General features: G+C 43.4%; 1 protein-coding gene and 1 long non-coding RNA gene across 6 annotated transcripts; both read left to right on the top strand.

Moving 5' to 3' along the window:
* Nucleotides 1-7867: 7867 nt before the first annotated feature.
* On the top strand, nucleotides 7868-18668 carry TLR4 (toll like receptor 4). Of its 5 annotated transcripts, none has more exons than XM_025278947.2 (3): nucleotides 7868-8224; nucleotides 14871-15088; nucleotides 15682-18668. In XM_025278947.2, exons 2-3 carry the CDS (start codon nucleotides 15075-15077, stop codon nucleotides 17945-17947), a joined length of 2280 nt encoding a protein of 759 aa, XP_025134732.2. In that variant the 5' UTR covers nucleotides 7868-8224; nucleotides 14871-15074; the 3' UTR covers nucleotides 17948-18668.
* Nucleotides 18669-23841: 5173 nt separating this feature from the next.
* On the top strand, nucleotides 23842-31643 carry LOC112583990. The gene is made up of 2 exons (XR_003108359.2): nucleotides 23842-25197; nucleotides 30711-31643. It is a non-coding gene; the product is annotated as an uncharacterized LOC112583990 (long non-coding RNA).
* The last annotated feature ends 40446 nt before the right edge of the window (nucleotides 31644-72089 follow it).

The following is a 72089-nucleotide window of genomic DNA, read 5'->3' on the forward strand; positions in this document are numbered from 1 at the left end:
TTTCCTTGATCATCTCCAGACTTCTGGATTCTTCTAGTGTGTGAAATAAGAGAAAAGAGAGCTACTTGTGGAATCAACCAGCTAGATGGCAAATGATATATATTTTACTCATGTCCTTACCCTTTTCCTTTCAAAGATATGTTCCCTGGGTTAAGCATGTGCTGTCTGCAATGACACATTATAATGTGACCTGCAAATATAGCACGATTGCATCAGCTTAGGGTCCCAGTAGCAGCTCTTACCTCTCCCAGGTTGTGACAGCCAAAAATGTCTTCAGACATTGCCAGGTGCCCCCACAGGCAAAATTGCCCCCAGCTGAGAATCACTATTTTTTTCTTTTTTTTTTTTTAGTGAGGTATAAGCGACATATAACATTATATCATTTTCAGGTATACAACATAATGATTCAATACTTGTATATATTGTGAAATTATCATCACAGTAAGTCTAGTTAACATTCATAACCATACATACTTACAATTTTTTTTCTTATGATGAGGACTTTTAAGACTGATTCTGTTAGCAACTCTCAAAAATGCAATATGGTATTTTTAACTGCAGTCATCATGCTGTACATCACATCCCTTATTCATTTTATAACTGGAAATTTGTACCTTTTTACCCGCTTCACGTCTTGCAATCATCAGTCTCTTGCTACGAACAATCTATTCTCTATATATCTACAAGCTTGTTTGAGAACCACTATTCTAACTGGAATGTTCTCCCAGATATCTGCATGGCTAGCAACTCCTTCAGGAATTGGCTCAGAATGTCACTTTCTCAGTGAGGGCCACACTGGCTGCTCTATTTGCAACTTCAGTGCCACTTGTAACTCTTCATTGAATTACACTGCTTACCCTTTTAATTTTCCACTCATGGGTCTTCCAACATACTATGTAACATTCTTATTTATCCTTGTTCTTGGCTCTCCCCTCATTAGAACATGAGCTCCATGCAGGGCTGTCTGTTTTGTTCACTGTACCTTTAGGGCCTACACCAGTGCCTGGCAGATGTTAAGCACATACTACGTATTTGGTAAATGACTGAGTGCTCAACATTTATGTAAAACTGTAATATTTATCAGTATATCCACATATATTATCTCATTTAACTCTCAAATAATGTTAATGGTTAGACCATAGTATTATTTATGTTACACAGTGTTATTTCTGTTACATAGTTAAGAAGATTCTGTGACATTAAAGGTAAGTCACATATTAAGAAATGATGATGCTAGAAGGTAACTAGAATAATTAAATATTTAAAAATATAGTCTCTTCTATATTACATATTACACCACACTTCTCCAGAATCTGAATGGACAAGCAGAAATTTGCTGAGTGATTTGGGCAAGTACAGAGACAGAACAAAGACGAAAGACTCTCTTGGCCATAGTCAACCAGCCTCTGCCTCAGGTTCATGACTAAAAGAGAAAAAGATTTTTTTACTCCACACAAAGCATGGTGTTTCGGGCAATGAGGACTTTTTCTCAATCCACTTGCCATGACTCTATTATTCTGTGTTGCTTGAGCTGGGGCACATGTACCCTCAGGGAATATCAGGAGGTAGGAAAGTATAACAATAATGAAGTATAAAGAAGAAGTATTTAAAGTATGAGAATAATAAGATAAAGCCCCAGAATAATCACTGAACATGTAAGAGAATCCCATTATTCAGTATGGAAAGATGACAAGTTCTCTAAAATGCCAGCTGCAAATTCAAAACAAATTCAAATACACTGTTCATTTAATTCATTTATTAACTGCTTATTGAGTATATACTCATGCACTGAATATATATGAACACTGGACAAAACCTCTACCTTCATGGAGCTTACAGACTACTGATAGAGGCAGACAATACAGAGACAGAAAATTCAGTGTAACTTTTAAAATAACATAGGAAATTCCATGGATATCTCAAGCTGAGGAGGAGAAGGGATTCTTTATGCTGTTTTCCTTGACAGCCCCCATGAGGCACACTCACTCACCCCTGATAGGAGGGGTATTGGGGAGGGAAATACTGGGAAGTACACTGCTCAGATGTACTTAATGTGACGATCCAGCACTAGAGACAGGATGTGGGTCGCTGGGTGCCAGGAGAGTCTGCTTCATGCTTCTGCTTAAGGTCAGCGTTTTCCATCCTACAGACCCCAGAAACATGCCTCCAGGGCGCACTAATTGGCACAGGACTGGTAATGGGTGTCCAAGGCTAAAAGGGAGTCACCATGGGGCAAAAAGAAGTGGGAGACACTGAGTGCTCTAGTTTTGCTCGAAGATGCAAAATGCCCATTAGTCTAGTACGTGCCCTAAGGAGCACTTAAGAAACAATCTCTGTAATCTCTGTCTAACCATTTGTTTTCTTTATTTACTAGAACAGAGCCTGTGTTTGTGTGTGTTGCTGTTTTTTCTTTTTTGTCTTCTTATTGAAAAACTGTTCCTTATTGAATATAAAGTATCACTGATTATTAGATGTACCATTACCTTATTTGCCACCAGGAAAGAAAAAAAAAGGTTCTGCCAATAATCATTGCAGTATATTGTGAATTGTGAGATATATTGTGATTAGAGGGGTGTTAACATGTGAAACCTAGACTTGTTGGGTGGAATCAAATTTGGAACTTAGACTTGCCAAACTACGAGGGGCTTTCTTCTCTGAGATGGGTTAAGTTGTAATTGTCTACTCTTGTTAGTTAGTTAGTTCAGTTGCTCAGTCATGTCTGACTCTTTGCGACCCCATGAACCGCAGCATGCCAGGCCTCCGTGTCCATCACCAACTTCCGGAGTCTACACAAACCCATGTCCATTGAGTCGGTATGCCATCCAACCATCTTATCCTCTGTCATCCCCTTCTCCTGCCCCCAATCCCTCCCAGCATTAGGGTCTTTTCAAATGAGTCAACTCTTCACATCAGGTGGCCAAAGTATTGGAGTTGCAGCTTCAACATCAGTCCTACCAACGAACACCCAGGACTGATCTCCTTTAGGATTGACTGGTCAGATCTCCTTGCAGTCCAAGGGACTCTCAAGAGTCTTCTCCAACACCACAGTTCAAAAGCATCAATTTTTCGGCACTCAGCTTTCTTTGTAGTCCAACTCTCACATCCATACATGACCACTGGAAAAACCGTAGCCTTGACTAGACGGACCTTTGATGACAAAGTAATGTCTACTGTTGTTACTTTGTTGTAATAAACATGAAATGGATTTTACAGGATACTAAAGTTGTGGCACAGATAACCCCCTGATCAACAGATTTGTGTTCCCTTTCCACAGCATAGAACATAATTGGTGCTGTGGAGCAGGACCACAGGTGACTGTGTGTGTGTGTGAGCGTGCGCATGCACATGTAGTTGGGGGTACACCAAAATGCTTGAGGTTGAGGCAATACACAACCTCAGAATATTACTGACATGGCATGAGATAGTTTTACTTTCATTTTCATTTACTTTCAATCATGTTTTGATTTGGGGATAAAGGATGGGTTGGAAAAGTTGAAACTTTGGAAGAAGTATATCTGGACTCTGGGAGACCCTTGAAGAGTGCATTGCAATACTCTAGGCCAAGAGATATGTTCACTGGCCATGTTAATAGAAATGAAGACTGCTGTTTTAGAATTATTTTACAGATAAATCCTCTAGGACTTGGTAGAACATTTTGTTTCAAATGTTACTTTGACTATTATGCAGGTGCTGTGAGACAGACAGATTAGGAGACAACTGCCATTGAAAAGATAGCTTGTTACTCACATTTTCCAAGAGGAGGGGGCAGGAGACACCCTGAAGAGCCACATGGGGAAGCACCAAGTCTATCAGGAGGCAGAAGGGGCGAGGGGAAGGCATGGGCAATGGCCTTAATTGTGGCTTCGGGGGGAGAGGTAAGAAAAGGCAGGGTAAGCAGGCTTAAGATTGGCTAGTTTGAGTAAGTTCAGCACACTCTTGTGTATCAGGGCTTTCTCTAGTTTTCTGGGTGTCTCTGGTACCTAGCCCTGTGACATTGCCTTCTAGAGTATAAAAGCCAGATAGAGGAAGAGTTTCAGAGTATGGGCTCTGGTTTGGTTAGTTTGCATATGAAAGTTATGCTCCACGGAAAATCATTTGGTATCTCTAAGAACTGACTAGATCAGTCTATACCCATCAGCAAGGTCCCCGATGCCAGAGCATCAAGAATTCAGAAAATACGAAAATATAATATAGTCAATATAGAGAAATGAGGGAGTCAAAAATAGTTTCATCTTGGATGACTATGGAATGAAAATGTTAACTTTTGAGGGAACTAAAATTTATTAAGCACATATTCTGTGCCCAGTACTGCTTTAAGATCATTGTGTGCGTGTGTGTGTGTGTGTGTGTGTGTGTCCGTGGTTAGTTGTGCCTGACTCTCTGCAATCCTTTGGACTGTAGCCCAATAGGCTCCTCTGTTCATGGGAATCTTTAGGCAAGAATACTGGAATGAGTTTCCATTTTCTACTTCAGGGGATCTTCCCAACTCAGTGACAGAACCCACGTCTCCTGCATCTCCTGCGTTGCAGGCAGATTCATTACTAGCTGAGCCATTAGAGAAGATTTATTAATCCATAAAGTGACATTCTGACAGGGGCACTATTTTTAGCTGAGTTTTACAGCAGCGATGTTGAAGAAGTCTGCGAGTTTGTTCTCTGTCCCTTATGACATGCTCCCTCACAGCTTGATTTTAGATGGATTTGAGGTGCTTTGGTGATATCTTGGGTAGAACTATTAATATGTAGGATACAATAATAGTAACTTGTTGTTGTTGTTTAATCTCTAAGTCATGTCTGACTCTTTGCAACCCCATGGACTGCAGCATACCAGGCTCCCCTGTCCTTCACTATCTCCTGGAGGTTGCCAAGATTCATGTCCACTGGGTCAGTGATGCTATCTAATTATCTCATCCTCTGCCTCCCCCTTCTCCTTTTGCCTTCAATCTTTCCCAGCATTAGGGACTTTTCCAATAAGTTAGTTCTGTGCATCAGGTGGCCAAAGTATTGGAGCTTCAGCTTCAGCATCAGTCCTTCCAGTGAATATTCAGGGTTGATTTCCTTTAAGATTGACTGGCTTGATCTCTTGGCTGTCCAAGGGACTCACAAGAGTCTTCTCCAGCACCGCAATTCAAAGCACCAACTTTCTGACACTCAGCCTTCTTTATGGTCCAACTCTCATATGCATACATGACTTCTGGAAAAACCATAGCTTTGATTATATGAACTTTTGTCACCAACATGATGTCTCTGCTTCTTAAAACACAGTCTAGGTCTGTCACAGCTTTCCTTCCAAGGAGCAAACATTTTTAAATTTCATGGCTGCAGTGATTTTGGAGCCCAAAAAAATAAAATCTGTCACTGCTTCCAATTTTTCCCCTTCTATTTGCCATAAAGAGATGGGACCAGATGCCATAATTTTAGTTTTTTAAATGTTGAGCTTCAAGCCAGCTTTTTCAACTCTCCTCTTTCACCCCCATCAAGAGGCTGTTTAGTTCCTCTTCACTTGCTGCCATTAGAGTGGTATCATATGCATATAAACTACGTTTTTGTTTAACAGAAACTTACACTGTACTTCCTATACTCTAGACACAGTCCTCAAAGCTTTACAAATTCTACTTTATTTAATCCCATAACAACACTTCAAGGTACATATTATTATCATTATTTTATTCATATTTTTAATCACCTTAATAATTATCAATTTATGGAATATCCTGATGAACCATGCACTAGACTAGGCATTTCCTGTAAACTAATTTAATTCCATCATATAAGACAAATGTGATTATTTCCAGTTTTTAAAAAATCTAATGCAGCTTCCATTTTTTGGACTATCACAAGGCCTTCCTTTTATGAATTTCATAAATGTGAGTTTCTGTTGTGATTAGAATTATTATCCCATTTTACAGACTGGAAATTGAGTCTCATTAGTTTAAGTGACTTGACCAATGATGTTACATGGCACAGATCACCCTAGTGTAGATTTGAATTTTGGTATATTTATTTGATTCTTCAACCCAACCTACCTTATTTAATCCTATAAGAATACTTTGAGGTACATATTATTATACTCACTTCATTCATATTTCTTGGGCTTCCCTTGTGGCTCAGCTGGTAAAGAATCCGCCTGCAAGGCGGGAGACCTGGCTTGATCCCTAGGTTGGGAAGATCCCCTGGAGGAGGGAAAGGCTACCCACGCCAGTATTCTGGCCTGCAGAATTCCATGGACTGTATAGTCGGGGTTGCAAAGAGTCGGACACAACAGAGTGACTTTCACTTCACTTATTCATATTTTTAATCACCTTAATACTTAATAATCACCTTAATACAGCTTTATTTTCAATGTTTCATAAATTTGGGTTTCTTCACAAGATTTCACAAAATTGGACAGTGCCTGGGCTGCATTTTATGCCCTGTCAAAATTCAAAGATTGGAACCTTGACCTCAGCACCTCAGAATTCTGAGGTTGGGGCTTTGTTTATGCATTTTCTTTCACTGCACTGGGTCTGGGCTGCACGAGTGGGATTTCTCTAGTTGTGGTGAGCCAGGGCTACTCTGTAGCCATGGTGGCTTCTCTTGCTGAGGAGCACAGGCTTCAGGGCATGTGGGGTGCAGCAGTTATAGCTTGCGGGCTCAGTTACCCCATGGCATGTGGAATCTTCCTGGAGCAGGGATTGAATCCATGTCCCCTGCTCTGTCAGGAAAATTCTTAACAACCGGACCACCAGGAAAGTCCAAATTTGCGTTTTTATTAAGGTAAAATGACGTCATGGTCTCATAACTTCATGGCAAATACATGGGGGAACAATGGAAATAGTGAGAGACTTTATTTTGGGGGTCTCAAAAATCACTGCAGATGGTGACTGCAGGCAAGAAATTAAAAGATGCTTGATCCTTGGAAGAAAAGCTATGACCAACCTAGACAGCATGTTAAAAAGCAGAGACGTTACTTTGCCAACAAAGGTCTGTCTTAGTCAAAGCTATGGTTTTTCCAGTAGTCATGTATGGATGTGAGAGTTGGACTATAAAGAAAGCTGAGCACTGAAGAATTGATGCTTTTGAACTGTGGTGTTGGAGAAGACTCTTGAGAGTCCCTTGGACTGCAAGGAGATCCAACCAGTCCATCCTAAAGGTAATCAGTCCTGAATATTCATTGGAAAGACTGATGCTGAAGCTGAAACTCTAAAACTTTGGCTACCTGATGTGAAGAACTGACTCACTGGAATAGACCCTGATGCTGGGAAAGATTGAAGGCGGGAGGAGAAGGGGACGACAGAGGATGAGATGGTTGGATGTCATCACCGACTCAATGGACATGAGTTTGGGTAGACTCTGGGAGTTGGTGATGGACAGGGAGGCCTGGGGTGCCACAGTCCACGGGGTCGCAAAGGGTCAGACACGATTAAGCAACTGAACTGAACTGAGATCATGAGGTTATAGATTAGGGTGGCTCTAACCCATTATGACTTGTGTGCTTATAAGAAAAGGAAATTAAGACCCAGCACATGCAGAAAGAAGATGACGTGAAGGCACAGGGAGAAGACAGCCAACTATAAGCCAAGGGGAGAGCCTGAAAAATCAAGCCTGCTGATCCCTTGAGCACAGACACCTAGCCTCCAGAACTTCGTGAGAAAATGAATGTCTGTTTAAGTCACCTAGTCCAGGGTATTTTGTTATGGCTGGAACATAGGAAATGAACATTTAACAGTAACTTTCCACTACAAAACGAAAGCAGAAAGCCACAGTTCCTAGGTAGTCACACAGGCTGTTTGACCAGTCTGATTGCTTTCCTAAATTCACTAACCCTGAGGTCAGATGACTTCCTGGGATAAAAGCCAGCTTCCTCTTGTTGTTACTTCACCCCTGGTCTGCAGACGTTTTCTTCTTCTTCTTCTAACTTCCCCTCCAGTGGCAGAGGAGATAAATATCAGAGAAACAAAAGTCCAGAAAGCTAAGGCTGCCACTCTCACTTCCTCTCCTCCGATAACCCAGCACTGCTTTGAATAGGGGCAGTGCCCTGGGGCACCAAGCAGGGGAGAGACGACACTACAGTGCCTCGGAGGCTGCCCTGGCCGGCACAGACAGAGGGTCATGCTTTCACAGAGCCACTTCTGGTCACAGAAAATGCCAGGATGATGGCGCGTGCCCGCCTGGCTGCGGCTCTGATCCCAGCCACGGCCATCCTCTCCTGCCTGAGAACCGAGAGCTGGGACCCTTGCGTACAGGTACGTGTCTTCCCTGAGCTTGGCCTTGCTTCTGAAAAACTGTTCTCTGCTCAGTTTCCCTGTGCTGGGCCCTAGTTAGGTTCATTTGCAAACAGACATCAAATTACTTTAAAGTAAGAAACCGCAGGAATCAAATGATTCATGGTTACAGGGCATTAACAGGCAGCCCGAGGCATGTGCCCCACTTAGGAATTACATGGGAACTTTAGGCCACCTGCTTAGAATCACTATTGTTCCACATCTGGGCTATGTGACTTTGAAGAAGTCATTAAACCTCTCTGAGACTAGTTTTTACATCAATAAAAGAACCATAGACTTTAATAGAAAGTTTTAAGAAGCCTGCTTCCTGTCATTCCTTTCCGCTGGGGGTTTGTACACTGTTTCTAGCTGTTGCTTTGCCCGTTTCAGTATCAGGAAGATTCGTTTGTTTGGTTTTTGTCTCTTACTAGAAAGAACTTTCTATGTAGATTTCGGATTTCTAAATCTAGTCTAGTTCTGTCCAAAAAATGAAAAGAAAAATAGTTGGCAAAGAAAAGGAGAGACAGAGAGATAAAGACAGAGACAGTAATAGAGAAGAACAGGAGACAGGGACAGATGCAAAATGTCAGCTAATGCAATGCTTTCTTTGTGAAACACCAGCCAGCTGGTTTGTAATCTCTTTCAGAAAGGGTCTCCTGTTTTTTCGTCCCTCATGGACTTGACTATCGCTGTGGAAACCCTCGGCAGCAGCAAACAGCACAGAAATGTCCTGGGGTTTAGGGTGTGGCAGAAACTCGAGAAAAGCACAGTCAGAGCCCGGACAGTGAGGACATGGGGGAATCGTGTACTTTAATGTGTAACAGGACAAACTTGTCATCTCAAGTCCCCTGTCCCCGCCACTCCTTGCCCACACCCGGCTCACTGTCCTCCTCTCTGTGTCTCTCCTGCTCTTCAATCAGTGCATATAGATCCTCCAATTATGGTCATCCCGGGATAAAATCACAGCTTCTCCTGCCTCCTCCCCTTTCCCATGCCCCAGATGCTCTCATTTTCCAAAACGTGTCCCCTCTGTCCATCACCTCCGCGCCACCCTAGGGCAGATCCCCAGTTCCCCTGGCCTTGATGCTTGGGCAGTGACCAGTCTCCTGACCCCACAGCCTGCTTCCTTTAATCTAATCTGCTCATATTCATCTGCTGTTTGTTTGTTGTTGTTTTTCAAGATTCAACTCTAAGATATTACTGTCCTTTAAAGCTTTTAATAATTCTCCATCACTGTCAGGGAACTTTTCCTACCATGGTGCCCTTTGCACTTGGGATTTCCTCTAGCTAGAATGAATGCCTTTCCCCCTAGATGAGTGCTGTTCAATGGGTCACATGAAGTTATTTAAATTTAAATAATACATTTAACTAAATTCAACTAAATTTTTATTTAACCACATTAACATAATTTTAACTAGCTAAATTTAAAATGATGTTTTAAACTATGTTCTAGTAGCCATATTAAATAAATTAAAAGTAGGTGAATTTAATTTTAGTAGTATTTTTATTTGACTTTGTTTATTAAAAATACTATTTCAAAATGTAATATATACTAGACAATTAACAAGATATTTTATGTTTTTTTTTTTTGGTACTAAGTCCTTGAGTTTTAGCACATATTATACCATTTCTTTTACATTTATTATATTAAACTATCCACATTTCTCATATTCAATAGCTGTGTGTGGCTTGTGGTTACCCAGTTGGACAATACAGCCCTAGATATGTTCATAGCTTAGTCCCTCACTTTATTCAAATTTCTGCTTAAATGTTACCTCCTCTGGGAAGGCTTGCTTGATTGCCTCATATAAAGCTCCTCACTCCCTGTATTTGCCTTTAATGTCCTATGCTACTTATTTTTATTCGTTTAAAAAATATTTATTTGTTTATTTGGCTGCACTGGGTCTTAGTTGTGGCATTCAGGATTTTTTTAGTTGTGGCTTGCAAACTCTTAATTGCAATACCGGGGATAGTTCTCTGACCAGGGGTTGAATCCAGGCCCCTTGCATTGGGAACACAAAGTCCAGTCACTGGACCCCCAGGGAAGTCCTGCTGCTTTACTTTTTTTTCATAGTACACCACTGTGTGTGTGTGTGTGTGTGTGTGCGCACTCAGTTGTGTCCAACTCTTTGCAACCCCATAAACTGCAGTCCACCTGTCTCTGTCTATGGGATTTTCCAGGCAAGGATATTGGAGGGACTTGCCATTTCCTTCTCCAACGGATCTCTCCCAGCCAGAGATCGAACCTGGATCTCATGCAGTGCAGGCGGTTTCTTTATGAAGTGAGCCACCAGGGAAGCCCATACATATGCATATATAAAATACATATAGTGTGTGAATACATATATTTATTGCTCATTATTTGTCTTTACGTTGAACTGGTATTTGTAAAAGGGCAAGATCATTGCTGTTTTACTTGTCACTGTGTCCCAGTGCCTAGCGCATGTGGTTGCTCAGTTTGTACATGTTAAACGACTCACAAGTATCACCGTAGGACAGAGTATAGGGCCCCCCGGACCTGGCTCTGGCTCCCCATCTGGTTAGGTTTCATACCCCTGCCACACTCCATCTAAGCGGAGCTAGTTTTCCACCTCTCTGTACTCACACTCTTCCCTCCTTCTTCCTCTTTCCACATATCCAAATCTCACTTATCCTTCCAGATTTGCCTTGAAATTTCCCCTTTCTTGGAAGCCTTCTATACAATCTATAGTCTCAGAATCCAGGATTGATATCTACCTTTTCTGAACCAAAGGGAACATTTTCCAAGCCTGGTTTAAGACCCTTTTCAGGAATGAGTTGTGCTCCTACCATAACCCTTACTCTAGATGGGGAGCTGATGGGAGTCTGGAGCCATATCACATTGCTCTTTGTGGTAACCACAGCACTTGATAGCAAATGCCTTCAGTTGGGATTTGAATAAACCTCCATGGAATCAGTTATCCATTCATTTGTTCAACAAATATTTATTGAGCATTAACCATTTTCTGGGCATCTTTCTGAGTGCTGGAGACATAACAGAGAGCTAGATTCTCACAGTTTACAATCTAGAGAGGGAAACAAACAGTATGTATGCGACAATCACACAGAAGGCATAGTGTTAGACAGTGATGTCTCCCGTGAAGGAGAATAAAAGGAGCTAAGGGATGACCCTGGCCCCACTCTCTATTAGACAGTATGGGTTGTGCAGATGCTCTGAGGAATAACATTTCAGGATCAAGCGAATAAAGTAAAGAGCTGCACTGTGGCCTGTGAGACTTTACACATATTACTTCATCTTGCTGAATTCTTATTCTTTAAAAGGTTTATTTGCAGATTAAATTCAAGTATGTAACATATAAGACCTAAGCCTCATACAATGGAGAATTAATAATAGCCAATAATAATACATGTTAACAATGTATTGATCATTTACACTGTAATAGGCTTTGAGATAATCTCTTTAAAAACCTTATCTCATTAATCCTTTTAACAGATTCTATGTGTTTTAAACTGAAAACCAAAATTAGCTGGCTTAAGCAGAGAATTTTGTTGAAGAATCAGAGAATAAGGAAACTAAATGGGAAGTTGGAGAACAAGGCTTACAAAGAATTTGGGAATATGTGATAGATATCAGCTTAGGAACCAAGGCAGTATCAAGTGTTAGGTTCCACCACCGGAGTCTGTACACGTCAAATATTTGTCCTCATTTCTACCTCATCTGCTCAAAGCTCAGTGATCCAAGTGAAAGTGAAATTTGTTCAGTTGTGTCCAACTCTGTGACCCAGAATTCTCCAGGCCAGAATACTGGAGTTGGTAGCCTTTCCCTTCTCTGGGGGATCTTCCCAATCCAGGGATCGAACCCAGGTTTCCTGCATTGCAGGCAGATTCTTTACCAGCTGAGCCACAAGAGAAGCCCAAGAATACTGAACTGGGTAGCCTATCCCTTCTCCAGCGGACCTTCCTGACCCAGGAATTGAACTGGGGTCTCCTGCATTGCAGGCTGATTGTTTACCAACTGAGCTATGAGTGATCCAAGGGAAAGAATAAAATTGGCAAAAATTGGGCTGTGACCAAGGAAGTGCTGAAGACTTGACTGGAAGTCTCTTTAAACTTGTATACAATGAGAGGTATATTTAGAAAAACAATAGCAACAACACAATGCCTTCCTGCAAATCACAGGGAAGAGCTAGGGTGATATCTAGGGCTTTTGGACTCTAGTGCTTCAGATCTTCACCACGAGACTCCGTTGCTTCTTGCTGAATGCTGCCATTGAGAGAGTAGAGGTTAAACATCAGGTAGGTGCTTTTCCCTTCCTAATCTAGAGTAAGACCTTTTATAAGAATGAAGTGAATGGATAAATGAAGGGATAAGTGGATGGATGAACAGATGATCAGGTGATTTATGATTGGATGGATGGATGTTTGAAAGAAGGTTGACTGGTCTCTTTGCTTGTCCCAGTAGCCTCCAAGGCTGTAGTCTAGGAGAGGAGAGCTGCTGGGAAGTCTGCTAAGGTGCATGCAGGAAGACACTGCATCTAATATCTAATCATTTCAGGTTGTTCCTAACATTAGTTACCAATGCATGGAGCTGAATCTCTACAAAATCCCTGACAACATCCCCATATCAACCAAGATGCTGGACCTGAGCTTTAACTACCTGAGACATTTAGGCAGCCATAACTTCTCCAGCTTCCCAGAACTGCAAGTGCTGGATTTATCCAGGTAATGCATGAGTTCTACCACTGTACAAGGAGGAATGTTCATGGTATTGCTATTTCATTCTCAAGTCAGAAAGCCTGATTCATGAGGTCTCCTTTTCATTCACTTAATTATTCACTCAACAGACATCTTACTTATTACATAACTTTGGGCAAGCTATCTCCCTTCTTCAGGTCTCAGCTTTTTTATTTGTGAAAGCAGTTGGATGAGACAGTTTCTAAGGAAAATTCTCTCTCTGATTTTCTCTTAAGTCAGGGGAGTAAACTGACTCCAATTCTTTCATCAGCAAATATTTATTGACTACTTGCTGCTATATGCTGTTCACTCTGCTAGGAAACAAGAATATGTTGTATATAATGCACAACCCTAGCTATTAAGGAGGGCATATCCACTTAAAAGAATTAATATGTTAAACCTGAGTACGGTGCTGGGCATATAGTAGGCATTCAATACATGTTACTTGATTCTGATTTTGGATTTTGAACCTGAGATAAAGATAATAATATATGAGTAGGTGACAAGTTATTTGAAAACTAGAGGCAATACATTGTGCTGTACAGAAAAGGGGACTTCTATGCAGAGAGCCACCAGACTTCCCTGATGGCTCAGTGGGCACAGAATCCACCTGCAATGCAGGAGACCTGGGTTCAATCCCTTGGTTGGGAATATTCCCTGTGGGGGGGCATGGCAACCCACTCCAATATTCTTGCCTGGAAAATCCCCATGGTCAGAGGAGCCTGGTGGGCCATAATCCATGGGGTTGCAAAGAGCTGGACACGACTGAGTGACTAACATACATATGCAGTGAGTAATTAAGACGGAGTTCTTGAATGGAGTCGGATTCAGATAATGTCTAGAGTATTGAAAGTGAGGTATAGGATTGGGAATTAGGAAGATACAAGAAAGAGAAAGATGCATGATCAAAGGAAAACATCTGCTGTAAGAATGAACAGTGACTAGTATTTTCTTTTCTGATACAACGAAGTGTATCATTCATTAGAACAGGTGAAATTATTATCATCATTTTGGGGAGAACTGAATCTTGTTCCTAAAATATTTACATCATTAGGGACCTTATTTAGAAAAGTAATGCATAATGGACTATAATCTCTATAAGAGTTTGTGAAAAGTGGAGAAACATATGTGACATTTTATTATAGAAACTCTTAATAAAGGATACGAGGATAGTAGATATTTCTGTAGAAGAGTGATCATCTGATGTTTTATACTCTAACTTGGATATTGATAGACTACAACAAAGGTAGGAACCAAGCATTTTGAAGGCAGTGACATGGAGCCCTATGGAAGTCAGAATACTTGAGCTGAGTCCTCCTCCAACATTTACTGCCATGTGGCTGGAGGCTTGTCTCTACATTTGAGCGGAGTCTCAGTTTCATATCTGTGAAACATAAATGATGAACCTCACACCACAGGGTTAACTGTGATACTGAGAGTAACATGTTATATATATTAAAAATCTTGCAAAGTAGACTTTATAAGTATAAAATACTATTATAGCATTCCATTAGTTTCTAAATTTCAGTTTTCTGAGTAAGAATTTTGTCAAGAACTGTACCAAATTGAGGTAGCCAGACCAATATTCTTAATTTTAAAGAAAAATGGTTTCTCATCAGCGTCCCTTAAAATTGATCTTCGACCCACAATGTTCCCAAGGAACTGCCCTCAGAAGCTTTAAATATGTTCCTAGAGAGAGGCTAGTTCCCTCTCCTGGTTAGTGGGAGGAGATGCTAGATTAAGATAAGGACAGATTATGGTGCAATAGATGCTCTGCCTTTTCACCTCACTTCACAGCGTCTTCAGGTACCATCAATAACTCTACTTATTTTCAATGGATGCTTTCGTGATAGACCAGCCAGCCTTTTGTCCCTATGGAAATCTACTGATACATTTTTTTTTTTTTCTTTTTGTAGATGAGCAAACAGAGGCTTGGAGAGTTTAAGTATATATTCACATGGCTTGTTGACAACAGGCCAGAGATTCATATCCACATCCTGCTTCCAAGTTGTATGTTCCCTTCATCTTCATCCTCTGCTTCTCTAAAGTGATGTTGTTGTTTGGTCACCAAGTCATGTGCAAGTTTTTATGACCCCTTGGACTGCCAGGCTCCTCCGTCCATGGGATTTTCCAGGCAAGAAAACTGGAGTGGTTTGGTATTTCCTTCTCCAGGGGCTCTTTCTGAACCAGGGATCAAACCCAGGTCTCCTGCATTGGCAGGCACATTCTTTCTCTGTGAGCCCCCTTATTATATGGGGAATTTTTCTTGAATAGTAAGGACATCTGTGACATTTAGGTATAATTTCTATATCTTTGAAATTGGTATTCAGCAGTCATTTATCATGCCTAGCAATGAACAACTATCTATCTCATCTTACCAGTTGGATATATAATCACAATTATGTGTTTCAGGAAATGGCTAACGTTGATCTGAGGTTCAGTCTTCAGGGGCCCCAATCATTCATCTTAACTGATTTTCCTCTGTTGGATGGACTGCCTCTGCTTAGCATGTGCCTCGTGTGATACAAAAGCTTGTCGTGGGCTAGTGTGACAGTACCAACCTGGCGGGACTGCTTTGTTTCATCTGCCTTGCTGGATATTTTTGCGTATTCACCATTATATAGCATTGTTATATCTGTGTGGAGACCTAGATGACTGGGTTGATATTTCATTTTGGTTTCCTATTCAGCAGAAATATTATATAATCTGTATCTCTTTTTCTTGTAGATGTGAAATTAAGATTATTGAAGACGACACATTTCAGGGCCTAAACCACCTCTCCACCTTGATACTGACGGGAAACCCTATCCAGAGTTTAGCCTGGGGCGCCTTTTCTGGGCTCTCAAGTTTACGGAAGCTGGTGGCCGTGGAGACAAACCTAGTATCTCTACACGACTTCCCCATTGGACATCTCAGAGCCTTGAAAGAGCTTAATGTGGCTCACAATTTTATCCATTCCTTCAAGTTACCTGAATATTTTTCTAACCTGCCCAACCTGGAGCACTTGGATCTTTCTAACAACAAAATCCAAAATATTTCTCGTAAGGATGTGAAAGTTCTACATCAAATGCCCCTACTCAACCTCTCTTTAGATTTGTCCTTGAACCCTTTAGGCTTTATTGAACCAGGTACCTTTAAAGAAATTAAGCTCAATGGATTGACTCTGCGAAGTAATTTTAACAGTTTACATGTCATGAAAACCTGTATTCAAGGTCTGGCTGGTTTAAAAATCAACCGGCTGGTTTTGGGAGAATTTAAAAATGAAAGGAAGTTGAAAATATTCGACAGATCTTTCCTGGAGGGACTGTGCAACCTGACCATTGAACAATTTCGGATAGCGTACTTGGACGAATTCTCAGGGGACGATACAGACTTATTTAATTGTTTGGCAAATGTTTCTGTGATTTCTCTGTTGAGTATATCTTTAGGAAGTCTACAAGCCCTTCTTAAAGATTTTAGATGGCAACACTTAGAAATTGTTAACTGTGACTTTGAAAAGTTTCCTGCATTGAAGCTCAGTTCTCTCAAAAAGTTTGTTTTCACAGACAACAAAGATATAAGCACTTTTACTGAGTTTCAGCTACCAAGCCTTCAGTATCTAGATCTCAAAAGAAATCACTTGAGTTTCAAGGGTTGCTGTTCTCACACTGATTTTGGGACAACCAACCTGAAACATTTAGATCTGAGCTTCAATGATGTCATTACCTTAGGTTCAAACTTCGTGGGCTTAGAGCAACTAGAACACCTAGATTTTCAGCATTCCACTCTGAAACAGATCAATGCTTTTTCAGCATTCCTATCACTCAGAAACCTCCGCTACCTTGATATTTCTTATACCAACATCCGGATTGTCTTCCATGGCATCTTTACTGGCTTAGTCAGTCTGCAAACCTTGAAAATGGCCGGCAACTCTTTTCAGAACAACTTGCTCCCTGACATCTTCACAGAGCTGACTAATTTAACCGTCTTGGACCTCTCTAAGTGTCAACTGGAACAGGTATCCCAGACAGCATTTCACTCCCTCTCTAGCCTTCAGGTGCTGAATATGAGTCACAACAAACTCTTGTCATTGGATACATTTCTTTATGAACCACTCCACTCGCTCCGGATCCTAGACTGCAGTTTCAACCGTATCATGGCCTCTAAGGAGCAAGAACTACAGAATTTGCCAAGGAACCTCACTTGGCTAAATCTTACTCAGAATGCATTTGCTTGTGTTTGTGAACATCAGAGTTTCCTGCAGTGGGTCAAGGACCAGAGGCAGCTCTTGGTGGGAGCTGAGCAAATGATGTGTGCAGAGCCTTTAGATATGAAGGACATGCCAGTGCTTAGTTTCAGGAATGCCACTTGTCAGATGAGCAAGATGATCATCAGTGTGTCAGTTGTCACTGTACTCCTGGTATCTGTGGTAGGAGTCCTAGTCTATAAGTTCTATTTCCACCTGATGCTTCTTGCTGGCTGCAAAAAGTATGGCAGGGGTGAGAGCACCTATGATGCCTTTGTAATCTACTCAAGCCAGGATGAAGACTGGGTGCGGAATGAACTGGTAAAGAACTTGGAGGAGGGCGTGCCCGCCTTTCAGCTCTGCCTCCACTACAGGGACTTTATTCCTGGGGTGGCCATCGCCGCCAATATCATCCAGGAGGGTTTCCACAAAAGCCGTAAGGTTATTGTCGTGGTGTCCCAGCACTTCATCCAGAGCCGATGGTGTATCTTCGAGTATGAGATTGCCCAGACCTGGCAGTTTCTGAGCAGCCGTGCTGGCATCATCTTCATCGTCCTGCAGAAGCTGGAGAAGTCTCTTCTGCGGCAGCAGGTGGAGCTCTATCGCCTTCTGAGCAGGAACACCTACCTGGAGTGGGAGGACAGTGTCCTGGGGCGGCATGTCTTCTGGAGAAGACTCAGAAAAGCCTTGCTGGCTGGTAAACCCACGAGTCCAGAAGGAACAGCAGATGCAGAAACCAACGCGCAAGAAGTGACAACCTCCACCTGAGGAGGAGAATCCCCTGATGTGCTCCTTGCCCAGCTGGATGCAGGGCGTGTTCAGTTAACAAGTAAATGCTGCCATGTACCAAGCATTGTGCTAAAGCCCGGTGATTCAGTGGTACGCGAGACCTATAGGACTGCCAGCCTCGTGGAGCTTACAGTATAGAGGGAATAAATACTGTGCTAAAATATAGAACTTCCCGGGGGATGTTTCAACCAACTCAGCTAAGGAGTCCAGGGCAGGGAAAGTCAACTAAACTCTTACCCCTTCAAACTGAATTAGAGCTAAGAGACTGGGCCTCTGTGAGAGTAAAAAAGGACAGACTTCTTCTCCTGAGTCCTTCGAGTAGAAACCGCCTCAGGTTATATGTTTTAGCCATGTTAAAACAAGGTGTTTTTGGTCATTTTGATTGATCTAGGTCTTGGCTCACTTTTCCTTTTCCTATTGGATATGGTTTAAATTCTACTTTCTGACCCAGAAGGCTCCTGATTCAGATTCCCCTCCACTTTATGTCAATTCACAAATGTGCTGGTTATCCCTTAGCATGTTCTATTTATTAACTATTAGGTCCTGATATATTTTTGTCTTTATAAATCCAGTTCTCATTTTCCACGTCTTCTCTATCAACCCATACCATAAATAAAACTGTTGGAGACATGCTGGACATATCCATATTTAACTACTATCTTTTGAAGAAATATGTAAAATACAGTCTATCATTTTGTCACTTGATGTCATTCTGAAGTTATTACCTAGTAAGTTATGACTGTCCTGAAGGTAGTATCAAAGTAATTTGGTTGCAAGTGGCACTTATTGTAATAGAGGGAAATAGGCCCAACTTCCTGGCCTCATAATGAGAAATTCAGGTTACAGGCAGGGTAAGAGGTAGGGTGACCTTTGGAGGTCAGTTTTTCTCAATGACCCCAGAAACATGTGGGCTGATAGAGCTGGGGTGACCACATAATGAGAATTGCAGCAAAATTTTTCTTGTGCAGCAAGTGAGTTTTATTTGATAGACGATTGAATTTTTCAAGGTGTTTTGAAACGGTTTGAGGTGGGCAGCCTGCCTTGTTCTTTCCTGTTGGGTGTCTCTCCATGACCACATTTAGGAAAAAGCTGATGTCATTTTTGAGAAAATAATGTCCCCGAGGTTACTGTGGGTCATGTTAAGGTGAATTCTTAGAAAAGCACACTCATCCAGCTTCGTCAGAATGGTGCAAAGAAAGGGCAAAGAGGACGTTTGGAAAATACAGTTATCAAAACTGAACTATATGGCCACATGAGGAATGTGTTTGTGACTGAGTGTTCCAGAGTGTATTTTGGTTGGAGCACAGTTGAAGTTGCTGAGCATGCCTGAGAGTGTGTATAGGTCTCATGTGCCAGTGAAAGTGGGCACATGTGTTTGACCACACGCCTCTACGTGTTCCTGTTCATGCTTGTGTGATCATCTCTGTGTGGAAGAAAGTGTGATTACATTGTAAGGGGAGTATGTGTACTGATGTAGATGTCTCAGCTGTTTGACTTAGGTCCTCACTCTGGTGTTGGCATGTGATTTCTTATATACAAATGTCTGTGTTAGATTCTCAGTATGCTTGAAGACATGGGTTTTTATGTGTGTCTAGGCTATATATAAGTGTGTATGTTCATATTTAAGTGTGCATTTTGTATCTGTGTGTTACTTCAAGCACATATATAACTCCAAGGAGGAAAATCAAAACCCAAGTGGAATATTTCACGCATACAAGTCTGTTACTGGCCTTATTCCTACCATTCCTCTCTCCCTACTTTGAATTGTGAAAACTTCAGGTGAAGTAGGCAAGAAAGGAAAGAAATGATATGACAGAAACATAAGGGAAAGAAAGAGGAAATTTAGGCTTAGGAGAGGTTCTTTGCAGCCATTTAAATTCTCTGGATTAAAGAGAGATGAAGGGTGGAATAAAAAGAAAAGAAAAATTAATACTAATGTCTCAAATTTGTATAACATTCTATATCTTAGAATACATTTACACAATTATAACCACATTTGAATTTCTTATGATGCAAGTGGGGTAGCAGATAAAGAAGTAGTTTCACCATTTTACTGGTGTAAAACCAGAAGTTCAAGGAAGTATATTTATTAGGCCACAGAGTAAAGTGGCAGGGCCTGAACTGGGCTTTCAGCCGACACTGGGCAGCTTACTTTCCACTGCTTCATGCTTTAAGCTCACAAAACAGGAAGTGAAACTCCTGAACTTCTCTTTGTGGTTGACAGTAGTCAAGGGTTTTTCACTGAAACCATGAATCATTAGGTAAATACATATGCATACATACATTATATATATATATTGAGTGATTTATTTATAATACCTTTCTTTCCATAAAGGGCATGAGGGAGATTAAAAAAAAAATACTATACGTGGACAAGTGTAGTTAGTTGGAACTAGAAAATCTTGATGAAGAACAGAAGAGGAAAAAAAAAAAGACACTTAGAGTAAGCTTTAGCATGGTGGTGTCCTGCCCTGACTCCAAAGAGACTGCCTCTGTTGTTTGGGATAGCATAGCTTTGGAGAAAGCCTAAACTCACAGTCCCCACTCACCTTCTGGACCTTAGATTTACTTCCCTGAGAGTCCAGTTAATGCAAATATAAAAAGAGGGTAGACTATTACTTTGCAAAGCTCTTATATTAAAAATAGTACTTGTTGAATACAAAGAGCACTTTCTAGGGGTGTACATCTCCAGGGGGCTTCCATGGTGGCTCAGTGGTAAAGAAACTGCCGACAATGTGGGAGACATGGGTTCAGTCCCTGGGTTGGGAAGATCCCCTGGAGAAGGGAATGGCAACCCACTCCAGTATTCTTGCCTGGAAAATCCCATGGACAGAGGAGCTTGTTGGTCTCCAGTCCATGGGGTCGCAAAAGAGTCAGGGATGACTTAGCAATCAAACAAGAGCAATCCTCTGGGACTCGATGAAGAGGCCACAGGGAGAAACACTGAGTGAGTGGTCTCCTCGGTTATACCATCTTACCAATTGGTGCTTTCCCATCCTGTGAGACCACAGGAGGACTGGAAGTGTAACTAGGCGGCTTTCCTCTGTCTCAGCCTCCACCCACAGGGCTCTCAGAACCCCTGCTTCCTTCTGGACTCTATACCCTCTCTAGACATCACCAGCAGGTTCTGGGGTGGTGGTGGTTGAGGGAAGTCTTCCAGGAACTCACAGGAACCCTTGCAAGAATGACTGGGATGAACAGCATATCTCTTGACCTTTTGCTTCCCTAGCCCTGAGCTCAATGGCAGTCACATAACAGACATACTACACCTTCTTACTTGAAGAACTGATGAATGAGCAAAGAATAATCTCTGCAGCAGATGATGGCCTCTGTTCTTCCCAGTCAAGGCTGCCAAATCCCAGAGCACAGTTCTCTGTTGCCCATGCAGTCTCTGGGGCTCCAGAATTCCACTCCCTACCCCGCACAGATGTTCTCAATCACTTCCTCCACTTGGCTCCTTAACTCCAAATATTCCAAAAGACTTCACAGAAGGGGAGTAGAGAACTTCTCTAATAATAATTATTCTTTGTGGTTATTTTTAAGCCCTATTCTGTTGTTTTATCTATGACATCAAATTTTGGGTCCCTACTATGTCTGTCCCTACCATGTCTATTAGATGGGCACTAATAATATCAGCATTGTTACCCATTAGGAGATGAAGGCTCTGTAACTAACTCAAGTCCCACAGGTAGAAAATGGCAGAGCTCGGATTTAAACACAACAGACCTCTCAGTCTATTCTTAGGACACCTCTGTGTTCAGGTGGGACCTTCCAGGAACCTGGTGGTGATTTCCGAAAAAGTAACAGAGTCCAGAAGGAGGCTTGGGTTCTGACAATCTCACGGATAGAGACCAAGTAAAAAAGAAACTCCCTGATTAGAATTAGCTCACTTGCGGTTCCACTGGTTGGTCAGGGCTCAACACCAGAATCCAGATATGATGGTTAAACTAAAGGGTGTGTGGTGGGCTGAAAAATGAGCTGTGCAAGAGACGTGAGACAGTGCTTGAAATCAACCACTTCCTTCAACCATGATAGACTAAGCCTTTCCCACTTCGGATATCTTTCCTGATGGAATGAATTCTTCTCCATGAGGCTCTCAGAACTTTAATGTATATAGGTCTTTTCAAATGGCCTTCCAGATAGGTACAACTGCTTCTGTATTTATAGCACTTCCCCACCAAGCTGTATTCAGAGAGCCTCTCTGCCACAAAATTTCGAATAAGGCTATTCCCTTCTGTTCCTTCATTAAATGGCAGGGATGTGTTACTGGAAATCAATGCAATAAGGAGATTGATCTGGTATAGTCTGAGTACATCAACTTTAGCAATACACGCTAACACAGGATTTCAGTTGGACTGTCAGGAGGAGGAGGAGCAACAAAGCATGCCCCTTGGACTAATTTTCCTAGCGGCACCATGAGTCTCACTTCTTTTAGGTTGTTTAATGAGAGGCGCAAATAACTGATAATTTGGGCTTAGAAATGTCAGCCTAGTAACTAGTATGTCAATAGTCTATTTTGCTAAATGAAGAATACAGATGCTATGAAAATCATGAGTGGCTAGAAAATTTGGCTTTCATTTTCTTCCAAGGGAATATTCTAGCCATTATTGCTAAATATGGGGTGGAGCAGGTTTAAAAAAAAATTGTTTGGGCTTGTTTATGTGGTTGCTAGTCTAACAGATGCATACAGACGGGTTTGAACCCTGGTCCTGCTGCACCTTTACGATATTATTTTGGATGAGTTTCTTAAACTCTCTAATTTCACTTTGTTTCCTTGAATAGGAAGGGTAAACCTCTCTGATACTCTGGCATGACTACAGAGATAAACTAGAGAGGGCAAGGGAGATGGGGCACAGCTCTAAATTTACCTGCTTGAAGGGGCTATCTTAAGAATGAGAAAGAGGACTTTCCTGGTGGTCCAGGTGTTAAGAATCCATCTGCTAATTCAGGGGACATGGGTTCGATCCCTGGTCTAGGAAGATTCCACATGCTGTGGGGCAACTCAGCCCGTGTGCCACAACTGCTGGGCCCAGAGGCCCCACAGCCACGAGCCACAACAAGAGAGCCGCCAGGATGAGAAGCCCGTGTGCCAGAACTACAGCGTAGCCCCCATTCACTGCCACAAGAGAGAGCCTGCAGGCAGCAACTTAGACCCGGCACCACCAAAAATAAATACATAAGCAAAATTTGTTTTTAAGTGATAAAGATTCCAAGCCTGGCCTGAAGCTGACTTAGAAACCTGGAACTTTCAAAGTGTCTAGGAGGCTCATACTCAGGGATTCGACCTTCAGGAAGGGAGAATGGAAAGAGATGGCAGGGTCCTCATTCTGAAAAACACACTGAATTATCAGATATCACTGCTAGGATTTAAAAAGAGGCAAAAGCCAGACCCTGTTCATCAGAACAGAATCCTGATTCCGTGGATGGTGAACTTCCTGGGGGAGTAGAAACCAAGATCTGGCCCGGGCTCGTCATTTACTTGTGTGATTCTGGGAAATTCATTCAAGTGTCTGAAAGCTCAGATTTCCATACATAAAATGCGGGTGACACTATCTTCTTGGCAGACTTTATTGGACTATTTAGTTCAGTTCAGTTGCTCAGTCATGTTTGACTCTTTGTGACCCCATGGACTGCAGCACGCCAGGCCTTCCTGTCCATCACCAACTCCCGGAGTTCACCAAAACCCATATCCATTGAGTTGGTGATGTCATCCAACCATCTCTTCCTCTGTCGTCCCCTTCTCCTCCTGCCCTCAATCTTTCCCAGCATCAGGGTCTTTTCAAATGAGTCAGCTCTTCGCATCAGGTGGCCAAAGTTTTGGAACTTTAGCTTCAACATCAGTCCTTCCAATGAACACTCAGGACTGATCTCCCTTAGGATGGACTGGTTGGATCTCTTTCCAGTCCAAGGGACTCTCAAGAATCTTCTCCAACACCACAGTTCAAAAGCTATTATGACAATGCTAATAAAAATAACAATAGTTACCTCCAACTGAGCAATTATTCTGTGCAAGGGCCTTTTAGATACTATCTCATTTACTTTGTCATATCAATTAATTAGAAAGACACTAATTATTTCCAGCTGATAGATGAGGAGACTGACACTTCATTCTGTAAAGTGCCCAAGGTCACTTGTTAATGAAGGGCAGTTCTGAGGTTAGGATCTAAGACTACTTCACTCCATCGCCAGTACTGTATTCAACACTGTCCTATGCAAAGTACACCCTCCTCCCACAAAAGTGCATAAAACCTCCTATGTCATCATCACAATTTTGATTAGTATTGACCAAAAAGGATTATTGCTATTGTCACTCATCCATGTTACTACTACAGCCATAGGACCCTGTCAAAAAGTAAATTAAAGACACACATGATGCCTCTTGGGCTACAGGATGCCTGGATGCTCAGAGCCTAAGGCCAACCGTGCTAGGACCACAGAGGGGAGAGAGGCTCTGCCCTCCTCTTTCAATAAAGCTATTGGACTAATTTTAAAAATAAAAAGGATACACATAATGACAGATTTTAAAAAAATGGACTAATCAGGTCCACCAGACCATGCCTTTCCTGTAAACAACCCATTTAGGTTGCTGTATCATTTTTCTAGTCAGTCTGACTTCCTGATGGAAATCACAGACCTGTGACTGAGCACAGAAGTTACGGGGAAATTCCAAAGCTAAAGGCCCTCCAGATGGCTGGAATAAGACCACATGCCCTGGGTTCCTTTATGGAACTCACGGAGGCTTTCAGCTCATAGTGAAGCATGTGGAATAAACAGCTGACCAAAAGGAACCAAATATTTATGTTGAGCATCATGTACTCATATCTGACTGCTTCCGCTACTCTGTGAGTTAGGTACAGTTTCCTCACTATGACTAAGAGGAAAGGTGTGCCTAGAGAGGATGAGTAACATGTCCAAGGTCACACAGCTTCTATGCATTAATCCCAATAATAACTAATATTTGGAAACTTAAACTTTTGGTATATTCCTGGGACTGTTCCAGTCTGTGTACTAATTCACTTAACTGTTAAAATTAAACGGGCAAGTCCTGATAGTTTTGCCATTTTTCAGAGGAAGAAACTGAGATCCAAAGTGAATCATCTAGTGGGAAGGAGGAAAATTAGGATGCGAATCCAAGTTGGCTTGATTCCCAGGGCCGCATTCTTTCAATCAAGTAACAGCTATTACACCAGGGGTATTCAGAGGGCTGATTGGAGAATAATTTAGACAAGGTCAGTACCTCCCATGCCATCTAAAAACTGTAAGTTTCTAAGGCAGTGCCAGCTACTCTCCTTGATTTCTACAGAAATAGATATGATACCCCCTGGTGGCAGTGCTAAGTGACAATTCTGAGTGTAAATGTGCTTTTGGCACAAATTGTCCTGTCCTAATAGTCTTGATTATAATTATAAAATAATGGGTTTCTGAAAGGCTGCAAGCAGTTCTGGGAATGGCAATAAGGGTTTAGAAACGACATGTTGTTTACGTGAGAAGTGTTTTGTTGAAAATTAAACCCATGTTTAGGAGAAAGGCTGGTGATGTGTGCTCTTAAGAAACTATCTTGCTATGTAATTAAATCAAAACCAGTCAGTTGCCAATTTGAGCTCTTGTCTCACACTAACAGCATCCCATCTCCCATGAGCCACGTTAAGACAGGACTGACCTGAAATAACCCAGCCTAGTTTTTATCCGCTCTTCCCTGGAACTCTGTGTCTCCATTGGGACTTCCCTGTAGATCAGGCAGTAAAGAATCTGCCTGCAGTGCAGGAGACCCGGGTTTGATCCCTGGGTCAGGAAGATCCCCTGGAGGAGGGCATGGCAACCCACTCCAGTATTCTTGCCTGGAGAATCCCATGGACAGAGGAGCCTGGCAGGTTACAGTCCATGGGGTCCCAAAGAGTCAGACATGACTGAGCGACTAAGGCAACTACCACTTCCCAGAGCCAGCTGGGGCCTACAGTCCCATGGCCCACCTTCTCTGTGGGACTTAGTCGCATCTTCTTCCCTAGACTCTTCCTTGGTATTCCCACTTCCTCAAAAAGGAATGAAATAAGAAACTTCCTATTTCCATATAATGCCTCTTAGGAGCCATTATATGGAAACAAGAAGTTTCCAATAAGGGAGGACTATATGAAAAAGTTTGAGAGACTCTGAACTTCTCTATAAAGTCCCTAGGCAAGCTTTATTTCTTAGATGAGTAACAGAAGTCTCTCTCCAAAGGTTAGACAAGCCTTGTCTGTTCCAAGATACTAAAGTTAGATTAAGCCGCTCAATCCACCGTGTCTTCCCGTGTCTCCAGGCTTCTCTCTTTCTCGTCTGTTCTCTCTTCTTCCAGCCTCTTCCCCTGCCCTTCACTTGCACTCAGTATGTTTTCACCAAGGACTCTGGGTAGCTTACAATTGAGACGCTTGCAACAGAACTATTAAAAATGCAAATATCAAGATGATAAAGCTTATTGACTCTGACTTTTAAAACAGTGCTTGGCTTAAGAATCACTTGAGGCCTTTAATTATATATTTCTAACTATTTTTCTAGCTTTGTGTATCATCCTTATTTTTTTTTTTCATCCTTATTGATGGAAATTCTGATTTAGTATCAGAGGTTGAGCCTAAGGAATCTGCATTTTGAAATATTCCCCCAGTGATTTTTAATGCACTGACAGATTTGAGAATCATCGTTACAATAGAAAATGGAGGATAATACCCTACATTTAGTATGATTACTAGTTTTGTCCTTGAGATTTATTGCTAAGATTCATAACAGCCAAGGCAAGGTCAACAGAATGAAATATGTGATCCTTCTTGTTAAAGAAAAGAAAACATCCCTGTTGGTCAGAAAATTTCTCTTTCTTTCACACTGTAAATTTGCTTTTTCTCAATTCCCCCAGACCAGACTCACTGGGACACTAGCCTGGCCTGTTTGATTTTGAACTCACAATATCCATTTAGACATTGTGACTTCAGCAAGTTTTTCATTCTCCTAGTTCCTCCTTGTGTGTTGCCAGTTTCCTTTCTTCATGCTCCAAGGTAGCCAAATCCTAGCATAAACTTATACCAGAAAAACGTCATGGTCTGCCCTGAACTCTGAGGCATCTCCTGCTAATTTTATTTTTCTGACTTTTCATTGCAAATAAATCAAAATAAAACTTGTCAGCTCCACTTTTGCAAACTGACTGTTCAGCTTGCCATTAACTCTCAGATTCCAAAAAAAGATTTTCTCTTTGAAACACCAGTATCTCCTGGGAAAAAAACTTGCTGGGCCATTATCAACCTTCCCAGAATCCTCTTTCTGGTATTGGTGGGGGCAGGGGAGCAGTGGGCATTGAAGGTTGATATTCAATAGATTTGACCTTTACCCTTGCAATCCTGAATTTCTGGAGGGGTCTACTGCTCTCCAGAGGGAAATACTTGCTATAAAAACTTCCTTGTGAGGAGCAGTTTTGAGATTAAATGCTTAAGATAAATCTCTGACTGTTCAGCTCACGGCCTCATCCCGCTGAATACCTTCTACACGTCATCTTTGGTTGGACTGACTGTAGTCTCAGTGTCTTGTCCAGGTATAATATCCGAACACCACAAGAAGCAGGGGATGTTTTTGCTGGTTACAAGAATAGTACATACTGAGATCAGATAAGTGAACAGAGACAGTAGATGCATAGGTCAAAACGCCTCTCTGGACTCGAATTTCTTGCCTGTAAAATGGGACACATGGGCTGAATCAGCATTTACCAAAGCATGATACGTTGATGAAAAAAAAATATATATATGGTTTTATGTAGATAACTGATGAATGTATTCACTTCAGTGATTATGCATATATTTTCATGGCTATTTTCTATTTGTAATAAGGTTGGTAAACAGTAAGGAATATGATCTCTTAACATATATATGTAAGTTTATATTGTGGGCCTTTTTAGGGGAAAAAGAAAACAGAACAGAATGAGTAATACAAGAGATATGCAGATGTGGGGAAAAACATTTCAAGTGCCAGGAAAAAGATTGCCTATTGGAAAGCAATGAACCAAACGGCCGCTGAGAGTCAGGCCAGCTTTCTGACATCCCAGAGTGCTCACTTCTCCAGGACTATTTCCTTATCTAGAAAATGCAGGGGTTGGAGTAAATGTCCTCTCCAGCAACTCTATTCTGTGATTAGGGGTGTAACTCTATCATGCAGATGTTCCAGCATCCTTAACATGTGATTCTGGCATTTCAAAACTCCTGACACTGTATAAAAATGGGACACAGTCATTAAGCAGCTTTATTTATGCATTTATGTTTTTGCCCGCTCTCCCTCTTTTCTGGAAAAGATTCAGCTATCAATCGGGCTGAGGGTCAGAGAACGATTAAGGAAACAGGGGTTAAGACAATGGGATGGCAAAGTGCCTCCTCCACTCTTGCTTAACAGTCACTGATCTCTTTGTGTCTTGATCTCTGTTTCTTTGGGGAGTGGACGGTTTATGGACTCACTTCTATGACAGATATGAGAATCAAGACGAATAGAAGATTCAAGACATTTTCAGCTCAGTTCAGTCACTCGGTCATTTTAGGGAAATACTAGTACATGGGAGCGGTATCATTCTGGATGCAAAACTTTTTGAAAGAAAGGATCCTTTTCTGCCCAATTGTATAACCCCCCAAATGCAGCTTACCTGTTGTTGTTTAGTTGCTAAGTTGTGTCCGACTCTTTTGTGACCCACCCTGGGAGGCAGCCTGCAAGGCTCCTCTGTCCATGGGATTCTCCATGCAAGAATACTGGAGTGAGTTGCCATTTCCTTCTCCAGGTGATCTTCCCCACCTGGGGATCGAACCTATGTCTCCTGCATTAGTAGGTGGATTCTTTACTGCTGAGCCACCAGAGAAGCCCTGACTTGCCTACACATTCAAAAGTCTTTTAAATTAATCCATGTCACCTTTGTAAGATTCTTTTAAATTTTAGCAATGTGGGTACTTGGCTATTATGAATTATCTTAAGGAGAAAACTACAGTATGTCTAAGCCCAAGCCCTTTCTCACACTATAATGCTTGCAATTATCCTTTCCTTTCCCATACTTGACATTTAAAGTGATATCTCATAGGTTCCTAAGCAGTTAGCTGTGGGGGCACTGTCTGACCCCCGGTGCCTCTCACCATCTGTGAATTCTCACCAGTTAAGAGTAAACACTCTGCATAAATTTCACAATTGGCAACTGGTAATTGTGGAGGCCTTTGGCTCCTTTCTGTGTCCCACTCTCTCTCTTAAAATGCCATCCGTGACCATCCTTCTATCACTGTGGGGCTGCCATCATCCCTCAGCCATATGCCACCAGAAACAGCCACCGAAGATGTACTGGTCAGGCTGCCAGACCTCCCGGGCACTTCCCTTCTCAAACAGTGAGGTCAAGCCGTCCCCTTCCTGAGCCATGACATCCACCTTTAAATCATTCTTTTTCATTTGCCTGATGCAGGCCCCTGTCTTTGCCCTTCACTCTTTTCTGGCTCTCAAAACAGTTTTGAAGAAAACTTGCCCAATTATCTGGGGTTCAATTGCGTTGTCATTCTAGCCTGCCTAAATGTCACCACAATCTTTCTTGCTTTGCACCTTCTTACTGGTGCTAAGCTGGTTTCTACCTGGGAAATCGTGTCTCCTCTCTTCCTTGACCTGACAATATTTTACTTTCCTTCATTTTTGATGTGCTTTCTTCCTTTGTTCTTTTCCTTCCCTTCTTTCTCTGATCTCCATTAACCACTTCTGCACGTGATAAGGCCAACTGCATTTCCCAAGAACGTGCCTTTTCTTCTTCTGAAAGAAAGAAGGGAATGCCAGGTTGGGAATCAGACAGATCTCTGCTCTGATGCTGTTATAGTATCTGTCTTGCCTGCCCAGCAGGAAAATGAGGATACCAATACCTGCCTCTCAGATTTGTTGGCAGTTTAATTAATTGAAGTAAAGCTCTTGCTCTCCTTTTTCTTCTTGAAGGTTTTCTCTTTTACTTATCCTTCCATCTAACACTCATGGAGAAGCTACATGATTGTTAGCACACTGCAGGACGCATGAGGGAACAGGAATAAACCACCAAGACATGCTCCCAACACTGCGGCATTCAGATTCATTTTGGTGAAGAGATGTGTATTAATAGCAATAGATGATTCACACGCACACACAGAGTTATGCCAACATTGGAACTGGGTTGTTCTGCTCAGAAGCAGTCAAGGAAGGCTTTACAGAAGAGGTGCTGTTTGAGCTGGAAATTTTAAAAGAATAGCTGTGCAGGTGGAGCCTGGTGAAGATGACAGAGGGGAATTCTTAGACAAGAGAAAAGCATGAAGGCAAAGCTTAAATCTGGGAAACAGCAGGTAGAAGAACACAGCTATAGCGCAAAGTTGGGGAAAGGAAATACTAGCACGAGTTCACTGTGTAGACGCCCAGAGTTAATCAGCAGCAGCAGACCATGGCAAAGGCATTAACCATTAGCTTCATTAACCACCTCTCAGTTAAGGACAATGTATTAAATGAGCTAATACAAGCAAAGAGCAAGGAACTTAATCACTCAAAATACTAAATTTTGGTGTCTGCTTTTGTTAAGAGACAGGGAGAATACAAACAGATTGAAAGCCCAGTAATTTAGTGATAAGTTCACTGGATTGCAGTTCCTGGAGTTTAGAAGGCCCGGGTTCTCCTCCTGATGTTGCTATAAACTTCCTGCATGACACTGTGAAGTTAAAATTTAGACTCGAGGTAATGTAACCTGTTCTTTGGTTTGCTTTAGGTACTTTCCGGGAATTGGCATGACCCCACCCTCCCTTTCAAGAAACAAGAGGACATTCTGGAATGTTGCAACATTGGGCAGGCCACCGTTGGAAAGGGAGTGTGTCACTGGCTGTAAAATTGTTTTCAATTGTAGAACACGGTTATGTAATCTTTCCTTCCCCTATTTTTATGATGAAGAGTCAAAGATTCATGACGAGGCAGTTTTGCTTCTCTGGGAGACAATCCAGTTGAAAAGAAGCCCATCACCTAGAAATCAGCAGCTATCGGGCCAGCAACCAGAGAAACATTCATTGACTGCAAAGTGTTATAGCGGAGGGTGGAAAGGTACACAGAGAAGAGACAGCTGACTCACACCCTCAAGGAGATGCCAGTCGGGCGGTAGAGACAGACTGTGAAACACCAGAACAAAAAAAGTCTTCTGAAGAGCCCTTCTGTGTGACAGGGCCCATGATGAGTACGGCAGACTTGGGCACGGGCTCTCTGGCCTCTCTCTGTGGCCTCCTCTTCTGATGTCGCAGGAACGGTGAGAGGCCTGGCCTAGATTTAAGTCAGAGCCGCCTGACCCCCCGGCACCACGTTGACTGTTCCTGAAGGACACATCACTGCTGTCGTGGGGGCTGTAGCAATCGTACAACGATAGGAATGCTGCCCCTACTGACAACCATTCAAAGGACAGAGGTGCAGGGAGAGGGGGGAAACTCATGAGGGTGGATTAACTGAAGCGATTCTACTTCAATCTGTTTTATGTTTGGGGGTCTTGTTAAAAGTTTTAGCTTTATTTTTTTTTCTTCCTTCCTTCTCTCCTCCTTCCTCTCTCTTTCACTTTCTTTCTTCTCTGCTCTAAAACTTTTGTGCAACACTCTATCTAGTGCAGAAATTCCTTCCTCTACCCTAAAATAAGAATAAAAAACACACTAATTTTTTCTCTTCATTTTATTAAAAAAAATTTTTTTTAAATTTTGTATTGGAGTAGGAGCTTCTCAGGTGGTGTTAGTGGTAAAGAACCCACCTGCCAATGCAAGAGATGTAAGAGATGTGGGTTTGATTTCTACGATGGGAAGATTCCCCTGGAGGGGGGCATGACAACTCACTCCAGTATTCTTGCCTGGAGGATCCCATGGACAGAGGAGCGTGGAGGGCTATAGTCTGCAGGGTCCCAGAGTAAATATGACTGAAGTGACTTAGCATGCATAGCCAGTTAACAATGCTGTGATAGTGGACAGCAGAGAGACTCAGCCACACATATCCATGCATGCATTCTCACTCAAATCCCCTCCCATCCAGGCTGCCGCATAACCTTAAGGAGAGTTCCCTGTGCTATACACTAGGTCCCTGTTAGAACCACACTAATTAAAAAAAAAAAAAAACTTAATTCCACTTAGACTAACAAAGCAGGGACTGAGTAGTTACCATGTGCCAGGGACCATGCTGGGTGTTTTACACGTACCATGACGTTCATTCGATGTTCCCAACGACCCTCTGACGTAGGTGGTTTCATAATCCTCATTGTGCAGAGAGGAAACTGAGGGTTAAGGAGGCGAAACTGATTCTTCCAAGTCATGTAGCTCGTGAATTACAGCTAGTAAGTGGTAAGGCTGGAATCACGTGTGCCTGATCACCAAGACTGGGCTCTCAAATCCATTTCTCAAATATCTATTATTCATGGTTGCTCAGATTACGCTCAAAACTGCAATGATGGGGTTGATTATTCCCCCAAGTGTCTCATTTCATTGTTTGACAACTCTGTTGACAGATATATAAATAGAAATATTTAAATTGAGCCCCAATCTACTTCCCTATGCATAAGACTATGTCCATCATTTTCACCTGTGATACGGAAAAAAATGCTGAGAGTTGGTGCTTTACAGGCACTGGGGTGAGAAATAAAGTCTTGTCCAGAAGGGCATGTGGAGCCAGACCCTGCCCTTTGCTCAAGGGTCTCCTGGCTGGCCTGGAACAGAAAGACTTTGTCCAGGGGCATGGACACCATTGTGGGAGAAGCGTCCTGCAGAACCTTTTTCTAGCTTGCCTGTTTGGCCTTCTCCAAGACACTGACTGAGGTCTCCAGGTGGTAGGAGAGGCCGAACAATGGATGCAGAGGTTCTCTCCTCTGCCATCTCCATGAAGAATATTATTTGTCTGTGTTGCTCACCAGTCTGTCTCCAGTACACTGGGCTACTTACCATAACGTGTTCACATGAACTGGGCTGATGCCTGTTGGGCACTCAGCAGTGTCCAGCACCTGGTTCCTGCAGTCGCCCACGTGGCCAGTTTCAGTAACTTGCTGTTGAACGTGGCCTCGGCACACCGTTGAATGTAGTTCTGACAGGTGTGAATACTGGAGAAGGCTACTGAGAATCTTTGTCGGGTAGCCTTCTAGTATCCTGTAGCCGGGATGGCAGAATGGACATAATTCCACAATTCTGTGCTTACTCATTCGAAAACCTTTACTGAACTCACACTACCTGCCAGACCCTGAAGGTGAGTGATATAAAAACCCAAATAAAAGTATGACACCCAAAGCCAGGAGGGCCAAGGTCTAGCCGAGTAGAGGGGAAGCAGAGCCTGATGGGCGTATTCCTAAAGGTGCCCGCAGAGTGCTGTGGGTCGGCAGGCAGCCAACGGAGAACTAAGGCTTACCTTTGTGGAGAACTTCCTCTATGCCTGGCATTCTTTAACAGCCTGCAGGGAAGTTACTCATTTACTTTGCACTCGAGTCGCATTACACACGTAGGAAAGTAAGTCACAGAGCATCTAACAACTCTGCCCCAGATCATGGCAAATCCAGACCACAGGAAAGCAATTTGAACTAGTCTGGATCTAGAGAGTAGTTCTCTTCATGCCTCTATCCACCACTAGGAGATGGGATAGAATAGAATACAGTTTAGAAAACGTTTTCTGGTATCTGCCACGTCTGTTACAGCTAGGGGTGAGAACAGTGAACAAAAGCACTACTCTCCAACTGTCCAAGTGGCTGAGTTAGTTGAGAGAGAGAGGGTTGTGAACTTGTGGGTTACACTGCAGCATGATATACATAATGCATATTAGTGATTAAGAGTGGGTGATTTGGCCTCCTGTATAGCACAGGAAATCCTACTTAATGCTTCTCAGATCAGATCAAATCAGTCGCTCAGTCGTGTCCGACTCTTTGTGACCCCATGAATCGCAGCACGCCAGGCCTCCCTGTCCAACACCATCTCCCGGAGTTCACTCAGACTCACGTCCATCGAGACAGTGATGCCATCCAGCCATCTCATCCTCTGTCGTCCCCTTCTCCTCCTGCCCCCAATCCCTCCCAGCATCAGAGTCTTTTCCAATGTCGTGACCTAAATGGGAAGGAAATCCAAAAAAGAGTGGATGTATATATATATATGCATAACTGATTCATTTTGCTCTACAGCAGAAAATAACATGGCATTGTAAAGGAATTATGCCCCAATTAAAAAAAAATCCAGTGTTTTCAAGATGTCAATTCTCCCCATAATAATCTATAAATCCAATATATTTGCAAATAAAATCACAGCAGAGGAAAAGAAAAAAAAAAGTGGGTGGTTTCGTGACAGACAGACCTAAATCCACCACATAGAAGCTGTGTGACCCGGGGCAGGTTACAGAACTCTTCTGTTCCTAAGTCTCAGCATCTGGCTTGGGAAATGAGGACAGTGAAACTACTTGCCGCAGAGAATTACAATGGGATAAAATAGACGGATATAATGAAGAGAAAGTGAGTAGCACACCCTCACATAGTAAGTCTTCAATATGTGATGAAAGTGAAACTGTTAGTCCCTCCATCACGTCTGACTCTTTGTGACCCCGTGGACTGTAACCCAACAGGCTCCTCTGTCCATGGGATTCTCCAGGCAAGAATACTGGAGTGGGTAGCCATTCCCTTCTCCAGGGGATCGTCCCAACCCAGGAATCAAACCCAAGTATTCTGCATTACAGGCAGATATTTTACCATCTGAGCCACCAGGGAAGCCCATCAATATGTGATACCTATTATTATAATTATTTCTAGTGATAAAAATATAGATTGAAAAAGAGAGAGAGAGAGAGAGAGAGAGAGAGAGAGAAAGCTGGAAAGGTTGCAGGGGACCAGATCTGAAGGACTTGAAATTGCTTAAGATACTGGGAAATGGTGAGACTCTGTACTCTAGGAAGGGATAAGCTCAGACATGAGCTTTAGTTCTGCCAACTCAGGGGGTGGTGTGGCAGATGGGCTAAAAGGCAAAAGATGGAAGCCAAAGACCAATCCAGAGAACATGAAGGTCCTAACCTCAACTGCTCTGACGCATGTCAAAGACAATCCTGGTCGTGTTACAGAAGAAACAAAAAGTTTAGGAGCCACAGAATCCTTGGCCCCTTCAAGCTCCATCTCACAAAGCACAGAGGGGAACAGTCAGGGCCAGAAACAGAGTCTGCTCTTTTGGGGAGAAGGCAGCAGCAGTGATGTCTCCTGTGGTGTGACCTGCCAACGTAGGCCCTACTCACTCGGCTCAGCAGCCAAGCACTAGATACATAGAGAGCACCAGTGACAACAGGCAGGCAGTAATTTAATTTGAGCAAAGGCCCCAAGTGTAAGAGACGGGAGGCCTTTCTGAATGTAAATGTAACATGCCCAACTTTATTTTTATTATTATTTTTGTATCCCACTGCAAAGGCTCAGTCTTGTCATGGCTCCCGTTGCATTTGGCCAAACACTAGAGGGAAAAGAGACACAATCTAGGTCAGTGGTTACAAAAGGAAAGAAACTTTTCAGAAAAAAAGAAAAGGTATATATAGGCCTCTTAGTCCCTTGGAGGGTTGCAAAGAGGAAGGTAGGATTGTGGGTAATCTCGCTATCATTTACTTCCTATGAGCTGACATGTCATTCTCTCCCAGATCCCTGAAACTCACTGCAGAATATATTAGCCAGCGGACAGCGGGAGAGGCCAGCTTAGACTGTAATAAGCACTGGAACAGGCTCCTCTGTGTATGTGTGTGTTTCTGGGTTTTTTTTCCTTCCTCTCTTCTTTTTTAATCTACATGGTCTTCCTCGGCAAATGACTGCTTTTTCACCTTTTTCTTTGCTTGTCTGGATTTCCATCATATGGTTCAAGGCTCCTGAGATTTAGAGACAGGCCAGCCCGGGTGTGAATCCTGAATTTTACCACTATGTGCCTACATGATCTTGAAACAGTCACCTTGTCTTCCTCAAGCTCAGTGTTTCCGTGTAAGGTGCGGATACGGCTTCCGAGGTGGCACAGTGGTAAACCATCCGCCTACAAGTGAAGGAGACGCAACAGGCGTGGGCTCTTTTCCCCTAGCACCACCACAGCAGGCGGCACTAAGGGGAAAGAACCTGCCTGCCACTGCAGGAGATATGAGACAAGGGTTCCACCCCTGGGTGGGAACACCCCTAGAGAAGGCAATGGCAAGCCACTCCAGTACTCTTGCCTGGAGAATCCCATGGATAGAGGAGCCTGTCGGGCTATAGTCCATGGGGTCACAAAGAGTTGGACTTAGCAACTGAGCACACAGCATGTAGGGTGATTCTGATAATCCTTATCAGAGAAGCACTGGCAGAACCCATCCACCCACCTCACAACACAGAAAGGAAACTGAGAACTTCACAGTACATTTTCAGTCTCCTCCTCCTCTAAGAGGAGCTGAAGCATCTCCTATATGTTGGGGTCAAATATTCCCACATCTGAAGGATAAAATTTAGTTATCATGCTGTTCTATGCTTAGTTGCTCAGTTGTGTCTGACTCTGTGACCCCGTGGACCGTAGCCTGCCAGGCTCCTCTGTCCATGGGGATTCTCCAGGCAAGAATACTGGAGTGGATTGCCCTGCTCTCCTCCAGGGGATCTTCCCAACCCAGGGTTTGAACCAAGGTCACCCACATAGAAACTGGATTCTTTACTGTCTGAGCCACCAGAGAAGCCCTCAAATTTAGTTATTACCCTAGAACAATCAGGAACAAAAAGTACCATTTTCTCTAACTCTTACAGTGTCTATTTTTCCCTTGCACATATATTGTACCAATTTTCCCGGCCTGGTTTCTGTTTTGGTGTCATCCTGGAAGCCGGCATTTAGTGAGTGATCTCCACCGCCCAGGCGCTGTGTGAATTACTTGGCCTGTGTTGCTTCTCAGAGTCCTGCTGACTTCCTCCAAGAAGCATTAGCACTATCCTCACTTTACAGATGAAATTGCAACACAGAAGTTAATTAACTGGCCTAGGATCCCATGGCTAGTGAATGGTCAAGCCAGAGTTTAAAGCCTGAGGCGTTTATTCCAGAAGGTTGATGCTAAGTCACTTCAGTCGTGTCCGACTCTCTGCGACCCCATAGACAGCAGCCCAGCAGGCTTCCCCATCCCTGGGATTCTCCAGGCAAGAACACTGGAGTGGGTTGCCATTTCCTTCTCCAATGCATGAAAGTGAAAAGTGAAAGTGAAGTCGCTCAGTCGTGTCCGACCCTCAGCAACCACATGGACTGCCACTTACCAGGCTCCTCCATCCATGGGATTCTCCAGGCAGGAGTACTAGAGTGGGGTGCCATTGCCTTCTCCGATTCCAGAAGGTAGTAGCATAAATATCACTGAATATCCGTTGTCCAATTCCAGTTTTAAAATGCAACTTCATATGTGATACCTAGCCACTTTCCAATGCCTTACTTTTCCTAAGACAGTAAAAATCTTCTTCCAAATTTTGTTTTATTATTTCAAGAAAATCACCTTGTTTCTACAAGTGTATTTGTGTGTGTGTGATTTGCGGAAAGGCACATTCATTAAAGGGCTTCCCAGGTGGTGCTACAAAGCATCACTACAAACAAAGCTAGTGGAGGTGATGGAATTCCAGTTGAGCTATTTCAGATCCTAAAAGATGATGCTGTTAAAGTGCTGCACTCAATTTGCCAGCAAAGTTGGAAAACTCAGCAGAGAACACATATCTACTTTTGCTTTATTGACTATGCCAAAGCCTTTGACTGTGTGGATCACAATAAACTGTAGAAAATTCTTAAAGATATGGGAATACCAGACCACCTTACTTGTCTCCTAAGAAACCTGTATGTGGGTCAAGAAGCAACAGTTAGAATCGGAAGTAGAAAAACGGGCTGGTTCCAAATTGGGAAAGGAGTACAGCAGGCTGTATATTGTCACCCTGCTTATTTAATTTATATGCAGAGTACATCATGAGAAATGCCAGGCTGGATGAATCATAAACTGAAATCAACATTGCTGGGAGAAATATCAATAACCTCAGATAAACAGATGATACCACTCTTATGGAAGAAATCAAAGAGGAACTAAAGAGTCTCTTGATGAAAGTGAAAGGGGAGAGTGAAAAAGCTGGCTTAAAACTCAACATTCAATGAATCATGGCATCCATTCCCATTATTTCATGGCACATAGATGGGGAAACAATAGAAACAGTGACAGACGTTATTTATTCTTGGGCTCCAAAATCACTCCGTTGGTGACTGCAGCCATGAAATTAAAAGACACTTGCTTCTTGGAAGAAAAGCTATGACCAAACTAGACAGCATATTTAAAAGCAGAGACATTACTTTGCCAACAAAGGTCCATCTAGTCAAAGTTATGGTTTTTCCCATAGTCATGTATGAATGTGAGAGTTGGACCATGAAGAAGGCTGAGTGCCAAAGAATTGATGCTTTTGAACTGCGGTGTTGGAGAAGACTCTTAAGAGTCCCTTGGACTGCAAAGAAACCAAACAAGTCAATCCTAAAGGAAACCAACCTGGAATATTCATTGAAGGACTGATGCTGAAGCTCCAATAATTTGGCCACGTGATGTGAAGAGCCGACCCTTTAGAAAAGACCCTGATGCTGGGAAAGATTGAAGGCAGGAAGAGAAGAGGAAGACAGAGGATGAGATGGTTGGATGGTATCGCTGACTCAATGGACATGAGTTTGAGCAAGCTCGGGGAGATGGTGAAGAAAAGGGAAGCTTGATGTGCTGCAGTCCGTGGGACCACAAAGAGTGGGACACAACTGAGCGACTGAACAACAACAACAGGTGTCGCTAGGGGTAAAGAACCTACCTGCCAATGCAGGAAACATAAGAAACAAGGGTTCAACCCCTGGGTTGGGAACATCAGCTGGAGGAGGGCAAGGCTAACCACTCCCATATTCTTGTCTGGAGAATCCCATGGACAGAGGAGCCTGGAGACTGACAATCAATGGGGTTGTAGAATCAGACATGACTGAAGTGATGTAGCATGTCACTTAGCCAATTCATTGGAAAAGGCTCTGATGCTGAAAAAGATTGAGGGCAGGAGGAGAATGAGGAGACAGAGGATGAGATGGTTGGATGGCATCACCGACTCAATGGACATGAGTCTGAGCCAACACTGGGAAATAGTGAAGGACTCAAGCCTGGTGTACTGCAATTCATGGGGTCACAAAGAATCAGACATTCTACTGAGCTACTAAACAACAACAACAACATTCATTAAAAAAAAAATAAAAACAATATGTTTGTCCTTTCCTATTGTATAACTGAGATAATACCTCTTCCCACCCAGGTGGAGAATATTCGTTGGTGTGCTGTTGAAAGTTTAACCACCAGCTCTCTGGAGACAGGGGTGAGGAAGAGAAAGCCTTGATGCTGTGATTGCCAATTTCTTCAGTGTAAATATTTCCACCATGACTGTTTTCAAGATACTAATATTAAGTCACTAAGCATGTAATTGAGTAGAGATGCTTATAATCAGCTCTCAGTAGTCAAATGATCAGAAATGGTAGCATTTTTTCTATACACTTTAAAATACTTAACTATTCTTGCACACACACAAATCACATCAATTTGCCAGGTCCAACTGTGGCTGAGGAAAATCATGTGTGTGTGCTAAATTGCTTCAGTCGTGTCTGACTCTTTGAGACCTCATGGACTGTACACCAGACTCCTCTGTCCATGGGATTCTTCAAGCAAGAATACTGGAGTGGGTTGCCATGCCTTCCTTCAAGGGATCTTTCCAATGCAGGGATGGAACCCACGTTTCTTATGTCTCCTGCTTTGGCAGGTGGGTTGTTTACCACTAGCATCACCTTGGAAGCACAAGTAAAATCATAGAAACCAATATTTATGGACTGATCTCAGTGTTCCAGGGGGTATGTAAATCATTTGATACAGCTTAACATTACCATTGGTTGTATTTTAACATCAAAGACTATGTGAACTAGAGTTTCCAAGCTTGCGATGCTCTTCTCCCCTGACCAGTTTTTAACCCAACAATCCTGATGGAGGCAGGTTGAAATATGGGAGAAAGGGTGTTTCTGGACATACACACACCTCAGTTCTAGAATTCCAGTCCTACCAGTAGTACTAACAGAGGTGTGATCTCAGCCAAGACACGCAGTCTCTGCTGGATCTGGACTCTACCGCTACCGCTAAACATGCTGACAACATAGGGCTGTTAGGAGAATTAAATGACGGCCCATATGCAAAATCCTGGGCACATTACGAATGATCCATAAATGTTAGCTACCGTCTCTTGCCCCTTTCATGAGTTATTTCTATTTTCTCAATCCACATTGCCTCCTTTATTATGCTCAGTTTATCTCCACGGCTCTTTGCTTGGCGCCCGAGCGGCTTGTTTCCTATTTGTATTACATGGCCCCTACTCTGAGTTGTGATTTCTCTGTATCTGTACAAGTCTATTTTCAAGGTTTCCTTTCTAAGCCTCTTAGCTTTTCCCCTTTGTGTTCCTCCTTTTTTCCCTCAGGCTGTCACTTCCTCAAGTCGTGCATTTCTTCTACTGGGGTGTGTGCTCCATCGCCGTAGGACTCTTGGTCTCAACTTTTTGCTTTGTCTCAATGAATTTCTCACAAAACCCCTCCCTATTTCTCCTCTGGATTTCACACAAAGCCGCCTGGACTGATGCACGTTCTGTTCGCTTCTCTCCACAGGAGCAGCCCCGCCTGCGCGCTCTCTGTTTTGTATCTTGCACCTCCCTTGCTCCTGCCTACATTTTCCTTCCACTCTCAAGGGCTTCCACTACCTCAGCTTGAAATCCATTGTCTTTATTTTCTCCATTTCTTCCCCAAAGACCTTCAAATTCATGTTCTATCAGCATATTGTTTGCCTTTCCCTTTCATTTTTTCCTGAAACTCTTCTAGGTGGGTAGTTTCCCTTCACACAGTGCAATGGACTTGGGGTAATTTGCATTGATATATCTGTTTGTGCCATAAGGGTAACACTGGTTTTTGGGGCTGAGTAGCTGGGTTCTCATCTCTAATGTGTAGGGAGAAATACTTCTGTTTCTATATTGAGATATCTTTAATAAATTCCTTCACAGAATGACAGTTTAGGGTCGCAAAAAGAACGTAAACCTGGACCTAATTGTAAATTCAACTTGTCATAGCCATCATGATTCTGAGAAAAGGCATACACCTCCCCAGGGCCCTTTATCTCCATCAATAAAATGGGGAGCAGCACAGTGCAGGGTCTAAGAATGAAGCTTTGGAGACTGACATATCAATGCTCAATTACCGGTTCATCTTACAAGCTATGCAGTCTTAGGTCACCCACTTGCTCACGTTGACAAGCACCTCTTCAACTATGAAGCAGGTAAATCTCAAAATAGAAGGGAGGACTCAATAAAATCATGTGTATAAAATACTCAACCCATTGTCTTTACCATCATAAACATTCAGCCCCGGGATTCATTGTTATTAGAACACTTCTACCTTTCTCAGAAGTGACATGGCCTCTTACATGTGTCAGATTTGGCTTTTACTGTTCCCTCCACCTGGAATGTTCTTTTACTTCACTCCAAAAAGTGTCTTCCACGCATCTTTTTTTTTTTTCTTGCATCTTTTGCAAAGCTTTCTCCGAGCACCCCATTGCGCTATATAGACCCAGTCATTCCCCACCATCTATTCTCAGAGGACTCTGTCCATGCTGTTTGTAGTTCTAATCACCTTATTTTGTAGCTGTCAGTTTACTTATAGGTATATTTCTTACACATTTTTATAGACTTTGAAATTCTAGAAAGCTAGACTATTCCTTTTTTTCTTGGTTTCTCAGCACCAGCAGTGAAAAAGTGTAAGTGTTAGTCACTCAGTTGTGTCTGACTCTTTGAGACTCCACGGACTGTAGCCTGCCAGGCTCTTCTGTCCATGAGATTCTCCAGGCAAGAATACTGTAATGGGTAGCCACTTCCTTCTCCAGGGTATCTTCTTGACCCAGGGATCGAACATGGGCCTCCTGCATTGCAGGCCGATTCTTTACTGTCTGAGCCACCAGACAGTATGCTTAACAACTAGTAGGTGCTCAATATGTATTTGTAAATAACTGGGAGAATGGATATGGACAGATGGTAGGTGTTCACTCTACATTTGTGATGAATACATGAATGAAGACAAAGACCCAGTGTCTAGAATTGGCTGTAAGGCAGGGTTATATACAAAGGACATGAAGGCTTCAGCTCCAGTGTGTAGGACCAGGTCAGACTGCCCAACAGGCTGACTGCCTTACTTCTAAGACCCTGAACTGCTGGCTGTATCCTTTCTCATCTCTATAGGCCAGGCACAAGGCTTATTCCCAAGTGTGCAGTAGGTTGTAGCCTGGAAATAGGGTTAAACGGCCCCAGCCTAGAAGATAAGAGCAATTCAGAGCAGGAAGACAAACAAGTCAGCAGAGTAATCTGGTTTATTTGGCTCTTTGAAGTAGTAATTCCAAGACAATTTGGAGTTTTGACACCTTATCATCTTTCATTTTATTTCCTTATACTTGTACTTATTTTTTCATACTTATGAAAATGACACAGGGGAAAATACTAAACTATAATGGGATTTATTTAAATGAAAGTGAGCTAAAATTACAATGCTACCCATCTTCCACTCTATTTTGCTGGTGCTCATTGCTCAGTTGATGTCTGACTCTGCAATCTCAGGGACTGCAGCCCACCAGGCTCCTCCATTCATGGAATTTTCCATGAATACTGGAGTGGGTTTGCCATTCCCTCCTCCAGGGGATCTCCGTAACCCAGTGATCAAACCCATGTCACCTGCCTTGGAAGCTGGTTCTTTACCTCTGAGTCACCTGGGAAGCTCCCCTCCTATTCTATGCTGAAGCTTTTATGAATAAGACCATTATCTTTCTGTGACGTATCAAACCTTCACTACATGGGTTATGTTTCTGGAAGCATGATTTCAGCTATGAAACAGAACAGATCAGCTTTTCATTTAATAAGTATTTACAGACTACCAGGTAAGATGTAGTCACCCGTGTGACCTATCAAAAAATTTAAAAAAAAGCAAAAACTGATGACTCAGAAGACAGTCTTGAAAAAGAGGTCAAGAACTTTGAATATAAGTTCCACCCCTTGTGATTCCTTCCCTTGTGGGCTGTCTAATCCAGAACATGTCACATGGACGCTTGAGTGTCAGTTTCTGCATCTCAAAAATAGGCATGATAAGAATTGCCTCCTCTCTAAACAACTCTCAGCTTCTCATAGAGTTATTGTAAAGATCAAGTGAAATAGTATTTTAAAGGGCCTTTAAAACTAAAAAATGTTAAGAAATTACAAAGAATGGCATTAAGGGTTTGATTTTTTTTGCTTGTTTGTTTGTTTCCCAGTGAAGAATATGAGCTTTAATCTGAGGAAACTGATGTAAACCAAATGTGAGACTCAAATGGAAACTGATAATATGAACTCAAAGATGATCCTCCAGGTTCTGACTCTGGTACAAATTATCTGTGTAATTATAGTCAGTTCATCTCCCCTGTCTGCCTCAATTTCCTTATCTTGTAAAATGAGGTGGCCAGATCAGATGAGTTCTAAACACTCTTCTAGTTCTGACAATGTTCTGTGATTCCTTGAGATAACTGAACTTGATGAAAAGTTATGTTTATAGCTCTAACCACCTGGGCAGGAAACAGACAGAGCAAGACTGCATTCTTTAAGCCTAGATATACAGCAGATAGATGCAACATTTGGGAAGGTAGAGATGTTCTAATTCTAATGTCAGAAGAGGCTATTATGACCACTGAGGCCCTAGGCATATCAGGGTCGCTTCTTCAATTAAAAAAAAAAAAAAGCTTATTTTGTGACTGTATCGATACAAACATGGATATAATTGAAGATAAATCACATTTTTTTCTTTTAAGTAAAATTTTTAGGTGCTCTAAAAATTATCCCAGACCATAAGCACTAGTCTTAATGTGTCTAATGGGTAAGTCGGCCCTGCTAAGTTCTCCTAAAAGTGGTGGCACATTTTACTTAGAGAACATTGAGCCTGCAGCCAGTTGAATCTTACTTCCCTTCCAGAGCAGAATTTCTCAAATTTGGCACTCTTGGCATTTGTACTGTGCAGTGTTTGCTGTAGGGGGTGCGGGCCGTGCATCGTAGGATGTTTAAGAGCATCCTAACTTCTATCCGCTAGATGCTCAGATCAGATCAGATCAGTCACTCAGTCGTGTCCAACTCTTTGCGACCCCATGATTCGCAGCATGCCAGGCTTCCCTGTTCATCACCAACTTCCGGAGTTCACTCAGACTCACGTCCATCGAGACAGTGATGCCATCCAGCCATCTCATCCTCTGTCGTCCCCTTCTCCTCCTGCCCCCAATCCCTCTCAGCGTCAGAGTCTTTTCCAATGAGTCAACTCTTCGCATGAGGTGGCCAAAGTACTGGAGTTCAGCTTTAGCATCATTCCTTCCAAAGAAATCCCAGGGCTGATCTCCTTCAGAATGGACTGGTTGGATCTCCTTGAAGTCCAAGGGACTTTCAAGAGTCTTCTCCAACACCACAGTTCAAAAGCATCAATTCTTGGGCACTCAGCCTTCTCACATCCATACATGACCCCAGAGAAACCATAGCCTTGACTAGATGGACCTTTGTTGGCAAAGTAATGTCTCTGTTTTTCAATATGCTATCTAGGTTGGACATAACTTTCCTTCCAAGGAGTAAGCGTCTTTTAATTTCACAGCTGCAGTCACCATCTGCAGTGATTTTGGAGCCCCCCAAAATAAAGTCTGACACTGTTTCCACTGTTTCCCCATCTATTTCCCATGAAGTGGTGGGACCAGATGCCATGATCTTCGTTCTCTGAATGTTGAGCTTTGAGCCAAATTTTTCACTCTCCACTTTCACTTTCATCAAGAGGCTTTTGAGTTCTTCACTTTCTGCCATAAGGGTGGTGTCATCTACATATCTGAGGTTATTGATATTTCTCCCGGCAATCTTGATACCAGTTTGTGTTTCTTCCAGTCCAGCATTTCTCATGATGTACTCTGCATATAAGTTAAATAAACAGAGTGACAATATACAGCCTTGACGAGCTCCTTTTCCTATTTGGAACCAGTCTGTTGTTCCATGTCCAGTTCTAACTATTGCTTCCTGACCTGCATACAGATTTCTCAAGAGGCAGATCAGGTGGTCTGGTATTCCCATCTCTTTCAGAATTGTCCACAGTTTATTGTGATCCACACAGTCAAAGGCTTTGGCATAGTCAATAAAGCAGAAATAGATGTTTTTCTGGAACTCTCTTGCTTTTTCTATGATCCAGCGGATGTTGGCAATTTGATCTCTGGTTCCTCTGCCTTTTCTAAAACCAGCTTGAACATCAGGAAGTTCACGGTTCACATATTGCTGAAGCCTGGCTTGGAGAATTTTGAGCATTACTTTACTAGCGTGTGAGATGAGAGCAATTGTGCGGTAGTTTGAGCATTATGCTAGTAGTAGACTTGTCCTGAATGTGACAACAAAAAATGTCCCCAGTGTTGCCCAGGGTCTCCTTGGAGGCAAAATGATTCCTGGCTGAGAAATACTGTTTTAGAATATTCTTTCTAGGTGATATTCTACCTTGTGCTGAGAGCTCATGGTCTTCTTGGCCAGTGCCTTTCCATATCACTCTTGGTGAAAGATAAAAAGTCCTGACATGGACCTGTAAGGTTCTCTCTGCCCTTGCCACAGAATTTCTCTAACCTCGTCTCCTACTGTTCTTGTCCCAGACATGGCTTCAGCTTCAGCGCCCTCTGTGCTGTGTCCTGTATCTGCCTGAGGGCTTTTGAGGTGGTTCTTCCCTCTGTGTGGGATCAGCTTCCCCAGATGGTCCCCTTGGCCAGCTCTCTTATCCTCTTCATTTCTTCATTGAAATATCACCTTCTCAACGACACTTATCTTAAAGTGCCCTTTTAAAAGTTACAAACCTTGGTCCTTGATATTCCTCTTCGCCCTTCTCTGCCCCTGTTCCTCTCTGTCTTGCTGTATTTATACATATGCTTCCCTGCTAGCTCAGACGGGGAAGAGTCTGCCTGCAATGCAGGAGACACTGGTTAGATCCCTGAGCTGCGAAGATCCCTGGGAGGCGGAAATGGCAACCCACTCCAGTATTCTTGCCTAGAGAATCCCATGGACAGAGGAGCCTGGCAGGTTATAGCCTGTAGGGTCGCAAAGAGTCAGACATGACTGAGTGACACTTTCACTTCATTTCAAACCTTCTAACATACAATATAATTTATATTGCCTAATTATTTATTATTTTAAATATACTATTTATTATTAAAATAAGCATTATTTTAATGGTTATTTATGATTTATTAGATTTCCTTTTCTTAGACTCCAAAATCACTACAGACAGTGACTGCAGCCATGAAATTAAAAGACATTTGCTCCTTGGAAAGAAAGCTATGATCAAGCTAGACAGTGTATTAAAAAGCAGAGACATCACTTTGCTAACAAATGTCTATATAGTCAAAGATACAGTTTTTCCAATAGTCATGTATGGTTTTGAGAGTCTGACCATAAAGAAGGTTGAGCGCTAAAGAATTGATGTTTTTGAATTTTGGCACTGGAGAAGACTCTTGAGAGTCCCTTGAACTGAAAAGAGATGAAATCACTCAATCTTAAAGGAAATCAAGCCTGGATATTCATTAGAAGGACTGATGCCGAAGCTGAAGCTCCAATACTTTGGCCACCTGATACAAAGAGCTGACTCATTGGAAAAGACCCTGATGCTGGGAAAGATTGAGAGCAGGAGTAGAAGGGGACGACAGATGATGAGATGGCTGGATGGCATCACTGACTCAATGGACATGAGTTTGAGTGAGCTCTGGGAGTTGGTGATGGACAGGGAGGCCTGGCGTGCTACAGTCCACAGGGTCGCAAAGAGTCAGACACATCTGAGTGACTGAACTGAACTGAACTAAACTGGGAGATCATGAAGGACAGAGGAGTCTGGCACATTCAGTCCAGGGGGTTGCAGAGTAGGACCTGACTTAGTGACTGCTGCTGCTGCTGCTAAGTCGCTTCAGTCGTGTCCGACTCTGTGCGACCCCATAGACGGCAGCCCACCAGAATCCCTCTGGGATTCTCCAGCCAAGAACACTGGAGTGGGTTGCCATTTCCTTCTCCAGTGCATGAAAGTGAAAAGTGAAGGTGAAGTCACTCAGTCGTGTGCGACTCCTTGCAACCCCATGGACTGCAGCCTACCAGGCTCCTCCGCCCATGGGATTTTCCAGGCAAGAGTACTGGAGTGGGTTGCCATTGCCTTCTCCAGACTTAGTGACTAAACATCAACAATTATTTACTATACTTATCATGTATTTCCCTTTTTCCCCTGCTAGAATACAAAGTCCGTGAGAACAGGGCTTTATTCTGTCTGTGTTGTTCATCCCACAACTGCTACATAATTTGTGTTTGATAAATTTGCAGTGGGCTGAATTGGGAAACATTGAATTGAAGTAGCGCCCTCTGTCTTTTGACAGTACCATTGGGATCTTCCTTCTGCCTCTGACCCCTACTCTTCATTCCTGTGTCCCCCATGCTGTGTAACCGCTCCTCCACCATGGAGTTCTGTGTCTCTTCCTGAAGCGCTCCCATTCTCCTTGACCAGGTTTCTACTGTCTGTTTCTTTGTGGTCCTCTCTTCCCCTTTTGTTCCTGAGCTGCCTGGAGCAGCAGAGGGGAAGCATGCATGCCTGGGTTTTGAAACAGCAGATTCTTCCCTTCTTATAGCCATTCTAGCCTTGAAAAAGAATGATTCAAAAGACACTTGAAAAAGCAGACCTTGCCGTCCCCGGGAGCACAAACGATGACCGTGAGAACAGTGGAGCCCCTTCAATCTCCGTGTTGGGAATTATTTATCACTGGAGCTGTGAATAGAAGGGCCAAGCTGTGCGGTTATTACGTCCTCGTGTCAAAGCCGGCCAGGGAGAGGCAGCCAAGAAGCCATTGCCACCAGGACTGGCAGGTGGGGACTCCAGGAGCCCACGTCTTGCCAGAGAGGCAGCCCTCGCTGACCCAGTTTCAGCACAACATCACCTGACACAGCACTGCAATCCACAACTTTAATAACGTGGTGACATACAAAGCAGTTTTGATGTAAAGTGGAGCTGACAGAGCAGCGGAGGGAAGGCTCTGCTCCTCGCTGAGCTGTGTGGGGAATCCACTCAAGGTGACTGCAACCTTCGCAGCCCAGTCGACAGTCCAAGCCTGCTTTTGCAAACAAGGAAGGCAGGTTTCTTTTCCAGGATGGCAGGTGTAGGGATGGCAGAGAGTGAGTGGAACCAGTGCAGAACCAGTCCAAAAGTGTAATTATAGTCAGACAGGTTGATGCAGCCTGTCTCTTCTGCTCTCACACGTGTCCCTCATGTTCCTGCTCTTCCTTGTCCCTGCCTTCCCTGCCGCCCCGCCTTCATCCAGGCCTCCATCTCCTGGGCTATTGCAAGAGCTGTGTGGTTTCCTTAAAGCTTGTCCCTTCCATCTACCTTGTTCACAACTGGTAGAATGGTCTTCAGAAAGCGTATCAATGATCAGGTCACTTTCCATATCGAAGCCCTGCATGGCTCCCCGTTCTTGTAGGAAAATTAATGCCAAACATCAATGCCCAACTGAGTCCTCTGTGCTTGGCCTGTCAGCTACATTTTCAGCTTCTTCCACTCAGTTCTGCGTATTTCTCATCACTTCTTGCCACCACCACCTCCAGTTTTCTCTTTTTAAATGTATTGACCATACACTGGATTTTTCTTTTCCTAATGTTCTGATACATAAGGTCATTCGTGTTCACTTGGATGCCTCCCGTGCTGGGAGGCCCTACCAGGTACTACCTCAAATGACAGATTTTTTTTTTTTTTTTTAATATTGAGCAGTTGTAAAACTTTTCTTTCCTATGAAACACAAACTCTGTTTCATAACTTTTATTTGTTGCCCACCCTGTATCTGCTCTCTGGAGTCCCATGGAATATGTTCTGTCCCAGGACTCCCTTCTGAGAAGTGAACTCTGTGAATTACATCTTTTGAGCTTCTTATCTGTGCTAAAGTTTCAGGGTCCTTTACTCACTTTTCATGCACTACGGTTTCTCCCATCTCAACTCTCTCCATCTCGTCTTTCTGTACCTTCCTTGAAGAGTCAAGATTCCCCTTATATTAACAGAGAGAGAGAGTACAGTGTGCACTTAAAAATAACAATCACAATTAGCAACGATAACAGCTGAAACTGGTCTTGGCATATGGAAACGGATGTTTTGACCTGGGTTGTGCAATGTGATTTATTCTACTATTCATTCATTTACCATATATACGTCTATTGAGCAAGGAAGGTACACAAAGTAAAACACAGTTCCTGTCCTCCAGTGTTTCACAGTCTGGAGGGCAGGGGTGGGATGAAGGCAGTAACCAAGTAAGTAGTGATCACAACTAATTGTAATTAGAGCCTTGATGGGGGCTATGCCAGCACTGAAAAGAGGTCCCAGGGGCTTCCCTGGCCATCCAGTGGGGGTTAAGACTTCAGGTTTCCAATGCAGCAGGCAACAGTTCGATCCCTGGTCGGGGGAACCAGGATCCCACATGCCAAGGGCTGTGGCCAAAAAAACGTCCCTAGCCTTGTATGGGGGGTGCTGAAAACAGGAAAGGGGTGGAGAAGAGCAGGGTGGAGCAACTGCTGTCTACACAGAGGCTGGGAGGACAACAGACGTTCATAAGGTGAAGGGAGTGGACGAGGACATTCCAGGTGGCGTGGACAGCAAGAGGAGAGGCACAGAGATGAGGCCGCAGGAAGTCTTCAGCGACCTCGAAGGTTCTTACAATTCCTGACCAGGGTTTTGTATATGAAGAGGTTGATTCCTGAGTCTAGACTACGGTTCAAATGTAGTTCCAGAAGAGACAGATTACTGGGGCTTGAAATTGTCAGGACAATCTCCCTGGAGACAGAGGGCCATGAGGTGGGCCTGGAAGGAAAAACACATTACAGAGAGCAGAGAGGAGGGGAGATGGATATCTATATGCAAATACGTCCGCACACATACATCTGCTTCATATGCGTTTAAACCTCAAATTGACTTTCATTTGCCTTCCCCTTTTGTTTCCATGGTAACCCTGGCCACTTAGTTTTCTTTTAACCTCCTTTTCATTGTTTCAGGATGAGGTGAGCTGCGTGAGGGTTAACCAGTCAGGGGAAGACAGGAGATTTTAAAGCAATTATTTGGATTTTTTTTTTTTTTAAAGAAAATCACCAACTTTGCAATTTAATGCAAACTGTCTCTGGTATATTTGCCCTGAAGGATGCTGTAGGGAGAAACAGGAGCCAGAATCCTTTTCGTCCCCTCCTCCCTGACTTCTATTATTGCCGTGCACTTACTGCTAATACAGCATCTAAACTTGCAATCTCGGTAACTATGGCAATAAAATGGGTGAGATTCCCTTCCATTATGACTTGAATTGTTAGGACCTTGCAAAGAGCACGTGCTTCTGCACAGGGGAGTTATGGGGGGAAGCACTCTGGGGAAAACAGTTATTTCAACTCCCTGCGGGGAGTTGAAGACCCTCGTCTATCAGTCCACATTCACGTGGAGAATTATCACCAAACTGTGTCAGAGGGTGCAGACATTGTACCTGGGAGGTACAGCGCACATCCGAACATCCACAGCTCGCACCCGCTACCCACCCACCCCGTCCCCACCGCAGGGCTCGATGGCTTCATGGCATGTAGGATCTTAGTTCCCTGTAGACCCAGGAAGCCAGGGCGGCACGGAGCCCCAGAGACATGGCAGGCTAGAGGCAAGGGTGGAGGATCTAATCCAGAGATCAGCAAACTTTTCCCTGTAAAGGACTGAACAGGAAATATTTTAGGCTTCAAGAGCTGTATCATCTTGGTTGCAACTCTTCAGCGCTGCCTTTGCTGCTCAAAAGCAGTTACAGACACAATGCACATAAATGGACAGGTGTATTCCAGTACAGTTTTATTGATGGATACAGAAATCTGAATTTTGAATACTTTTCAGTGTGTCATGAAACAGTATTATTCTTTTGATTTTTTTCCCCTCAGTTAAAAATGTAAAGACCAGGGACCTCCCTGGTGGTCCAGTGGATAAGAATCTGCCTTGCAATGCAGGGTTTGATCCCTGGTAGGGAGAACTAAGATCCCACATGCTGTGGAGTAATCAAGCCTGTGGTGCAACAACTGAGCCTACACGCCAAAACTGGGGAGCCTATGCACCTCAACAAAATATCCCACATAATGCAACGAAGATCCCATGTGCCACAACAAAATATCCTGCATAATGCAACGAAGATCCCATGTGCCACAACTGAGAGCCGATACAGCCAAATAAGTAAATAAATATTAAGAAAACAAAACCAAACCAGAAGCCATTCTTAGTTCTTGGAGTCCTCAAAAATAGGTGGTAGGCTGGATTTGGCCTGTAGTTGAAAGTCTGCAGTTCCTCATTTAATCTATGCCACAAACAATGCATTCCAGTGCATTGAAGTGCTGCTGCTGCTGCTGCTAAGTCGCTTCAGTCGTGTCCGACTCTATGCGACCCCATAGACAGCAGTCCACCAGGCTCCTCCGTCCATGAGATTCTCCAGGCAAGAGCACTGGAGTGGGGTGCCATTGCCTTCTCCGGCACTGGAGTGCATTCTAGCGCATTTCCTCATTCTCACCTGTTTTAGTTTGTTGTTGTTATATGTAGTATGAAGTTCTATGAATACTATTTGGTTTTTATTGTGTGTCAAGCACTATATTAAGTCCTGCAAATAGGTCATCTGATTTAATCATTACTAAAATACACTTTATAGATGAGGAAAAGAAGGCTCAGCGATTGACTTGCTCCAGGTCATGCAGTTTTAAGAGCAGACATGCAGGCACAGGGTCTACCTGTAGCTTAGAGATACGGCATGGCTTTCCTTTCCGTTGAGAGGTCAGTTTCTGCATCTACCAGATTCTGACACACCCTATTCTCAGCGATCTTAAGCACACCTGTGGGAACAAGGCCTGGGGCTTTCAAAAGTCATCCCAATGCAGTACACACAAGAGTTCACTGGGAATGGCCTTGTGGACCCCAGCTGCTCAGCCTCCTGACCACCCCTCAATGGTCCTAATTTCTGATTAACTCTTGCCTTGACTACATAATGCCATATGTACCTTTGCCAGCTCCCGGCTCTGGCTGTGCCCCAGGAACAGCCCTCAGATTTCTGGGTGCCCTCCACCTGCTTTTCCAGCCTCTGGTTCTTCCCTGCCTTTGCTGGCCTGTCTTGGTGCTGATCGCTTAGCACCAAAGTCCTCAGATTTCCTTCCTTGGCTGGCTCTTATCAACTCACCATCCCATCCCCTCCAAGCCCTTCAGGGAGAGGTTCTGGGAATTCGGGATGCTGGGCAGGGAGAGAATGCTCCATGCTCCTAGCAGAGGGTCATTGTCTTCTAATCTCCAAGGATGCAGGAGATTTTAATTGCTTAGGACAGTCCTGGAGGGGAAAGCTAGAAACAGTGAGAATTCATGAAGTGGCAGGTTTCTCTCTTACTGATCTCAGTCCAGGTCACTCAGTACACCTCCCACCACAGGCAGCTGTGACAGGGGAGAGAGGACTGGGCCAGGGGTTTCGGGTTCTGGATTCAGGTCTTCAGTTGCTTTCAACGTGATAGGAAGGCCCAACTCTCTCATCTTCCCTTCTGCTGGAATGAAGTGGTTCTATGACTTTGGGAAATGCGAAGTTTGGTGGTAGCTGACCTTGCTGCACTTGGCAAGGTGTGTGACCTTGGGAAACCCAGGTCCCCTTCTCCGGGCCTTATTATCCCACCTGTGCCACGTGAACGGTAATCATCTCTAGCTCCAGAGACCTCCAATTTCAGCCTTTTCTGTTCTGCCTCCCAAGGAACTGGCACATCTACTTTTGGGATCCATTACTTTGCAAACTTTTAAGGGATTTTCCCCCCTTTTGGTCCCTGGAAAATTGCTGCAGTTCTTTCTTTGGAAAGAACATTAGCCAAGCCATGTGCTAAGCAAATGCATTCAGCTTCTCCCTATCTGATTTCTCTTTTTCTCATTTGTCAGCAAAGGAGAAACCTCCCAGCTATTAATCAAACTGCTGGCGGTGGAGAGCTGTAATTGCAGAAGCCATTCCTGGTTGAGGGATGCTCAACTTTTCCAAAGAAAGCCCACTGCCTAGTGCCGAAGAGAAACAATTAATTACCTGCTTCTCCTGTCCCCAGCAGAGATGCAGATGAACTAACAATATTGCTGCTGCACCAAATCCTCCCTCACCAAGGTGGAGGAAAGCCAAAGCTAACTCAGACAGCACTCGTCAAAGTTCAATGCCCAAACAGAAGGTTGGCTATAAGGCTCTGGTAGGACCCGGGCTTATCCCTCTGGTATCTTTACTTTAAGGTGCATACTGATAAACTCAGCCTTACCGAGTGAGTCACTGGGATGTTGAAATGCCTAAAAATCATATTCTCTGAGGAAGGATCAGAGAATTCACAGAGATGTTGAATTCAGAGAAAAACTTTAGGTGGAGGGAAGGAATGGGTGCAATTAAAAAAATAAAATAAAATGGATAAGACTTATTTTTTATGTTCCAGTGGAATTATGGGTGAAATTTACCATTTCATAGAAGAAGAAATTCTTGGGACTTGGAACTATGTGCCCACGGAAAGGGATTCCCCCAAATAGAGTCAAGTCTCTTGTCTCTGGAGGTTTTCAAGAACCTCTGAGGACGTTATAAGGCAATCTTTGTATTGGATGGGAGGTTAACTAAAATCTCTTGGATAGGTAGTCACCCTTCTTTAGGGTCTTGTTTTACTAACACCTTTGACTTACTTCAAGGTTTTCAATTTTAGAGACAACATAGGAGTAGATAGGGGGAGAGCAGAGACAGGTAATGGTGACTACTTTTTTTTTTAAATCCTCAATTGGCACAAGGGTAGGGTAGAACTAATCCTCTCTTTGGAACTTGGAACTAGGTTGGCTTTCTCTGCATCCCAATACTTAGCAGATGCTCTGCACAGAGTGAATATTTGAGACACGTTTGAAAAGCTTTTTATTACGTCAAATTTAAACTTGCACTTTTGGTGTGAGTTCTGGGAGGCAACATTACACAGTTTTGAAGGGAAAAACCTGAATTGGACTGAGCAGAGTCTACACCTTGGTTCCTCGTGTCCTAGGTGAGTGAACCCCGGACAGGCGGCACAAACACTCAGCACCCCAGTTTCCTTGTCGATAGAACAGGGATACGTTTACACACGTCATGGCACTGCAGCGAAGACTTAATGAGATTATAAACGCAAAATGCCTACAACACGGCTTGACAAAAAAAGCAGCGGACATTTATTCAGCGCTTAAAGCATACCAAGCACGGTTCTATGCATTTTGCACATACTATTTAAGAGTCATAATAACTCTATTGTTGAATATGATACTAAGGAACAGAGAGGTTAAGTGATGTGCCCAAGGTCACACAGTGAGGAAACGGCACCACAAGGATTCTGAGCTGACGTTCTTGATCCCTATCAGCTACTGCTTCACAGACACTGACCATCATCTCTGTGTTACTATCACTCCCACCCGTCTTCCAGTAAAAATTTTGTTTTCGTATTTTCCTCTCCTTGCTACTTCTGCCACATGCAGGCATACATACTACTCTACTGCATAACGGATGCCCAAGGGACTGAGGTTTTGTTTGATTTCTTATTTCTCCTTCCATGGAGTCTTGCGTGGCCTTTGCACCTGATGGATATTGTTTACATGTTAGATACCTTCATTCAGGCCCCGATCTCTTTAGAGCAGCAGTCCCCAACCTTTTTGGCACCAGGTTACACAGGAGATGGGGCTTCCCTAGTGGTGCAGACAGTAAAGAAATGTGTCTGCCATGTGGGAGACCCAGGTTCAATCCTTAGGTTGGGAAGATCCCCTGGAGAAAGAAATGTCAACCCACTCCAGTATTCTTGCCTGGAGAATCCCATGAACAGAGGAGCCTGGTGGGCTACAGTCCATGGGGTTGCAAAGAGTCAGACTTGACTGAGTGACCAAGTTCACACATAACACACACTGGTTCATGGAAGACAGTTTTCCAAGGATCAGAGGTGAGGGGCAGAGGATGGTTTGGGGATGCTTCCAGTGTGTTTCATATACTGTGCACTTTGGTTCTATTATTATTACCTCAGCTCCACCTCACATCACCAGCTATCAGATCCTGGAGGTTGAGGACATCTGTTTCAGAGTACTGGATTGGAACCAACTTCAGCCAACTTGCACCTGTTTCTTTTTTTTATTTCATTTGTTTATTTATTTATATATTTTATTATGCATCTGTGTCAGAATAACATGTTGAAAAACACAGGGGCTGTGTTTGAATCCAGGTCTCTGGCACACCAGGCCATGTTAACCTAACCTTTTTTTGCTTTGTTGCCTGGTCTGTGATGGAAGCAACATAAAACCTGCTGCCGTTGCTGCTGCTGCTAAGTCACTTCAGTCGTGTCCGACTCTGTGCGACCCCATAGACGGCAGCCCACCAGGCTCCCCCATCCCTGGGATTCTCCAGGCAAGAACACTGTAGTGGGTTGCCATTTCCTTCTCCAATGCATGAAAGTGAAAAGTGAAAGTGAAGTCGCTCAGTTGAGTCCGACTCTTAGCGACCCCATGGACTGCAGCCTACCAGGCTCCTCCGCCCATGGGATTTTCCAGGCAAGAGTACTGGAGTGGGGTGCCATTGCCTTCTCCAAACATAAAACCTAAGTTTGATGAATAAACAGCCATAGAGGGAATGTGCTTAACAGAAGAGACTTCTTTGGGGATGGAAAATGTTTACATTTACTTGCTAAGCTACAGAACTAGCAATGGGGAAATGACGTGTTTTAAGCTAAAAAGCCCCTGTAATCCTTGTCTGTGACTTCCCCTCTTAGCTCCCCTGAATTGGCTTTGCCTCAACTCCTGCAAGTGGACACCACTTCCTAGTGAACCACCACCAATTCCTGGTGAGCCCAAAGCTTCCATCTTTCCCTTAAGTCTCTCTCACTGTCGCTACAAAGCAGTGAGTCAGGTATGGGGGTGGATGGGGCTGTTCTTAATGCTTTCATGGTTTTCTTCTCAGTTGCTTAAAATATTTTCCCCCCACCCCTTTTTTTGAAGTATTTTTTCAGAGTATGAGTATGTGTAATTATTATTTTTTTAAACCTTGCTGTCTTTTCTTTCCTTGAGTGTATCAGGCTTTCTCAACAGCTTCAAATGGAAAACTTTGAAGTAAGTGAGCTTTTTAAAGAACTGAAAACTCAGCCCGATGCCCGGAAGTCCCATGGGCAACCTTGCCGCAGTAACCACTCTGGGTGGAACTTATTAGTGCCGGCTGTTTCACCGCCGCCGCGCAGGCCGGCCTCACCGTGGCTCCCTGGCTTTGAGCCCCGGCAGGGATGCGTGGGGCAGCGGGGGCCGCCAGCTCAAGGGGTCGGGGTGGCCCCCGGCCCGGCGGGCGCAGAGCTGATTGTGCAGCCGGCAACGGCGAGCAGATTACATCTGAGCCACCTTTCAAGTCGCTGATAGCTTTCAAAACGGGGCTTTGAAAGGCTGGACTCCCCTGGCTCTGTACTGGAGGACAGAACTCAGCTTTGCAGGGAGGCCGGACCGACTCACACGTGCCTGCCTCTGCGGCGCTCGCCTTCGTTCACACGAGAATAAAAGGAAGAAGACTTTGTCTGGCGGGTGTTCGTGTGCATGGTCTCCATCCCTTTATTTACAGAGGAAACGTTCGGACTCCTGGAGTTCTCACTGGCCACTGGGGGGATGAATGGGCTGTTTGAAGTGAGAGCATTGAACGTTTCTCTTTGGGATATATATATACACACACATACATACCTACATATTCTCTCTGTCTCTTTTTGCTCAAACTCAGTGATGTTCTTTTACCTAGGCATCTGACTGGGGCGGGGGGAAAACACGCAGATACATGTAGAGTTAGGATGTTGCTATCACACAACCTCCTTTTTTCTTGCTTTTGACCCTGGTCTCCCGGCCCCCGGTTGAATGAGCAGTCTTTCCACACTATGGGAGAAGGGGTAGGGAATTCAGTGGATAGAATGCAGGCTTTGCAACTCTCCAGATGAGTCTGAGTTTTTCTGCAGTGGCTTAACTGTGAGAAGATGTGTGACACATAGCGACTGTCCAGCCTTCTCCCTCAGCACCAGAAACTGGCCCTTTGCTTTTGCATTTTGCGCGTCTGCTCACTCCTGTTTGTGCAGGTTCTTTCCAGCACAAAGGCTGGAAATTTAACTGCACAAGGTCTCCAGGGCTTTCCTTGGCACCAGCACTTACTGTGACATCCTTCCTTAGTATACTACATGGTGTGCTACACTCAGATGCTCAGTCGTGTCCGACTCTTTGCGACCCCATAGACTGTAGCCTGCCAGGCTCCTCTGTTCATGGGATTTTCCTTAGTATAACTGCTTAATATTCTTATGGGTTCTTCCATAAACTCCATTTGTTCCAAACCGTGCCTGTCAATATGAGACCCAATTCTTGATTTTAGGAGTATGACTCCGCCTCTAGGTCATCCAAAGTCATTCAGGACATCCTACTGGGTTAAAAGGAAATGTAATTAAATACTCCTTGGTTTGGAAGAACAATTTTTTACTCAGGACTTCATAGGAAATTTATCAACGAATCAGCATAAGCCTGGAAGAGCATACTGAAATAAACTTTCTCAGAACAGGAATATAGATTGAATGTAGCAGTCCTCAAGAGCAGTCTTGTTAACCCCTTCTTACAAGAAAGTGGGATTTCAGGATCTCCATGAATTCCCAAGGCAACACAGAAAGTGGAGAAGCCAGAACACAGGGAATGGAGGATTTCTGACTCAGTGATGCTCCTTCCACACAGAGCAGATTATCAGCTTCCTCGCTCCTAGCCCTCTTCCCCTCTTTTCCTGGGAGAAATTCTATCTCTTAATTCTTTACCTCAAACTTTGTGTGCCCTGAATCCTTATCAGGCTGTGACAGGCCGTCCTGGGCAGACGGCCCACTCAGTTTCCTGTGAGTAGACCTTTCCGTTCTCAAACACAAGCTGCGTTGTGTACCAAAGGCATATTCCCTTTAGCAGGAGGAACTGTTAATTACAGAGGCTCCTGGGATCCCTGTTGCAAAAAGGCGCAGCTCTTGTCTTTGTGTCTCTGCCCAGCCCAGCACAGAAAGGCTACATTGTTTGAAAGTTTACAAGCAGAACCTTAATTGAGGCATAAAAGCCCCTGTCTTTGATCTTCCCAGGACCTGTGGTTCTCCCATCACCTAAGTCCTGTTGCTGAAGACACAGGCTGGAGCGAAGCCTGCAGTCAGACTTGTGCCAAAGGCACCAAGCAGGATGCCGGAGCTGCCCGCCTCCTTCCTTCTCTCTAGCAACACTGAAAGCCCTTCCTGTGTGCGTTTATCTGTCGCTTGCAAGTGAAGCCCCAGGCCTGATCTCTGTGGTCGTCTCCCTGTTCTGTGATACAGGCCTGTGTTCTTAGCTTGCAAATATTTCTGTGAGAATTTCTATGCCTCTTTTCTAGAACTGCTCCCTCCCACTCTGTATTGTTATCTCATATCTGTTCTAAATCCCAGCTGCAGCTTTATGACTCACTGACTTAACTGGATTTCAGTGTTTTGTGGGATGCCTCATTCATTCATTCACTCACTCATTCATCCATTCACTTAATTTCTTCCTCACTCACTAATCCATGCATTTCTTCAGGCATTCACTTACTTTCTTGTCCCCTTTTCTGTCTCTGATTGACTGAGCCAAAGGAGACGTCATCTGTAATATGTTGACCAGAATCACAGAAATATAAGGACTCCTGCATGCGTGTGCTTGTTTGAATTAATGAAAATACCTGGAGGGAACAGATGCAATCATCTAAAGTCTGTGTAACACTGCCTTTCCCAGAGAGGGGCTCACCCAAGGTTGTTCGAAGGTCTAAGGTGGTATTTACCGAGCAAATCAGCTTAGTGTAATATAGAAACTTAGTTTTTGGAGAGAAAGAAAAAAAACTGAGTTCAAATGTCAGCAGTGCTACTTAGCAGCTCTCTGACTCTGGGCAAGACACTTAACTGCTCTGAGCCTCACTGTTCTCCTTTATAAGAAAGAGGTGCTGATATCTATCTTGTAGAGGCACGTGGGAAAAGAGAAAATGCTTCTATGTACTTAGAACAGGTCCCAGCACATCACTGTTGTGGTTGCCATTTTTATTATTACAGCTCGTCTGTGAAGGTGTGTTCTGACCCAGCTGGATAGCATTGTTGATGGGTCCCTGTGTCTTCTAGGGAATCATGGATACTCTGATGCTCTCACAAGAGAAAACCTGAGAAGTGGGCTTTACTGGAGGAAACCTTTAGCCTGAAATGAAACTGCTGGTGCTTTAGATTCCCCTTCCATCACCTCCTGTGGGGGAGCTGTAAGCCCATGTGTGAAGTGCTGGGGTCCAGCCCCGGCTGATCCAGGGTATTCGAAATGGGGATGGTGTCGGCGAGGATCAGGATACAATAGCTTCAATTAGATATTAATTAGAGATGTAAAGAGTAATAGAATGAGGATAGCTCAGCAGGAAAATTCAGTGGAGAAAAGAGGCTGAGTAGCTTGGTTTACACGGGAGACCAATAAAACTTCAAGACAAGAAGCTTGCACCACTTACGTAGGCCGCAGGCGTCCTTCCGTTCTCCAGAAGGAGAGGAGACACTGAGGCCTCCCCGGTCGGATATTAAAAGCCCAGGCATAATTAGTAAGCATGGCGGGCTCCATGCTCCAGATGGAGACTCAGCCAGAGTTTGAGAGAGAGAGAGAGACATGGGGAGACCAGTCTTTCAAGGAACTGATCCCAGTTCCTTATTTTCCATGGTCTACTTTTATACACTGAGATGTTATGCAAAAGTCATGCGGGGTCAGCAGTCCTGACTTTTATCAAAGTCAGGTGCTTCATACAAATGTATACAGAGGTCTTAGGGGTGTTACATCATCTTCTGGCCAAGGGCCTGCTGACAATTTATGACCCTCTCCTTGTGATAGCGGTCAGTCAACACTTATTTCTCCAGGGGTGATTATTCTTAAAACAGACACCACCCAAATAGAGTTACAGTCCTATAGGGTGAGGGTGTAGTGGGTTTTAGTTAAGGAAAGAATTTACTTAGCCTAAGGTCTAACGTGATTTATATCAAAGGTTAATACTTATTTCTTCTATATATTCATTAGTGTGTGTAAGGGCAGGAGATGTGGAGACTTAGCAGCAAACATTGGCTAAACAAATGAAAAACCCTTCACCAATACAATTTCTAATCAGCCCACTATACTTATACTAATGGTTTTCTAACTTTTCTAAGGAACCTGTTTTTAGAAGGTTTAAAGTATCTCGTGCCTCTCATGGTTGGGAGGCTGTGAGCAATCACATGTGGCCGGACAAGCCTGTCAGGCAGGCTAGAGAACTTTCAGCGGAGTTTGTAGGTTAAAACACTCTTGTCATGCCCAGGAGTTTTTATTAACTGGAGCTCTAAGTTAACTCCTTCTCTGAAAGAGATGGTGGGGGACAACCCCCCATAAAGTCAGAGGTGTAGGTGAGAGCACAAAGTAGTAAAGTAGGCAGGCTCTGGTTATGGGGGTAGCTGCTCGAGGATTTCCAGGGGGACTCCTGAGGCTCGATCCCACCTTTGCGTATGTCGAGCCTCCTTCCTCATGACCTTTGTCACGGGCGGAGTGCCGCATGCTGGCTCCCAAGAGTGAAGGACAGCAGTAGTGACATCTGGAAGAACCAGAGGAACAGGTGAAGAGTGCACGTGCTGGGGGCAGCAGGTGACCAGGCGAAGAGTGCGCATGCTGGGAGCAACACGTGATCACCTCAGTAATGCCTGAGTCTCCCTGCCTCCAGCCTGGGATGCATCCCTGTCTCAAACATGCACTCACTCATCTGTCTTCTTGTAACACATTCATGTTTGATATGCTCAGCTCTGAAAAAAATTTCTGGAGAGGTCTTCCCTTACTTCCACTGCATTACTAACATAGTTTTCAAATGTTAGTTAGTTTTTTTTTTTTTTTTTTTCCCTTTTGCAGCATCTTTTTTTCTGTTCAACAAACTTCTTGCTCTGAAATCACATATGTAAAACACTGCAGAGTCTGTTCTGGTAGACCTGCAGTGTCGGATTCAGGGAGTCAACCCATTCGGTCTCTACAGTCCTGTCTATTATCCTATGCAGTCTTGCAGGATTCTAGAGAACCTCCTTTTAGTTTAGGAATGAAGGTATCAAGACAGCACAAGGCTGTTGAAAATGTAAAACCTTGTTTCAGTAGAAGGGTGAAATTTGTACCAACATACTAAAGAGTCTAGAGAAGGAAATGGCAACATACTCCAGTAATCTTGCCTGGAGAATTCCATGGACAGAGGAGCCTGTCAGGTTACAGTCCATGGGGTTGCAAAGAGTCAGGCATGACTGAGCAACTATCACTCACTAAAGAGTCTGCACTGGCAGATGTCTCCACCTCACTGCCGGTCAGTTCTGATGGAAGGACTAAGATACAGTCCAGGGTTATGGGATGATGGTGGAACAGGAAAGCATGGGAGGATGCTTCCACACCTCTTATATTATGGTATTGTCTGACCAACCTGTGATGTTAGGAAAGTCACATCACCACCAGCAGCACACCCACTGTGTGGCCTGGGAGCCTGACGTTTCAAGAAGACACCCAGCTGAGAAGCGGCAGGGCTGAGAGCAGAAGTCAGGCTGTCTTACTCTGTTTCCCATGTGTGCCACTGTGCTTTCCCGGCCTTGGCCCTCCGCCTCGGCCAGCCTTCCATCAGTTGACCCTCTCATGAAAGTGGGAGGAAAATGCATGATCCGAGGAACGTTCTTTCTGCCCCTTGCAGTGGCCATTTCCCCTTCCTTTCCTGTTCATCACCCCCTTATCTTCTTCAGTTCAGTTTGGTTCAGCCGCTCAGTCATGTCCGACTCTTTGTGACCCCATGGACTGCAGCACGCCAGGCCTCCCTGTCCATCACCAACTCCCAGAGTTTACTCAAACTCACATCCATTAAGTTGGTGATGCCATCCAACCATCTCATCCTCTGTCTTCCTGTTCTCCTCCTGCCTTAAATCTTTCCCAGTATCAGGGTCTTTTCAAATAAGTCAGCTCTGTGTGTCAGGTGGCCAAAGTATTGGAGTTTAAGCTTTAGCATCAGTCCTACCAATGAACACTCAGGACTGATCTCCTTTAGGATGGACTGGTTGGATATCCTTGCAGTCCAAGGGACTCTCAAGAGTCTTCTCCAACAACACAGTTCAAAAGCCTCAATTCTTCGGTGCTCAGCTTTCTTTATAGTCCAACTCTCACATCCATACATGACTACTGGAAAAACCATAGCCTTGATTAGACAGACCTTTGTTGGCAAAGTAATGTCTCTGCTTTTTAGTATGCTGTCTAGTATCTTCATCTGTGGCTTACATATTAGTGTGTTTTAGGAAAATAGATGTTCCCTCAGTTCTTATGACAGAGATGCTGAGTCCTAGGAGAGAAGCCTACAATAGCCCTCCTAGATCCAACCAGAGAGGAGGGTCCAGGGGCTATGCCCTTCCCTTTCCCTGAGCATTCAAGAAAGAGGCTAAAATAAGCACTGTTGGCTCAATGGTGGCTGAGGGAAGAGCTTCCAGGGGCAGGAACAAGCCCCTTGTGAGCCATCTACAGCTCAGAGGTGGGAGAGTGGGGGAGGGAGGCAGATCTATCATCTGAGGCCACTTCCTTCTCTCCTATGAAACTAGGCTTTCAAGTGAGAAAAGAGGCTGTACCAGGATGAAAGGACAATTATGGCCTCCCTGTAGTCAACAAGAATGTGGGCTGGCCCCTCCAATTTAGGTGAGCGTGCACTGTGCAGCATGAGGCTTCTCATTCGGGCTTGGAAGTACATGGGAACCCCCAAAGCAAAGTAGCCACTGATGAGTAAATTGCTCCTTGTTATCTGAACAACATTTTTCAGAGAAAAAAAAGAAAAAACAGCTTTTTTGTGCTTTATCTCATTAGATCCTGACAGTAATTCTCTAAGGGAATAGAGAGATAATCACCCCGTTTCACAGAAGGGAAAATTGAGGTTCAATGTGGCTATGTGATTTTCCTAAAATCACACAATTATGAAATAGCATAGTCAAAATTTAAATCCTGACCTTCTGACTCAAATGCAAAAACATTGCTATATCCATCAGTGCTTAATTTTATGGGAGAATTTATCTCCATAGTGATGCCATCTAAGTTTGCCAAGGATGGAGCTGTGAGGTCAAGTTGCTTACAAGTTATTTCAGTGAAATTATACTAGGACATTCCTTGTAGCATTTTAGAAGGAAAAAAAAATGATTCCTTGTCAAATCAACCACATTACTCTCAGTTTAAAAAAGAAAGAAACAAAACACCAATACAGTATACTAACACATATATATGGGATTTAGAAAGATGGTAACAATAACCCTGTATATGAGACAGCAAAAGAGACACTGATGTATAGAACAGTCTTTTGGACTCTGTGGGAGAGGGAGAGGGTGGGATGATTTGGGAGACTGGCATTGAAATGTGTATAATATCATATATGAAACGAGTCACCAGTCCAGCTTCGATGCACGATACTGGATGCTTGGGGCTGGTGCACTGGGACGACCCAGAGGGATGGTATGGGGAGGGAGGAGGGAGGAGGATTCAGGTTGGGGAACACATGTATACCTGTGGCAGATTCATTTTGATATATGGCAAAACCAATACAATATTGTAAAGTTAAATAAAATAAAATTTAAAAAAAATAAAAAAATTAAAACAAAAAGAAAGAAACAGAAAAATGACAAATGAATTGTGGAAAAAAACATGGTCACATTCAGAGTAAAATTTAACATTTGAAATTATGAGACAGTCAGATTTTCTAGGACATTTGTGTCTTATATAATAATATCCTGATTGAGAGAAGGATCTCAGTAGGTTGATGGCTGGGTTGGGACAGATTAAGGATACAGGTGAAGAGCAAAAAGGTTAAAAATGATGAGGGAACTTCCTTGATGCCACAGTGGATAAGTGTTGTGGTCCTTTAATGGACTAGAACCTTGGTGGTCTGGAGTCAACGATAAGAAAGTAAAGGAGAGAGAAAGAGGCTGATATTCCTTGGTTTACGAAGAAAACCAATAAAGCTCCTGACATGCGGCTTGCACTATTCACGAAGGCACCTGGTGCCCTCTCGATGAGGTGAAGGCACAGAGCACCTTCTCAAGAGGGTCTTAGAAGCCCGGGCAGGAAAGTGAACACAGCGGGCTTCTGTGCTCCAGAGAAATAGCCTCAGAGAGAGAGAGAGAGAAAGAAGACATGGTGACCCAATCGCTGATGGAGCAAAGGTGTTTTATTCAACATTGTGTGGGTATTTATACTGTCTTACAAGGTAGCTATTTTCAGCAGAGATAAAATCAAAACTTCCAAGTTATGAAGGAAACATGAGGTCATCTATATGAAAGAGGGTTGTAAATAATCATGCTTACTATATGGTTCATAAAAAGGAAGAGGGTGGTAAATAGTTACTGATCACTGTATGGAAAAGCTAACAAAGGAAATGCATGCATTCCTAAGCCCCTGGGAGTAGCTTGCTACTCCACTTAATTCCTGAATATTCAGAAATTAATAAGGGACAGAGGATTCATGACAGATCCAAAACAGCACACAGGAAGCCTCCTGTTAAATGCTTCCTAACAGATAAGCATCCTCTTGCCAATGCAGGGGAGGTGGGTTTGATCCCTGGTCCAGGAAAATTCCACATGGCTTAGAGCAACTAAGCCCATGCACCACAACTACTGAAGTTGGCATGCCCTAGAGCCTGTGCTCTGCAACAAGAGAAGGTCCCATTCACCACAACTATTAAAGAAAAAGGCTGCCTTAAACTACAGAGATCCAGCAGCAGCCAAAAATAAATAAATTAATTAAAAAACGACAAGGAATGGGGCACACTGAGTTCAAATGCCATCTTCTTCATCACTGTTAGTTTATCTTGTGATGTGGTGCTGTTCGAGCTCTGTAGGAGTGCAAGGCCCCACTTCCTTCCCGTGCAGTCCCACAGACATGCACCAGCACCAGAGTAGACTTGAACCGTGACTCTGGGCACATCGTGGATGCCCTGTTGGGCATTCTCATTGTCCCCACTCCTCCTCTCTTGCCTGTTAAATGAAGTCGAAGCATCTTAGCCAAGTATTTAAGGCCTTTAACATCTTAGCCCTAATTAACCTTCCTAGCTTTATCCACTAGAACTGCCATTCTTTGTCAACAGAAACTGCTTATTTCCCCTGCCGTCCCCTGCTTTGGCTACTTTGTTCACCCTGACCTCCCTATGTGCAGATCACCAAATCCTAGTCAGCTTCTGCTTCACCTCCTGGCTCCAGGAAGCTCATCTGCAGCTTCAGCCCACCCTATTTGATACATTGCAAAGCAAGAAGAGGCAAAACAGAGATTAGGGCATTCTGCACCCAACTGAGTTGCACACTTTCCTTATGGCCTAGCTCTGGGGTTTCTACATCTTCTTAAGAGGGAGAGTTGCCCCTTAGGTCCCAGATACAATCCTTGGGTCCCTGTCTGAATTACCTGCACAGCTTGACATTACTACAGAACTGACTTTTGCTTGGTGTCTCATAGTCCTTCCTTCTCTTTTCACAAGACCAGATTTCTTTCCTGGAGCACTGGACCGCTGACTGATTTTCTAATGATTGCTTACTAAGTCTCCTAAAACTGACTTCTCTTTGAGTACCTTCAGAGCTAGGCTGGGTACTTTTTCTCTGCACATCACCTCTCTCTAAGATTGATCATCTGTGCTTTCCTATCACCTGTTGGCTGCTAGCTCTCTGGATTTGGTGTTCCAACTGGCTGCATTGGATTTTCCCCACCCACTGTTATCATTAGTCCAAATGCCATCTCTTCCAAGAAGCCTTCTCTCATTCCTTCAGTTTCAGCTGGTTCTCCCTGAAAGACACATCCTTGGCAGGATGACCATCTTGAAATATGTTTATATGCAGTGGTGAGCTGGTAAATGCTTGTGAAGTAAATAAAGAGCTCTACATGTATAATGTTTACAATTCCTACAGTATAAATATTCCAACTAGGGCTGTTTTCAGGCTACTACCCTAGTTGTGTACAATGGACTCTTGCCCACTGGTCTAAGCTGACCATGGAACACTCTTATTTTATGTGACTTAGTCTCATCTCTCCGTCTCTCTCTTACTCTGTTACAGTCACTAGACTTCCCTGACTCTTGAACATGCCATGCTCTCCCACATCTACAGGTATTTTCAAATACTGCCCCTTTACTTGTCACACTCCCCTTGTCCAATGCCCCAAGCCCTTACTTTGTATCTATCAAGGCTATGGTTTTTCCAGTAGTCATGTATGGATGTGAGAGTTGGATTATAAAGAAAGCTGAGTGCTGAAGAATTGATGCTTTTGAACTGTGGTGTTGGAGAAGACTCTTGAGAGTCCCTTGGACTGCAAGGAGAGCCAACCAGTTCATCCTAAAGGAGATCAGTCCTGGGTGTTCATTGGAAGGACTGATGTTGAAGCTGAAACTCTAATACTTTGGTCACCTGATGCAAAGAGCTGACTCATTTGAAAAGACCCTGATGCTGGGAGAGATTGAGAGCAGGAGGAGAAGGAGACGACAGAGGATGAGATGGTTGGATGGCATCACCAACACAATGAACATTGGTCTGGGTGGACTCCGGGAGTTGGTGATGGATAGGGAGGCCTGGCATGCTGCAGTTCATGGGGTCACAAAGAGTCGGACATGACTGAGTGACTGAACTGAACTGAACTGAAATAATATTCATTCTTCCAGCCCTGCCTCTAGTTAAATAGCACTTCTACCAGGAAATCTTCTATGATCCTCCCAGATTGAATTATTTAATCTTGTCTCAATATCTTATTGAAGAGTTGAAAAAATAATTATTATATTTGTTTTAAGGCTATCTACCAACTAGACTGAAGGGTCTAAGAGGTAGGTACCAGGCTTGTTCAGTTCCTCAGTAGATCCCTCGTCCCTTCCTCTGTGACTGACATGTAATAAACTCTCAGTGTATGCCTGTTGACTATACTATCATCTTTTCCTGGGTGATAAACTTTATCACCGTATTTCCTCCAGATAATTGGTATGCTTAAAAAAAATATTAGACATCATAAAAGCAATTGTGTTTTCCTTTTTGCTTCAGCAGAGAGGATGATCAAGCTGAATTTACTGCTTAAATTTAATAACCTTTACACACTAGATACTGCATATCTAGTTCCAGTATTTTTTACTTTGGTTTGGTCCTTCTGTTTTGCTTGATTTTGTGCTTTTCTATTTCATGGCAGTAATTTTTGAAAGCTGTCTAAAATTTGCTGGGTTACAAAGTAGGATATAGACAAATATATAATTCCTTACTATAGTCTGTTCTCTTCCTTAGCAAACACCTTCACCCTGCCCTAAAGCAAGACCTCACACCTAGCCTTGCAATGGAAGGCAGAAGAGTGAAAGGGTTAGGACTCAGGCTTCAGAACCATAAGGACCCACGTTAGAATCCCAGTTAGTCGCTGGTTTGCAGTGTAGCACCAGGCAAGTTAATCGGCCTCTCAGATTTAGTGTTTCTTTTTATGTTACCTGGAGGTGACAATCTATTCTTCATAGGGTAGTTATGGAAATTTAAGTTAAATAACATGCACAAAGTGCTTAGTGCGGTTCCTAGCAGTCTAAGAACACTTTGTGAGTGTTCCGTAAATGACAGATATAATTATAATAATGTATTGAAGAAGACATGAGTCATTGCAGAGTCATAGCAGAGGTTTGGCAAAGTCAGTTTATTTGCTTCAACCCCTTGTATCTCCTCTCATCCTTCCCATGCAGCCCCTCACTACCCCCCCCCAGCTTGTCTCCAACTATCACGAAACGTCAATATTCAGTCTCTGATTTGCTAAGAGTGCATCACTAATTCCCCCAGGGATAGTGCCTGGTTGAAATCCCCCTAAGTTTTATTTGCTAGGAGAGAAACTTTAATTCAGTGCACATGGAAGAAAAGGCAATTTGGTACACTTCATCAGTTTATTGCCATCTCAACTGCTCAATTTGTGCAGAGAAGAAGAGGTAAAGACGTGGGGAGCAAGCTGTAGCATGTGTGAGATTTCACGGGGCCCAAATGCAGCTTATCCCTTGCCAGTCCCAGCAGAAACCATGGCGCCTCTGTTTGCACCACCACTGCCTGGCATGTGCAGCTCCCACTTATTTACTTACCTGGAGCACCGTCTCAATCTCTTGGGATCCTGGGGGGTGACACAAAGTGGGCCCCTTTTGTGGCTTCCTCATTGGGTGTTTTGGGTGAACTCTACAAGGCTGCTGTGGTGACCTCAGGCTTTCTTATCAGTCTGGGGTATTTTTTTTCTCAGCATAATTTATCAAACATATATTGAGGATCTGTTCTGTATGGGATGTGTCACAGGCAACATCTCACTCATTAATAAGGTGTATCTTCTATCCCAAATGAGATGATTCTCTTACAATCCCTTTAAATGCCTTGGCTACTTACAGGAACTTGCCTTTGCTTGTTAACTTCCCCTAGCTTGAAATGCCTTCTGTTCTTCCCCTAGACCAAAACCAAGACTTATAATTTTAGTTCAGGTTGAGCTGGCAGTTAGAAACTACCATCTGTTTATTCTCCCATTCATTCTTTCTTTTAGTGGATATTTGTTAAACATTTTTTATGTTTCAGGCACAGTGTTCGATGCTGGATAGAGACGAGTCTATTAAATATTGTAGTTCCCGGCCTTGAGAGCTTATATTGTACTAGGTGAGATAGACATTAATACATAAAACTAAAATAAAATATTAAAATATTTACTATTTATGGAGCATATGCTATGTATCAGATTCACTATAAATTCTTTGTTACATAATTCTCAAAAGAATTTGAAAAGTAAATATGATCATTCTCTCTTTTTTTAATTTTTTTTATTATTTTTTTAAATTTTATTTTATTTTTAAATTTTACATAATTGTATTAGTTTTGCCAAATATCACAATGAATCCACCACAGGTATACATGTGTTCCCCATCCTGAACCCTCCTCCCTCCCCCATCCCCATACCATCCCTCTGGGTCGTCCCAGTGCACTAGCCCCAAGCATCCCATTCTCTTTTTATACAAAGAATTTGAATTTTATAGAAGTTCTGTTATTTCCCAATGTTTATCAGTTGCAATGGCAACACTGGAATTAGAGACCAGGTCTGTATGTTTTTAAAACTTATGCTTTTCTCACTGTGATACTTTATTCACTGTAGCACTGTTATATATATCGTCTATTCTGGTGACAATCACTTAACTTAGAGGCTCTTTGTGAGATGTCAGAACACAGACACACACAAAGAATTCACAAACACTGGAGTTTAGGGATATATAGGAGGCATGGATGAAACATCATCATCCAATGGTGGGGGACAATCAGCAATGTGGATGGATGGCCTAGGGTCAGCTGCAGACGTCAAGAGGAGTGGGCACCAGGCTCTGAGGATCTGCCCAGTGCCTGGCTAAATCTTGGCAAAAATGAAATGGACATAAACCACAGAGGTTGCTAGCAGTTCTGGAAGAACTCCTATGGATGGTGTCCGCTAGTCATGAGCTCTTTCTAAATTCAGTGTTCTACCTCCTACCTCCCTCTGTTTTTGCCACACCCTTCTCTTAGCTCTTTGTTACTTTGCAAGGTGCTATACTCTGGATCATGGAAAAAGCAAGAGAGTTCCAGAAAAGCATCTATTTCTGCTTTATTGACTATGCAAAGCCTTTGACTGTGTGGATCACAATAAACTGTAGAAAATTCTGAAAGAGATGGGAATACCAGACCACCTGATCTGCCTCTTGAGAAATCTGTATGCAGGTCAGGAAGCAATAGTTAGAACTGGACATGGAACAACAGACTGGTTCCAAATAGGAAAAGGAGTTCGTCAAGGCTGTATATTGTCACCCTGTTTATTTAACTTATATGCAGAGTTCATCATGAGAAACGCTGGACTGGAAGAAACACAAGCTGGAATCAAGATTGCCAAGAGAAATATCAATAACCTCAGATATGCAGATGACACCACCCTTATGGCAGAAAGTGAAGAGGAACTCAAAAGCCTCTTGATGAAAGTGAAAGTGGAAAGTGAAAAATTTGGCTTAAAGCTCAACATTCAGAAAACAAAGATCATGGCATCCCGTCCCATCACTTCATGGGAAATAGATGGGAAATGGAAACAGTGTCAGACTTTACTTTTCTGGGCTCCAAAATCACTACAGATGGTGACTGCAGCCATGAAATTAAAAGACGCTTACTCCTTGGAAGGAAAGTTATGTCCAACCTAGACAGCATATTCAAAAGCAGAGACATTACTTTGCCAACAAAGGTCCGTCTAGTCAAGGCTATGGTTTTTCCTGTGGTCATGTATGGATGTGAGAGTTGGACTGTGAAGAAGGCTGAGCGCCGAAGAATTGATGCTTTTGAACTGTGATGTTGGAGAAGACTCTGGAGAGTCCCTTGGACTGCAAAGAGATCCAACCAGTGCATTCTGAAGGAGATCAGCCCTGGGATTTATTTGGAAGGAATGATGCTAAAACTGAAACTCCAGTACTTTGGCCACCTCATGTGAAGGGTTGACTCATTGGAAAAGACTCTGATGCTGGGAGGGATTGGGGGTAGGAGGAGAAGGGGATGACAGAGGATGAGATGGCTGGATGGCATCACCGACTCAATGGACGTGAGTCTCAGTGAACTCCGGGAGTTGGTGATGGACAGGGAGGCCTGGTGTGCTGTGATTCATGGGGTCGCAAAGAGTCGGACGCGACTGAGTGACTGATCTGATCTGATCTGATGTTCTGGAGCTTACATCTACCAACATTAAGATATGCTGGGTGAGTGTCTTGAGCCAAGTCTCTTGAGCTACTAGAGTTTTCTTGGAAGAAAAGCATGAGGTGGCACTAGTGGTAAAGAATCCACCTGCCAATGCAAGAGATGCAAGAGACATGGGTTTGGTCCCCTGGGTTGGGAAGATCTCCTGGAGAAGAAAATGGCAACCTACTCCAGTATTCTTCCCCGGAAAAAATCCATGGACAGAGGAGCCCTGTGGGCTACCATCCACAAGATCACGAATCGGACACAACTGAGAGACTGAGCACACAGGACACAGTGGGCTCTGTCACTGTCATCTTGCTCTGTGACTGTGTGCAAGTCACTGTTTTGTCTTGCTTCTGAGTCTCCCTTCCCTCATTTTAAAATATCTGCATATAAATAAAACAGGGGGAACACAAGTGACTGCTAACAGCAGCTGACTGTGGGGTGAGCACTTTGAGGGCTGGGGGGATGAAGAATTACTTCCTTCTTCATTGTACCTTAAATAGATTCCATTTTAGCATATCCTCATGTATATGTCAGAGAAAGCAATGGCACCCCACTCTAGTACTTTTGCCTGGAAAAATCCCATGGACCGAGGAGCCTGGTAGGCTGCAGTCCATGGGGTCGCAAAGAGTCAGACACGACTTCACTTTCACTTTTCACTTTCCTGCATTGGAGAAGGAAATGGCAACCCACTCCAGTGTTCTTGCCTGGAGAATCCCAGGGATGGGGGATCCTGGTGGGCTGCCGTCTATGGGATCGCACAGAGTCGGACACGACTGAAGCAATTTAGCAGCATGTATATGTATCATACGTGTGTGTGTGTGTGTGTGTGCATGTAGAGAGAGAGACTTTAGATCTGATTTACAGTTATCATCTATTATGTTCTAGACACTAACTACAGTATAAGTATGTAAGTGCTCAAAGGATTTGTTTTCCTAGTGAACAGTGGCTCTTAGAGGGCAAGAATGAAGAACTGGTGCCTTGTCTAGAATTTGTCCCTAGAGCCGTTCATGCAATCTGGAACATGGTAAGTGTTAAATGTTTATAAAATGCTTTACTTTTTAAAAATATATAATTTTTCTTTTATTTCTTTTGTCTTGGGAGACATATCCAAAATATATTACTACAATGTATGTCAGAGAGTGTTCTATGACATATATTTTCCTTTAGAAGTTTTACGGTTTTACATTTAGTGCTTAATCCATTTTGCATTTACTTTTGTAGATAATGTGAGGAAATGTTCTAATCTCACTGTTTTACATGTAG

This window comes from Bubalus bubalis, chromosome 3 (genome assembly GCF_019923935.1).
Source record: "Bubalus bubalis isolate 160015118507 breed Murrah chromosome 3, NDDB_SH_1, whole genome shotgun sequence".
NCBI lineage: Eukaryota > Metazoa > Chordata > Mammalia > Artiodactyla > Bovidae > Bubalus > Bubalus bubalis.

Coding starts and splice junctions, on each gene's coding strand:
- TLR4 (XM_025278946.2), top strand. CDS start 12,803: ATGGAGCTGAATCTCTACAAAATCCCTGACAACATCCCCATATCAACC. Junction 12,943..15,681: donor CAAGTGCTGGATTTATCCAG/GTAATGCATGAG, acceptor TTTTTCTTGTAG/ATGTGAAATTAAGATTATTG.